This window comes from Nomascus leucogenys, chromosome 9 (genome assembly GCF_006542625.1).
Source record: "Nomascus leucogenys isolate Asia chromosome 9, Asia_NLE_v1, whole genome shotgun sequence".
Taxonomy (NCBI): Eukaryota; Metazoa; Chordata; class Mammalia; order Primates; family Hylobatidae; genus Nomascus; species Nomascus leucogenys.
In genome coordinates, this window is record NC_044389.1 from 22,817,000 (window position 1) to 22,889,088 (window position 72,089).

At 37.0% G+C, this 72,089-nt stretch overlaps 1 long non-coding RNA gene and 1 pseudogene across 1 annotated transcript; one reads left to right on the forward strand and one right to left on the reverse strand.

Moving 5' to 3' along the window:
- Positions 1-2,021, reverse strand: part of LOC100585605 — a 3,897-nt pseudogene extending 1,876 nt beyond the window's left edge.
- Positions 2,022-6,860: 4,839 nt separating this feature from the next.
- LOC115836689 lies at positions 6,861-34,839 on the forward strand. Its single transcript, XR_004031691.1, has 3 exons — positions 6,861-6,999; positions 33,500-33,655; positions 34,728-34,839. It is a non-coding gene; the product is annotated as an uncharacterized LOC115836689 (long non-coding RNA).
- Positions 34,840-72,089: the final 37,250 nt, after the last annotated feature.

Consider the following 72,089-nt stretch of genomic DNA (forward strand, 5'->3'; position numbering starts at 1 on the left):
CAAAAACTTGTTATTCTCAGAGCTGCTTCATGTCTGGCTGGCCTTGACTGTTCACAGAGAGGGCAGAACACAAGTGGGGAGAAGATTATGGAGGACCCTACAAAGGGTTTCAACTTACTTTACCAATTATGCCTTTAAAAACAAAGGAAGAAATGGCCGGGTGCAGTGGCTCATGCCTGTAATCCAGCACTTTGGGAGGCCAAGGCAGGCGGATCATCTGAGGTCAAGAGTTTTGAGACCAGCCTGGCCAACATGGTCAAACCCCATCTCTACTAAAAATAAAAAATTAGCTGGGTATGGTGGCATGCACCTGTAGACCCAGCTACTTGGGAGGCTGAGGCAGGAGAATTGTTTGAACATGGGAGGCAGAGGTTGCAGTGAGCCAAGATCGCACCACTGCACTCCAGCCTGGGCAATAGAGTGAGACACTGTCTCAAAAAAAAAAAAAAAAAAGGAAAAAATAAGTTGGAATTTTAAAAAGTTTTCACACCTCAAGACTGTACTGTCTAATTATGAGCCAGGAAAACTCAATTTTCTCAAACTCTTTTTGCATGTGGTGAAATGTTTGATGATGCAGAAGCCCTTCAAGATATTTTTTTTCGGAATGATCATCTTTGAGGGTATTAGATGCTGATGCAGCTTTCCTCACAGGGGCTGATCCCTAGGCAGTGGGGGACCCAGGCTTTGTTCAGCTGAATTTAACAACTCAGTCTTGGCCAGGCTTGGTAACTCACACCTGTAATCCCAGTACTTTGGAAGGCCAAGGTGGGAGGCTTGCTTGAGCCCAGGAGTTCTAGATCAGGCTGGGCAACATAGCGAGACCCTGTCTCTACAAAGAAACAAACAAACAAATGAAAATTAGCTGGGCACAGTGGTGTTTTCCCATGGTACTAGCTATTCTGAGGCTGAGGTGGAAGGATCGCTTGAGCCCAGGGGTTTGAGACCTCAGTGAACTATGATTGTGTCACTGCACTTTAGCCTGGGCAACAGAGTGAGACCCTGTCTCTAAAAATCACTTTATCAGGCCATTCTTGCATTGCTATAAATAATTACCTGAGACTAGGGTAATTTATAAGAGGTTTAATTGGCTCACGGTTCTGCAGGCTGTACAGGAAGCATAGCACTGCAACTGCTTATGGTGATGTCTTGGGAGCTTTTACTTACGGCAGAAGGCAAACTGGGAGCTTGCACGTCACGTGGTCAAAGCAGGAACAAGAGGGAGAGGGAGGGAGGGGAGGTGCCACACATTGTTAAACGATTGGATCTTGTAAGAACTAAGTCACTATGGTGAGGACAGCACCAAGCCATGAGAGATCTGCCCCCATGATCGAAATACCTTCCACCAGGCCCTACCTCCAACACTGGGGATTATATTTCAGTAGGAGCTTTGGAGGGCACATCCAAGCTATATCACACACACCATCTCATTGACAACAAATTGGTAGGAATTTTTAAAATTCCATTTATTTCTACCTTTTTTTTTTTTTTTTTTTTTTTCTTGGAGACAGCATCTGGCGCTGTCACCCAGGCTGGAGTGCAGTGGCACGTTCATGGCTCACTTCAGCCTCAACTTCCCATGGTCAGGTGATCCTCCCTCCTCAGCCTCCTGAGCAGCTGTGACCATAGGTGTAAGCCACCAAGCCTGGCTAAGTTTTTTGAGTTTTAGTAGAGACAAGGTCTTGCTATGTCACCTAGGCTAGTCTTGAACTCCTGAGCTCAAGGGCCCTCCTGCCTCAGTCTCCCAAAGTGCTGGTATTACAGATGTGAACCACTGTGCCCAGCTCTTCCTTCATTTTAAAAGGTGAAATTGGTGAAGTAAGTTGCAACCCTTTGTGGGGCCCACTGGTTTTGGCAGGGCCAGGCTGGGCTGGGCTGAATGGCTCTGCAGGTCTGGCTGAGCTCCCTCATGTGTGCTGAGGTCAGCTGATATGGGCAAGTGCAGCTCCAGCCTTGGCTCTGGCCCACATATTTCTTACCCTTGTCTTATAACCTGTGTTATAAGCCTGGTCTTTTCTGCCCATGGTAACGGCAGAGGCACCAGAGAGTCACTGGGGAGCAGTTATCCAATCTACATTTTCAAAAGTTTACTCTGACTGTGAGATGTCAAAATCTCATTTGATTGCCTTTTAATGAAGTCATGATCCTCAGGGAGCCTGTAGGTTTTCTGGAAGTAGGATATAGAATAGGAGCTGATATAGTCACCCATTTCTTCTGTTTATGTGGCTCACTTCACCAGCCACTGTCAAGAAAAGTTGGGATACTTGAGCTGAAAGAGATGAGATCACAATAAACACCAGCCCAGAGATGGCTACACATGTATTCTGAAATGACTGCACTCTGTTGACCAGGTTAGGAGAGACCTTCCACAGCACATACTGTCCTATGGGTAAAGCTACAACTTAGGTGCCCAAGATGCTGATGCAGCAAGGCCTAGTGCTAAGTAACTGCAGGATTCCAGGGAACTCTTCATAGCTATAGGCCTCAGTTTCTTCTTTAAAGAGGAGGAAATACGTGAATAGAATCCATATCCTGAATCAGTGGGGTTCAAGCTGGTGTGAATACTTCATCTTTGGAAGGGCTGAGATACTTTTTCTAGTATGTTTTATTTTATTTTTATTGATTGTAGAGTTTTCCTGAAAGAATAAATCAACACTGATGTCGAGATAGCAAGGAATGATGGACCAAGTCTTTCCAAAACCTGTTACCTTGCCAAAAGCTGATAAGCCATTACTTCTTGTCCTGAAATACCAGCAGCAATTAAGAGCTCCAGAATTTCAGCCAACATGACATTTTGTTTTTTATTTTCTCATTTCCATATCTGAGGTGGGCAGCTCCTGGCTGTCCTGCCTCTTGGGGAACACCATGATTCCTTCCTGGGCTGGCAGATGACTGATAAAACATAAAGAGTGTCTGGAGAAAGTTTTCTATGCTTTGTGAAGCCCCTTTTTAATTTATTTACTTTTTCTTATTTTTTCATTTTTTAGTAACTTGTTTTTCCCACATGCCTTCTATCCTTCTGATCCCCCCTTTTTTAAAAAAAATATTTAGGGTTTCTTTTTGCCATGTAGCATATAAACAGACCTCCTTCATAGACTGCTCTTTGATTTGAAAGAGAGAAGCAGTCAAGAACACAGGTTCATGAAAATAAGGAAGTGTGTTTGTGAGTATATGTGTTTTGGGGGAGGGTAGAGAAGAGGATAAGTGATGATGGTTGTGAGAATTTAAAGGCTTAGCAGAGCTGTGAGTTTAAGGTGGTCAGGAAAATTTTCTCCATAGGTCTCTCATGTCTAAGCCAGGACATGTTTGTAGAAATATCAGATTTTCTTTCTATTTGGGAAGAGGTTGTCTCCCTTCAATCTTCCGTCTCCAAAAAAAAAAAAAAAAAAAAAAAAAAAGAAGGTAGAAATAAGTGGAATTTTTTAAATTCCTACAATTTGTTGTCAATGAGATGGTGTGTGTGATAGTTTGGATGTGCCCTCCAAATCTCATGTTGAGATATAATCTTATTTGTCCCTCAACTGTTGAAGTTCCTTAGATGTCTTCTCTTTTTGTTCTGCAGATTTACTATCCATTCCCATAAATTCAGGTGTGATCTGTATACTGACAAATCCTTGTGCTGATGTCTGCTCATCTCACACCCTTACAGCTCACTGTCCTCACTTGATTCACTTAGATGACAAAAAGGCAGTTCAAAAGAAAAACCCCACAGCATTTAGCATTTCCTATCCTTGCCCCTAAATCTATTTCTCTGCCTTTATTCCCTATCTCAGTGAATGGTACCACACCTGAGACAAAACACGGGAGGGAAAGAGTAGTCACCTTTGAATCCTACCCTCTCCTAATCCCATATTGAATCTATCCTGCTTATTTCTGCCCGTTATACAAATTTAAAACTTTGTAAAAAAAGTTATATTTCTTTTTACAATTTTTTTTAAATTAAAAAAAATTTTTTGAGACAGAGTCTCCTTCTGTCACCCAGGCTGGAGTGCAGTGGCACAATCACTGCTCACTGCAGTCCTGGGCTCAAGCCATCCTCCCACCTTAGCCTGTGGAGTAGCTGGGACTTCAGGTGCATGCCACCACACCTGGCTAATTAAAAAAAAATTTTTTTTTACAGACGGGGTCCCACTATGTTGTCCAGGCTGAATTTTACTCTTAAATATAAACTTCTCCTTCTCTCTACTTCCATTTTCACTTTTCTAATTCTCTCCTTATCTGTCTTATGAATTGAAGCAAGACTTCTAATCTTCATCTGTTTTTTTCTAAATTATGTATTTTTCAGTCAGGATGATTTTACTAAAACACTTATCTGATCATTGTTCCTTTTCTTAAAACCACTAATGGCTTTTCATTGCCCTTAAGTTCTAAATTCCTTAATTTGAATTACAAAAGTCTTTATATCTGGCCCCTGAATGCCTTCCCAGCCTTATCTTTTAGTGCCTCGGCCTTGATCTCTATGCTATTATCCTATTAAATTGTTTTAGTTCCTTCTACATGCCATGCTTCCTGTTCCTCTGTCTTGGACCTTTTTCTTATTCATCCCATTCTTCATCTGACTAACTTCTGTATTATTCATACTCCTTCAGGTATTGCTTAAATAAACTTTCTCTCCTGGAGACTTTTCCTCCCTCCGCTAACACATCTGAGTGAGATGCCTCTCCTACGTGTTCTCACAGCACCTATCAATTCTCACAGCACCTATCAATTCATTTACCGTAATGAATTGCAATTGCCTAGTGTCTTTTCAGTACCTCTGACTAGACTGTTAGTTATTGTGTCTACTTTTGTATGTTGCCACATACACAGAGGGTACTCAGCCATTGCTGAGGGAATGGATGGATGACAGCGTTACAAACTCAGTTCAGTTGCTCACTGCTTGCAGAGTCCAATTAACAAGAGGGAGGTCTGGTATAAAGAAAGTGACTTTTTATTCCAAAACTAGCTCAGGGAAGAATTACAGGCTTCCTGCCTTAAGGGTACTGCTTTGTCTTTGGAGCAGAAAGTGGGTATCAGGCCTCTGAGCCCAAGTTAAGCCGTCATATCCCCTGTGACCTGCACGTATACATCCAGATGGCCTGAAGTAACTGAAGAATCACAAAAGAAGTGAAAATGACCTGTTCCTGCCTTAACTGATGACAGTACCTTGTGAAATTTCTTCTCCTGGCTCATCCTGGCTTAAAAGCTCCCCCACTGAGGACCTTGTGAGCCCCACCCCTGCCAGCCAGAGAACAACTCCCTTTGACTGTAATTCTCCACTACCTACCCAAATCCTATAAAATGGCCCCACCCCATCTCCCTTCACTGACTTTCTTTTCAGACTCAGCCCACCTACACCCAGGTGATTAAAAAGGTTTCCTGCTCACACAAAGCCTGTTTGGTGGTCTCTTCACATGGACACATGTGACAGTGGGTGCTTTTAAAGGGAGTCTATCATGAATGGCATACAGGAGTAGTAGTAAACAGGTGGGGACTCCATTGCCAGCTTGGTGCCTTATCTACTGGGCAGTCGAGTTGGTGTCTTCATGGGCAGAAATAGGTTGTAAAGGTGGCCAACTCTCCAGGTGAGAGAGAGTTTTGTAGCAGGACTTTGGGTTGTAAATCGACTATTATCTGTCGAGGCAACCTACTGGTGGGTGAGAGTTCTGTTCTGGAGTTTCTAAGCACATAGTTAGATCAACTTGCCCTGTAGCGAGTGTCTGGTGAAGGGAAGGTAAAAGGTTATCCTTGCATTTCTAAAAGGCTGTGTGGAAAGTGGGAGATAGGGAGAAATGGGGAAAAGAAAAAAGAGAAAATAATTAAAAAATACTGTTTCTTTTTTTCTTAGAAAAATTAGGATACTCAGTTACAGAAGTGTGAATGAATGATTACTTTTCCAGGGAGTCTGCTGTCTGTATCAGTGTTACTTGGTTCAGAGGTTCATATGTTCATGATTTCTATAATTAAATTGTGTTTGTAACTTCATAAGGTTTCCATATTAACATTGAATTTTGCATTGTTTACAAATTAATTTTCTATTTTTTTCCTATTAGTTTTTTTCTATTTGTGGTTTCAGACAGAACTTATTATTTTTTTAAAGAATGGTTCTTACCTGTTGTAAATGGAACACTTTGTTTGTTTACTTAACAGAGGTTCAAATCAAAGGGAAAATTGACAAGGCAGTGATATATACGCTATTCATTTAAGCATTATTAACATGTGGATGATCTCATCTTTCCTCTAGTAACAACATTTAAAAATACTCCACAGGATTAAAAAATCAGATGACATTATTATTTATTCTCATTTTACGATCTTTTGTAATCTATATTTGAATGAAGCTATACATCTTAATTAATTTAATAATTAATAAAATCGAATATAAAAGTGGCTTATTTCTGAGACTTTTAAAGAATTTCCATTTTCAACCATTATATAATAGGTTAGTTATCTCTTTGTAGCTTCTGTCAGGCAAATGGACCGAGGCCTAACACAGTACAGATTTTAGAGGACAGAACATTCCCTAATGGTTTTAAATCTTTCATAATTATAGAAAACAACTTTCTTCATACTTTTACTACACTTAAGCTCTGGATTTCTGTACTTGTAATAATGCACTATTGCATTATTTGGATTCAAATGCTGAAATCTATTATAGCAGTTATATAATATGCAAAATTATCAGTTTAGACAATGTACCGAGGTTCAAGAAGAGGAAAACAAATAGGAAAACCTTAAGAGTCAAGTCAGTTGATAAGGACTGCAAAAGAAAAACACATTGTGGATTTCTGCTTTTAGGTTTTTATCTGGAGCTTATGTACTTACATCTCCTGCTCTGCCTCCCCCTCTGACAGTCCACTGAAAGAATAAAAATGGTAAAAAAAAGAAAACCGCTGTAGGACTACTGGAAAAGAGAGAAAAGGGTACCTTTATACCATTGACATATAAGAAATGTAGAACTTCTGGAGTGTGTGAAACACACGGAACCACACTGAAACCAAACTAATCAGACTTGCATAGCAGGTAAGTAGGGAGCCTGTTGAGAAGTAAATAAGTGGGTAATTTCCTCAACTTATCCTGAAAGAGTTTTCATTTTGGAGCAACAGAGATTTAAACAAGGATGTACTGAGGGCAAGAGGTGAGGGTTAAATTATTTTAGAAACTTTACTAGTGACCTATATCATATGTTTCCTTAGGTATTACTTTATATGGATAGTGTACTAAATAAAAAACTAATAGGTTGAGGAGAAAATAAAAATAAAAGTCAAAGGCTATTTAGAAATTATTAAAAGTGGGATAACCATATATGAAAACCTATGGGATGTGTTCAAAGACATATACAGAAAATAATCCAAGTCAAATTAATTTAATAATGTAGCAGAAAGATTGAAAATAAATTAGCTAATCCATGCTTGTCACTTAATGGTTTTGAGGAATGCTGCATTAAGAAGGATTCTAAAGATGAGTCTGTGCTGACCACTGAGTGTGGCTGTTAAAGAGTAGAGAAAACAGGGTTCAGTGGATTTTGTTGGATGCACTGCATAAAGCCATTAAGAACCAGATTTTTTTTTTAATTTTTAAATTATTTTTAAATTTTGCTTTAAGTTCTGGGATACATGTGCAGAATGTGCAGGTTTGTTACATAGGTATACATGTGCCATGGTGGTTTGCTGCACCTATCAACCCGTCCTCTAGGTTTTAAGCCCCACGTGCATTAGGTATTTGTCCTAATGCTCTCCCTCCACTTGCCCCCAACCCCCTGGTGTGTGTTGTTCCCTTCCCTGTGTCCATGTGTTCTCATTGTTCAACTCCCACTTATGAGTGACAACAGGTGGTGTTTGGTTTTCTGTTCCTGTGTTAGTTTGCTGAAAATGATGGCTTCCAGCTTCATCCATGTTCCAGCAAAGGACACCCACTCATCCTTTTTTATGGCTGCATAGTATTCCATGGTGTATATTTGCCATATTTTCTTTATTCAGTCTATCATTGATGAACATTTGCATTGGTTCCAAGTCTTTGCTATTGTAAGTAGTGCTGCAATAAACATATGTGTGCATGTGTCTTTATAGTAGAATGATTTGTAATCCTTTGGATATATACCCAGTGATTGCTGGATCAAATGGATTTCTAAGAACTAGATAATTCTTATATTGCTCCAAAACACAGAGTGAGAGGAAGTTTCCCCAATTATTTTTTGAAGCAAGCATAATACTGATACCCAAATCTGAGGAATAAAGCATTTCAGAAGAAAACGAAAGGCCTGGGCACGGTGGCCTCATTCTTATAATCTCAGCTCTTTGGGAGGCTGAGGCAGGAGGATCACTTGTGGTCAGGAGTTTGAGATCAGCCTGGCCGATATGGTGAAACCCCATCTCTACCAAAAAATACAAAAATTAGATGGGTATGGCAGCGTGCACCTATAGTCCTAGATACTTGGAAGGCTGAGGTGGGACAATCACTTGAACCCAGGAGGCGGAGGTTGCAGTGAGCAGAGATTGCACCACTGCCCTCCAGCCTGGGTGACAGAGTGAGAGCCTGCCTCAAAAAAAAAAAAAAAAAAAAAAAGAAAAAACTAAAGATAAATTTGTAGACACCTGAAATATGTTTAAATAGATTTCACCAGTAAACATTGTAAAATAAGCAGAAACATTGTTTACAGTGAAATATAAAATTCTTCATACCTGCAAGTGATAAAAGAAGCTCCTTTCAATTTCTGTTAATTGTAAATTAAAGAGATTGTATTATAATTCACAGATAAGGTGGTGAATAATATCCATTCAGCTTTGTCCAGAACAGCACGGATGATAGTGACGTGGCGGAATTCACCTTTGTGGCTATTTAGTGACCTGTTATCATGTGGGCTGTGAGGAATCAGTAGCATCTAGACTGAAAGTCTGAGAATAGGTGAAAGCTGAAGTAGGATGCCTAGTACCTGATTTTTAATATGAAACTCTCTTTTGCCTCTTATGTTTTGAGTTGGTTATCTGAATGCCTGTCTTATTTGCCTTTGCTTTCATGAGATAAGAACTATAATGATTCACCTTTGTTTCCATCTAGGACAGACTTTTCCATAGAGCAGGTGCTAAGAAAACATTTAATTGAATTTAATTAAAGAGGCTTTGGCATAGTAGGAAGTTCACCGATCTTGGAGACAGCGATTTGGTTTCAAGGCCAGGCTTTGGTCAGGATGCTTCCTTTCTAGCTAAACTAGGACTTCCCCTCTGGGGAGCCTCCTTGCCACCCACTCTACCCTGCATTCTGAATGAGCTCATTCTCTGTGTTTTCCCACAAACCTGTTCTTCTCTTTCTGGGGCACTTAGCACTCTCCTGTGTCTCCTCTGTGAGACAATGAATGCGCTGAGTTCAAACTCTGTCCTCTGAATCCTGTATTTGCAAAGATTAGTACCCCCCATAGTGCTAAAAAATTTGTTACATGAATAAATGGTTTAACTTCTCTGTGCTTAAGTTTTTTCCATCTAAAAATAATAATGTTAATAATACATAATATTGGGGCTTCCAAGAACCTCCCTTAGAAAAAAGGCTACCCCCCTTTCATAAGAACAGCAGTTGTTTGTTATTGAACACTTATTAGATGTTGACTGACCAGACACTTCACATATATTACCATTATGTCCTATCCTTGTGCCACAATGAGATAGAGACTATTGTTCCCATTTTATAGGTGTTTGGAGAGGCGAAGGCACTGCCCCAAATCAATAGCAAGCAAGTCAATGGCAGAGCTGGGATTTGAATTCCAAGTCTGTAATTTTTCTACTATAGAATTTAGTCACATGCGTTTAGTGTTTCCATAGGAAGCTCCTCTTGGGTTGCCATCAACAGGTCTCCCCATGGCTATCCTGGCTGTGTCATGATGGTCTCCAAAAGTTTCACTCTGAAAGTTAAGCTACTGAGATCCAGTCCCTAATGCATTACTGGGTACATAGTAAGTGTCTGCTCAATATATAATTGTTGAATAAAATAATGAATTAGTGAATGAAAAGCTTATAGATGATACTAGTAATTTATGAAATAAACCAAGAGACTCTTCATGTATGTGTGGCTAAAGAGTTTTTAAACACAACTAACCTGGGCAACATAAAGAAACCCTCTGTCTCCAAAAATACAAAAATTAGCTAGGAGTGGTGGTGTGTGCCTGTAGTCCCAGCTACGCAGGGGGCTGAGGTGGGAGGTTCATTTGAGCCTACGAGGTCGAGGCCGCAGTGAGCTGCAATAGTGCCGTAGGACTTCAGCCTGGGCGCCAGAACGAGACCCTGTCTACAAACAAACAAACAAACAAACACTCACAACTTTAGATGACGTACAAATATTCCTAGAAAGGTAAAACTGGAATTGGATTCTCATTTAGTAGTGAAAAATGTGAAATAAGGGATTAATTAGTTAACCAGGGATCTTATTAAAAATGAACTTTTCTACATTCAATTTATAGGGTTTGTTATATTTAAACTCTCCGTTTGTAAATGTGATATACAATGCTTTGTGAATTGTAAATTGCTAATAATACACTTAATATATTATTAAGGATTGTTTTCTTTTATGTGAAAGTTGAAGAAAGTGTCCTTTGGGATTTGTTGAAACTCAAGGAAGAGAACAGTTTTGAGACTCAGGAAGATCTAAAAAGGAAAGGGCTCTTTTATGCAGAGAAAAATAATGTTTTTCTGTTTTTTATTTTTATTTTTATTGTCAGTGTCTCCTTAGAAACAAATCTGGTTGACTAAGCTTTAACAAATAGATTCAACTGGAGTATTTGGCTATTTCAGGGTAGCAACATCCTTAGATTCCCTTAGGTGAGAGTGGCGTATTGTCACGATGCACACGAAGTCTGAAAGGACAGCCAGGAAATTCTGAGCAAGCCCGCAGTGTTCAGCATGAGCAGCAGCTCTGGGGAGCCCAGGCTGATTCTAGTTGCCTGTCATGCTTGTGACTCAGCAGCCCTTTGCTTCCCTCAGTTAATTCCTTCCTGTTCCATCACCGATTCGTTACTCCTTTCTTCTCTCCTTGTTTCTGCCAGTGGCTTCTGCTTATTGCCAGTTATTTTTAAAAATACAAATAAGAAACCATTAGAGGCTTACTATGTGCCAAACAAAGTCTCATTTTTACACTCACAGGGTATAGGGTATCTTTCTTTTCTGACTATTCATTACCTTAGTCCCCACATTGAGTGCACAGGGAGCCCCAAAGCCATTACATAAGAAAATATTCATGAATGAACAGAAAACTATATATTTCCCACCCAAAACTCCTCCCCACTTAATATTAGTCTTGGTGATTAACAAACCACTCATATACAATGTAAATGTGATTCAAAGCATAATAGTAAAATTTGCAAAAGATGTAGAATTTAATGAAGTTGTCAACAGAAAAGCCATTGATAAATGAGAATTTGGGAATGTGGCCAGTTAACAATTGGAGAAGATAAAATTGACATGGATCACAACATAATAAACATGCTAAAAAAGAAAGATTTGAGTAGTAAAGTCTCGGAATAATTTTAGAAGTCATGGAATATATTTTTAAAAATGTGAAATGCAACGTGAACCATATTATCCTAGCATTTTGTTTTGTCCTCCTAACTCCATGACTTGACACTTTGTTCATTCTAATACTTGGTATATACTGAAAGCTATAATCTAAATATTAGTAATATTTTAAAATACTTATTTTTATAATTCTAATTTTATTTTTAAGATAAAGTCATAATCGCCGGGCGCGGTGGCTCACGCCTGTAATCCCAGCACTTTGGGAGGCCGAGGTGGGTGGATCACGAGGTCAGGAGATCGAGACCATCCTGGCTAACACGGTGAAACCCCATCTCTACTAAAAATATAAAAAATTAGCCGGGCGTGGTGGTGGGCACCTGTAGTCCCAGCTACTCAGGAGGCTGAGGCAGGAGAATGGCATGAACCTGAAAGTTGGAGGTTCCAGTGAGCTGAGATCGGGCCACTGCACTCCAGCCTGGGGGAGAGGGCGAGACTCCGTCTCAAAAAAAAAAAAAAAGATAAAGTCATAATCATACTTTTGACCATTTGCTCAAAATTTCTGGACTCTGTTTTAGTGGATTTATTTTAGGTGCCAAACAATTATCAATTGCCCTTTTCTAATGACAACCTCTTATGCTATTATTTTTCTAATTTTACATGTGAGGAAAATGAAGTCCAGAGAGGTTCACTCACTTGCTTTAAGGTTTTTTGTTGGTCACTGAGAGAACTGGGATTAGAATGTAGGCACTAAGACTTCACATACCACATTCTTAAATCTAAGTTAAACTGTCCTTATGCCCTATCAATTCTCTTTTAATAGCTCAAATTCAAATTTTCAGGAAAGGTTCTTTTAGGCTGGCTCATTACTATTTGGCCTAGAGTACCCCTGTTTGACACAGCTCTGGTTCCAGAACATTCCTATGCTGCTGTCAGTCTCCAAGTAGCTCTTCTGAAGTTAATGCCCAAATCTCTGGTTCAATCAGTTGCCACTAGTTTAATGGCAAGGTTATATAATGCATGGCTACTTACTCTCAAGGAATTGTCTTTAATCATTTGGAAAGATACTTTGGTTGTGGCACTCATTTTATGTCTTCTCAAAAAAGGAACAAATAATACACAGGCTCCTGGCACAGCCTATTTAATTTCTATGTTTTTTGAATATGCTATCTAAATAGAAGATTTGCTCATAGCTTTACCTTCTTTGTTGGTAACTGAGAAAACTGGGATAAGAATGTAGGCACTAAGACTTCACAGGAATGAGTATAAACAGAAGACATCATGATTCTACCTACTGTTCCACACAGTCCGTCTCTCACTCTCAAGGACTATGTTAATTGTGCTACTTGAAAACTGGTTTTGCTATTTTGAAAACTGGTTTTGCTGTTCTGAAATACATTTTAGAAATCTTTGGTATGTTCAATATTATATGATTGAGTGTAGGCATTAACATAGGTCAGACTTTTGTCTTTTTTGAGTCCCCAAGCTTTTTACGAAATAAGAATTAGGCTCTTGGTGATTTTTGAGTGATATATGTTCATGGGGTTAGAGAAACATGAATAGCTACTTGGAGCCCTTACAAACTGAAAGTCATCTAAGACTTATAAATGATAAAGTCTGTGACAAATTATTAATAGGCCCAAATAATCTCTTTAGCTTTCACTTTAAAGTCCTGCTAATAACACCTTACTTTTATATAGAATATTACGACTTGAGAATTTTCTTACATTCATTATCTCATTCACGGTCACAAAACTATATGATGTAGAAAAGGGAAATGGCATTACTCTGTTTTTAAGGTGAGGATACTGAGGTTGTTCTGATGTCTAGCAGTGACAGTCCAACACTAGAATAATTCCCTCAACTCCTGGTTCAGTGCTTTTTCCACTCCCCACAATAAAGAAGGAGAATAAGATGATAATGAAGAAAAGAAGAAAGATACATAATAATTGTTAAATACCAACCATGTGCTTAATACACTATTTAAGAAAGTTAATTTTCAATTATTTTGCATATTAAAGTTGCAGAATACATGCTTTAAATTCTTTTCTCTGTATCAGCAAGATCAATATCATATCTATTTTATAAGTGAAGAAATTGTAGAATATTAAACAATGTAGACACATTAGGAAAATCGTTGGGAAATTAATTAGAATAGTTATGTGTTTATCATCAGGTAATTATTAAAATAATTAACAAAAGGGGATTTACCCAGACTAATTAGTTGTGTCTTTTACCCAGGGCAGCTGTTAGAATTTTGTCAGATTTTCTCATCTTGCTTCAGCAATAGGTTTTATTTTAATTTTTTCTTAGTTAAAATTGGCTTATTAATTATGGTAAATCACATAGGTCAGAACAGTTTTTACACTGCTCTTATTGGGAAAAATAATACTTTGTCCTAAGCATTTAATAGTAATAATTTAAAAAAAGTTAAAAACAAAACAAAATAACACCAGCTGGAGAAGATCCACCCTTGGGGTGATTGGTAGCTTATCATACACCCATTGCATCTTATGCGCAAAATCATTGGCATGCAGTATATTACATTTAATCATAGTTCAGTCTCCAGGACGTTTTTTTGTGGGGTGCTACGGAGAGAACAATATAAAAAAAAGTGAGTCTCTGCATTTCTGACTCATTCTCTTTATTCTTCTTTACATCATGTATTCAGAAAAGAGTGGTTTCTGTAGAATGGTTGATTACAGTAATAATTGTAACTCATAGTTTTATCATAGGCAATTATTTGAGGTGGAAAATTCCTGAAACTTGGACTAATGTTATCCTATTACCCATTTCATACTGAAACCGAATTTATTGGCTGAAAATTTAGCTTACGAACCCCTTTTAACAAGCTCCTGAAATAAATCAAGGCTTTTTTTAGATACATGTCCTTGCTGTGAGTGCTTATCGGAATGACATTTTTGTGACTCTTGGCACATTAAACTTTCTGATTTTCCTGACTGGTCATTTGAGGACAAATTAAGAAAAGATTGAGGATAAAGAGAAAAATGACTCTGAAGGCAGTTGTATTTAATTCTAAGATGTAAAGAAAGGCTGTGGAAATATCATGTCTGAATTTAAAACAGAAATTACTTGTGACTTTCTGAGACTAACAGACAGGCAGAGAGTTTGCTTGGGATTTAAGTAGCCATTTTGTCAAGCAAAACACATGCAACAAAACATTTCATTCCACTGAATGGGACTTAAACATGGCTCAACTCTATTAATATCTTATACATAATATTTCATTTATCATTTATTTTATCAAAATATTTATTAAGTTTTGGTCATATATTTGATTTATTTAACTTTATATAACTAAATTATCCTAACATAGATTAAATAGAATTTCTGGCCAAGTTTTCAACTTTTATCACTCTTGCATGTTATTTTTTGTTAAGCCCATCAAAATCCTATGTTTAACAAAATGTAATTTAACCAATTGAAAAGCATTGAGAATATTTACCTTTAAGGTTTATATTGTATTTTTAAATATTTTAAATAAAATGGTGTTTGCTATATCAGCAATTTAGGCATAATGGTATTTATGACATCAAAGAAAAAATCATGTATTTTGTTTAAGTGAGAGGTGCTGGAAGGTTGGGGAAAAAACATGAGGTTTACATCCTTATTGTATTATTTACTATCTTTGATATCTGAGGCAATAATTTAATTAGTATGGGTCCATGTTCCCTCAACTGTAAAATAATATTTATTGCAGATGGTGCCTAGGCATATGCTGGATGTTCCATAAATATTAATTTCTGTCTTCTCGTGTATTTAATATATGTGATATTTTATTTTTAAAAAATGTGATCATATGAATTAATAGCCTTTTTAAATTCCAAAAAGTTATATATATTGTTCATGTTATAGTTGTTTCATAAATTTGTTTTTAGGATCAATTAGTCAAAAATCCTGTCTTTCAAAACTCTTTTTTTTCCACTGTTACCAGTTAACTTTGTATTCATATTACACATATGGATTCACATTCTGGACTAGCAGTGCTTATTAGCCATATATCCTGCTAAAATCCATATGTGTACATGCCACACATTTCGTACACCAGGTATGGAGTGTGGAACATACTGAACAGGCAGTCAAGTCTACGCATGATGAGACTAGTTGGAAGATGTGTAGCTTCTGAATTTAAATGAAGGTATGGAGATTGCAGCTCTGACTTGGACAGACAGAGCAGCGTGCAGAGGCTCACATCATGAATTTTAGCTCCAGATCAACTGCAAGAACAAACCAGCAATGCTGAGAGGACCCACAGATCCTCTGAAGGAAGCAGACTGCTCTTGCAGGACCCGGGAGACACCCCCAATACTGTGAATGCCCTAACTGCAGAAGTGGGAAAGGCAGATCCTCTTCTCCTGAACACACACACCCACTGGCGAAACTGAAGGTGCTGGTATCCATGGCTGAGAGACCCATAGACAGTTCACATCACAGGACTCTGTGCAGACAATCCCTTCCCAGTACGAGCCTGGAGTGGCTAGACCCTGAAGAGAGATAACAATCACTGCAACTTGGCTCTAGGAAGCCACATCCATAGGAAAAGGGGGAGAATACTACACCAAGGGAACACCCTGTGGGACGAAAGAATCTGAACAATAGCCTTCAACCCTAGACCTTCCCTTTGACAGAGCCTACCCAAATGAGAAGGAACCAGAAAACCAACTCTGGTAATATAACAGAACAAGGCTCTTTAACACCCCCACACCCCCCACAAAGTCAAACTAGTTCACCAGCAATGGATCCAAACCAAGAAGAAATCCCTGATGTCCCAGAAAAATAATTCAGGAGGTTAGTTATTAAGCTAATCTGGGAGGCACCAGAAAAAGGTGAAGCCCAATGTAAGGAAATCCAAAAAATGATACAAGAAATATTCAAGGAATTAGATAGGTTAAAGAATAAAACAACCAAAACTTCAGGATACATTGGACACACTATAGAAATGCAAAATGCCCTAGAAAGTCTCAGCAACAGAATTGAACAAGTAGAAGAAATAAATTCAGAGCTTGAAGACAAGGTCTTTGAATTAACCCAATCCAACAAAGACAAAGAAAAAAGAATAAGAAAATATGAACAAAGCCTCCAAGAAGTCTGGGATTATGTTAAATGATCAAACCTAAGAATAATCGGTGTTTCTGAGGAGGAAGGTAAATCTAAAAGTTTGGAAAACATATTTGGGGTAATAATCAAATAAAACTTCCCCAGCCTTGCTAGAGACCTAGACATCCAAATACAAGCAGCACAAACAACACCTGGGAAATTCATCACTAAAAGATCATCACCTAGGCACATTGTCATCGGGTTATCTAAAGTTAAGATGAAGGAGAGAATCTTAAGAGCTGTGAGACATAAACACCAGCCAACCTATAAAGGAAAACCTATCAGATTAACGGCAGATTTCTCGGCAGAAACTCTACAAGCTAGAAGGGATTGGGGCCCTATCTTTAGCCTCCTCAAACAAAACAATTATTAGCCAAGAATTTTGTATCCAGCAAAACTAAGCAACATATATGAAGGAAAGATACAGTCTTTTTCAGGCAAACAAATGCTGAGATAATTTGCCACTACCAAGCTACCACTACAAGAACTGGTAAGGAGCTCTAAGTCTTGAAACAAATCTTGGAAACACATCAAAACAGAACCTCTTTAAAGCATAAATCACACAGGACCTATAAAACAAAAACATGTTAAAAAGCAAAAACAAAATGCAGAAAACCCAAAGTACACAGGCAATAGATAGAACGATGATGCAACGATACCTCACATCTCAATACTAACATTGGACCCTAAGTGCTCCACTAGACAGGTTGTCAAGTCTGAAAGCCAGCAAAGAAACAATGGATTTAAACAAATGAACTTTACAGATATATACAGAACATTTCATCCAACATCTGCAGAATACACATTCTATTCAATAGCATATGGAACTTTCTCCAAGGTAGACCATATGATAGGCTGTAAAACGAGCCCCAATAAATTTAAGAAAATTGAAATTATATCAAGCACTTTCTCAGACCACAGTGAAATAAAACTGGCAACCAACTCCAAAAGGAACCTTCAAAACCATGCAAATACATGGTCATTAAATAATCTGCTCCTGAATGATCCTTGGATCAAAAACAAAACCAAGATGGAAATTTAAAAATTCTCCAAACTGAATGACAATAATGACACAACATATCAAAACCTCTGGGATACAGTAAAGGTGGTGCTAAGAGGAAAGTTCATAGCCCTAAAGACCTACATCAAAAAGACTGAAAGAACACAAACTGACATTCTAAGGTCACACCTCAAGGAACTAGGGAACCAACAAACCAAATCCAAACCTAGCAGAAGAAAGGAGATAACCAAGATCAGAGCAGAACTAAATGAAATGGAAACAACAACAACAAAAAAATACAAAAGAGAAATGAAACAAAAAGCTGGTTCTTTGAAAAGGGAAAATTAATAGACCCTTAGCAAGACTAACCAAGAAAAGAAGGGAGAAAATTCAAATAACTTCATGAAGAAATGAAACAAGAGATATTACAACTGGCACCACGGAAATACAAAATATCATTCAAGGCTACTATGAACATGTTTATGCAGATAAACTAGTAAACCTTGAAGAGATGGATAAATTCCTGAAAAAATACAAACCTCCTAGCTTAAATCAGGAAGTATTAGACACCCTGAACAGACAAATAACAAGCAGTGAGATTGAAATATAATTTAAAGTGTAATTTAAAATTTACCAACAAAAAAAGTCCAGGGTCAGATGGATTCACAGCAGAATTCTACCAGACATACAAAGAAGAATTGGTACCAATCCTTTTGACACTATTCCACAAGATAGAGAAAGAAGGAACCCTCTTTAACTCATTCTGTGAAGCCAGCATCACCCTAATATCAAAACCAGGAAGACATAACCAAAATAGAAAACTACAGACCAATATCCTTGATGAACATAGATGCTAAAATCCTTAACAAAATACTAGCTAAGTGAATCCAACAACATATCAAAAAGATAATCCACCATGATCAAGTGGGTTTTATATCAGGGATGCAGGGATAGCTTTTTTTTTTTTAAATATTTTTTTGCCTTTTTTTTTTTTTTTTTTTTGTATTTTTAGTAGAGACGGGGTTTAGCCATGTTGGTCAGGATAGTCTCGAACTCCTGACCTCCTGATCCGCCTGCCTCGGCCTCCCAAAGTGCTGGGATTACAGGCGTGAGCCACTGTGCCCGGCCAGGGATAGCTTAACATATGAAAGTCAATAAATGTGATACACCACATAAACAGAATTAAAAACAAAAATCACATGATCATCTCAATAGATGCAAAAGAAGCATTTGACAAAATCCAGCATTGCTTTATGATTAAAACTCTCAGCAAAATCAGCATACAAGGGACATACCTCAATGTAATAAAAGCCATCTATGACAAACCCACAGCCAACATAATACTGAATGGGGAAAAGTTGAAAGATTCCCGCTGAGAACTGGAACAAGACAAGAATGCCTACTCTCACCACTCCTCTTCAACATTGTACCGCAAGTCCTAGTCAGAGCAATCAGACAGGAGAAAGAAATAAAGGGCATCCAAATCAGTAAAAAAGAAGTCAAACTATTACTGTTTGCTGATGATGTGAATGTATACTAGAAAACCCTAAAGACTCCTCCAAAAGCTCCTAGAACTGATAAAAGAATTCAGCAAAGTTTCCAGATACAAAATTAATGTATGTGAATCAGTAGCTCTTCTATACACCAACAGCAACCAAGCAGAGAATCAAATCAAGAACTCAGCCCCTTTTACAAAAGCTGCAAAATAAAATAAAGTAAAATAAAATACTTAGGAATACACCTAACCAAGGAGGTGAAAGATCTCTACAAGAAAAGCTACAAAACACTGCTGAAAGAAATCATAGATGACACAAACAAATAGAAACACATCCCATGCTAATGGATGGATAGAATCAATATTGTGAAAATGACTATACTACCAAAAGCAATCTACAAATTCATTTTAATGCAATCCCCATCAAAATACCATCATCATTATTCAGAGAATTAGAAAAAAACGATTCTAAAATCCCTGTGGAACCATAAAAGAGCCCACATAGCCAAAGCAAGACTAAGCAAAAAGAACAAATCTGGAGCATCACACTATTGGATTTCAAACTATACTATAAAGCCATAGTCACCAAAACAGCATGGAGAAACATAGACCAATGGAACAGGATAGAGAACCCAGAAATAAGCCCAAATACTTAAGCCAACTGATCTTTGACAAGGCAAACAAAAACATAAAGTGGGGAAAGGACACCCTATTCAACAAATGGTGCTGGGATAATTGGCTAGCCACATGTAGGAGAATGAAACTGGATCCTCATCTCTCACCTTACACAAATCTCAACTCAAGATGGATTAAGGACTTAAAACTAAGACCTGAAACTATAAAAATTCTAGAAGAAAACGTTGGAAAAACCCTTCTAGACATTGGCTTAGGCAAGGATTTCATGACCAAGGACCCAAAAGCAAATGCAATAAAAACAAAGATAAATAGTTGGGACTTAATTAAACTAAAGAGCTTTTGCACTGCACAAGGAACAGTCTGCAGAGTAAACAGCAGAATCTGCACAATCTATACATCTGACAAAGGACTAATATTCAGAATCCACAACAAAAACAAATCAGTAAGGAAAGAAACAATCCCATCAAAAAGTGGGCGAACGACATGAATAGAAAATTCTCAAAAGAAGATATACAAGTGGCCAAGAAACATATGAAAGAATGCTCAACATCACTAATGATCAGGGAAATGCAAATCAAAACCACAATGCCATACCATCTAACTCCTACAAGAATGGCCATAATCAAAAAATCAAAAAACAGTAGATGTTGGTGTGGATGCGATGATCAGGGAATGCTATACTGCTGACGGGAATGTAAACTAGTACAACCACTATGAAAAACAGTGTGGAGATTCCTTAAAGACCTACAAGGAGAACTACTTGTAGCAATCCCACTACAAGTAGCAATCCCACTACTGGGTATCTACCCAGAGGAAAAGAAGTCATTTTCTGAAAAAGATACTTGCACATGCATGTTTATAGCAGCACAATTTACAATTGCAAAATTGTGGAACCAACCCAAATGCCCATCAATCAACAAGTGGATAAAGAAACTGTGGATATACCACACACATACATATATACATATACACACACACACACACATATATATACACATATATTTGTGTATATACCTATATACACACACACGTATTATATATATACACCACAGTTTCTTTATCCACTTGTTGATATATATATATATCAATATATATCTATATATATCTATATATATATCTATATATATATCTATATATATGTGTATATATTTATGTATATATATATATATTTGATGGAATACTATTCAGCAATAAAAAGGAATGAATTAATGGCATTTGCAGTGACCTGGGTGAGATTGGAGACTATTATTTTAAGTGAAGTAGCTCAGGAATGGAAACCCAAACATTGTATGTTCTTACTGATATGTGGGAGCTAAATTATGAGGATGCAAAGGCCTAAGAATGATATGATGGACTTTGGGGACTTGGGGAGAAGGATGGGAGGGAGGGCAGGAGGGACAAAAGACAACAAATATGGTTCAGTGTATACCGCTTGGGTAATGGGTGCACCAAAATCTCACAAATCACCACTAAAGAACTTATTCATGTCACCAAATACCACCTGTACCCCAGTAACTTATGGAAAAATAAAAAATGAAAATAAGAAATAAATGAATTTATGGCCATAAAAGAGTTGCAAGGTCAGATAAGAGTTTCTAAATACTTTCACAGTTAGAAAGCAGCTCAAAGACTCAGGCAGAAGGACCAATTCTATGAAAAATGCACAATGTGTTTCCTGTTAACATTCACCTTTGCAATGCATGACTGTGTTTTGTTTCATGGGTTTGACATAGTTCACTGCAATAAGACTAAAGGAAAAGAAATGTAGTTCACTGCAATAAGACCAAAAAGACTAAATAGGCTGGGTATGGTGGCTCACGCCTGGAAGCCCAGCACTTTGGGAGGCCGAGGTGGGCAGATCACTTGAGGTCAGAAATTCAAGAGAAGACTGACCAACATAGTGAAACCTCATCTCTACTAAAAATAGAAAAAATTAGCTGGGCAGGGTCACGGATGTCTGTAATCCCAGCTACTCGGGAGGCTGAGGCAGAAGAATTACTTGAATGGGGAAGCAGAGGCCACAGTAAGCTCCAAGTTCAGGCCACTGCACTCTAGCTTGGGCAAAAGAGCAAAACTCTGTTTCAAAAAAAAAAAAAAAAAATAGGCTAAATGGGAAAAGGGGTTTGGGGGAGAAGAGTGTGGTGTAAGAGAAGCATGATGGGTGTTAAAGAAAACTCATTGACCATATCAATCTTTGTTATAAAGGAATGGTCATAGAGTCAAAATTCTTTATGTTGCTTCTTTTTGAAATTTGATTTCTGCTTGCTTTCCTTTGCTGCTGCTTATCCACTGGATGAAAGCTCACCAAGTGTGCTGGTAAGACACACTCACAAAATAACTGACCGCCTTCACTGTATCTCCAAGGACTCTTGGTGGTATTTGAGTGGGGGTGAGTGGAAGTGAGGAACTTACATTTTTTCCTAATTGTTTTATTTTCTCTTTCCCTTGAGACTACTACTGGTAATACAGCGTCTATATAATGGTCTGGTGACATTGACAGTAAGGGTTAAAGTGGAGCTTAGGAGAAACAACAGTGATGACTGTAAGAACTCATGGACTTTGTCTTTGATGGTTAAGTTCTGAAATTAGTACTTGAAAGATCAGAGCAGAGATATCACTTTAAAGAACTGGTTCTCAACAAGATGGATTTTGCCCCTGAAGGATATTTGGCAATGCCTGGAGATATTTTTGATTGACTTACATGTTCTTACTCGTTCTTCCTTCTCAAATTCCTCCTTCTACTCTACCCTACCCCACCCCAGGCCAATCCTATTTTCATTTAGTCTTATTGAAGTGAACTATGTCAAAACCATGAAACAAAATACAATCATGCATTTCAAAGGTAAATGTTAAGAAGAGAGACAGTAGAGGGTATGTATGTGCTACTGGCATTGGGGCATAGAGGCCAGTGATGCAGTAAAACATTCTACAAGGCACAAGACAGCCTGCCATAACAAAAAATTATCTAGTAGAAAATGTCAATGGTGCTAAGTTTGAGAAACTTTGCTTTAAAAAGACCAACTGGCTTTGAAATTAGTAAGTCTTGACTATAAGGGATTGAAGGTATTAATATATCATGAAAAATGTCCTGATTAGAATAATGACATTTAAAATTTTTTTAAAAGATAAACTTTGGCAATACCTATCCAAGCAGTGTTCAGGGGAACTTTCATTCCTTCAACAAATATTTATTGAATGCTTACTGTGAGCCATACTACATTCTAGGAGTTCAACATGAGTTATGGCATTATTTCATGTCTTCTTCCTTATTAAGGAGATGGACCCATAAGTCCATTAGACCTGCTATTATCAAACATCCAAATAATAAAATTAACTGCACCTGCTTCCCATTCTGAGCCTAGGTTTACCAAGCTTCTTTGACAATTTTGTTTCCGTGAAGCATGTGTCCAAAAAGAAGATTGTACTATTTAGGCCAATGCCCCTATTCGACTGACAATTACATTTATCTGTGTGAAGTAATCCATTAGTATTTGTTTCATATGGGTTTGTTTTGCATAACTTAGCATTCCTGAGTTTTATCACTCTGAGACATTGGTGAGATCCAGTTTCTGGTCCTACATGGTTGTGTGCCAGCGACCCCAGATAGTGAGTAATTTTCTGAGGTACATATGAATGTGGGCCTCAGTGAATGGCCATCTTATTTTTTTCTAGGGTCCTACTCTTTCTCAGCATGTTCTTTAATTGAACTTCTAACAGTAAATTATTTATTCTTAAGGAAAAGAAAAATAGATTAAGACATTAAACTTCTTAGTGCTTACATACTTATTTTTAGGCATATTGTTAACATTAATTTTTTGATTATTGAGATTTGGATAGCTTATTGCAATCATGAGCTTAATAATTTTTATAAAAAACGGTATTACCCAGCTCAAAATAATGCCTTTTTTTCTCTAATTCCTGCAGCATTTATTGTTGGAATATTTACTTTTAGACTTAATCACATTCTAGCTTTTGTTGCTATTCAAATGTATATGTATTTAAGTTACAATCAAAGTGGAATGTCAACTTCAAGAGTGCACAAAACAGGATCTGTAACTTCTTGTGAACTTCTAGGACTTTCTTTATACTGGGTACCATCTAGGTACTCAGTGAAATTGGCTACTGTTTACTCAGCATCTACCGGGCATCGAGTGCTTTGTAGAAATTCTCTCACTAGCATTGAATGTGTTCAGATTTATTATGTGTTTTGGAGATCTGCATATAAGTGAAATGACTCAGATTAGAGTTCAGAAAAAAGCTTATATTATTTTATATAAAGCGAATATGACTCCATCTCTATCTCACAATCTGCAGCAGCGTATTTTTTTTCCTTTTTTTCCCCTATCTCCAGATATCCCTTTGGACACCCAGGGTTATCTACTTAGTCTAATGAGACTGTCCCAAGTTTCTATCTCAGAAAATTGAGAGAATTGGCTGAATGGCATCATTCTGAGTTGCTATTGCAAATGTTGCTGCTCTTGGTGTTACATCTGAAACCTAGGTGAGTCTGGGCAGACCAGAGCAAATGTCCTTTCACTGAGATTGTGGCCAATCCACACAGTAGTTCCTCAGAGGGCTGCATCAGGGTGGAAAGTCATTAGCCACAGTCTGTGTTTAGAACAAGATGTTTCTTACTAGATTTCTACAAACAGGAACACAATCTCACCCTAAAAGCACTGCTAAAGGAGATTCCATTCAGACAAGGTAAGTCCAGTAATCCACAGGATATTTTCCAACATCTTGCCCCACTGGCTAGTATACCAGGGGTAGAGAGATTTACTTCATCTCTGACCACCCCCAGAAACCTGGAACACTTGGCTCTTCCTACCCTCTTCTGTCCCAGTGCATTACTTTAGGAAGAGTCCAACTTGATTGTTACTTTTCCTTTGAAAGCATCTGAAAAAAGAGAATGCTTATTGATAGTCACATTTCAGATTTAGTCAATTTGTTAGAGTGAGAACTCAGTTTGCTGCACATGTTTCACACACTATTAGACAACAGCAGGGTAGCCACTGGAAGTACAAAGGGAAGATTTACCAAACCCATTTTGGCTTATTTTAATGCAACAATTAATAAGCCTTGGTTTTAAAACAAAAGATGAGTCTGAGACAAATGCTCAAGTGCAAATGCAAAAGTGAATAGGACATCAGAACAACAGGCAAAAACCTGGACCACTCAGGGAAACTGGGATGTAAACTCACTCTAAGGAAAAGGGCCCTGGTCATATCCAGGAAAGAAAAAGAAGGTCAATATTGCTAAAATGCGTTGGGCAATGGCTAGAGCAGTAGGAGATGAGATCACAGAGGTGGAGATGAGCCAGATAGTGCAGGGCTTCTAGGCCATGGTAAAGGTTTTGGATTTTATTCTAGGTATAATGGAAAGTAATGGGAGGATGTTCACCAGGGAAGCAACATGATCTAATTTGCATTTTGTAAGCAAGTCAGCTTGCTTATGAAGTTCTATATTTTACACAAAAGCAAACTGATTCTTGCTTTTGTGTAGAATATAGAATTTTTGGTAAAAGAATGATGGATGGGCAAACAGAAGGAAATTTCAGCAGCCCAAGGTGAAGATGATAATGGCTTAGACTACCATGATAAAGAATGGAAAGAAATGGTTAGATCTAGAATATATTTTGGGGCTGCTGATGAGATTAATTTGGGGTGTGAGAAAAAAGGTAACCATTAGGTTTCCAGCTTGAGCAACTGGGTAAGCTATTGTGTCATTTGCTGATGAAGGGAAGATGGTGGAAGCACATATACTGTAGGGAAGCAAGAATTCTGTTTTGGACATATTAAAATAGAAATGAATGCCATTTTTAGACAGAGAATTCAAGGGAGAGGCTGGAGCTGTAAATACAGATTTTTGAGAATGAATATAAAGGTTGTATCTAAAGATGTGAAGAATGAACTCACGAAGAGCAATTAGTTAGGCAAGAACACCAGAACAATGTGATGCTACAAAAGAAGAAAATGCTTCAAAGGGAAGGGAGTATTATAGTAGCTGTGTGCTGCTGAGGGCTTAAGGGCAGAGAAGTGACATTGGATTGGACATGATAGAGATTGTTGATGATCTTGCTTAGAACAGTTTCTGTGGAATGGTGGGGACAAAGTCCAGTTAAATCAAGCTGAAGAGAGAATAGGAAGTGAGAAAATGGAGAATATGACTTTAGACATCACTTTGGATGTTTCTCTTGGAAAGGAAGCAGAGAAATTAGGTTGTAGCTGCAAAGGAGGTGTGAACAAGGGAACATCTCTTTCTCCATTCATTCATTCATCCATCTATCCATCCATTCATCTATTTATCCATCTATTCTTCCATTATGTATAATAACCCAATTGACAGATAGGAAGTAATTATATACATCAAGTCCTTGAAAAAGTGATAGGGGATCCAGAGCACAAGGGGACAATCATCTATGAGCAGGAATACCTCATCTATTGGGAGAGGAGGAGGAAAGGTAGAATTTAGTAGGAAAGATATATTTAATGGTAGGAAAATGAGGGTGTTCTCATTGCATTCTTTCTCCTTGCTTAATGAGGTATGAGGTCATTAGCAAATACTGAGAGGGATAGTCAGGAGTGTTGTATATTTGAGAAGGAAGAAAAATGTGTGAAATAGTAATTTGGATAGTAGGGGAACAAATATACCAGAAAAGTGTAGTGCAGTGCCCACCAGTGTTGAATGTCCATTTAAGATTTGAGGTCATGAATGTAACGATGGAATTTTTAGCTTTATTGTGTGTTTTCTTCATTTCTGAGTTAGATGCAGAATATGCAAGATGCTGTATTTAAATAGGGCCAGGGCTGGGTGCCGTGGCTCGTGCCTATAATCCCATCACTTTGGGAGGCCAAGGTGGGTGGATCACCAGGGGTCAGGAGTTTGAGACCAGCCTGGTCAACATGGTGAAACCCTATTTCTACTAAAAATACAAAAATGAGCTAGGCATCGTGGTGGGCACCTGTAATCCCAGCTACTCGGGAGGCTGAGGCAGGAGACTTGCTTGAACCCAGGAGGCAGAGCTTGCAGTGAGCCGAGATCACACCATTGCATTCCAGCCTGCAGCCTGGGCAACAGAGTGAGACTCTGTCTCAAAAAAAAAAAAGGCCAGCATTTTTGCTGAGTCCTACAGAGAGAAGAAGCTGTGTAAGAGCAGTGGCATAACGAAAGTGTGGGCAGTGGGGGTGGTTTGCCACGGAGCAGAGTTTTCCAGCATTGGCAATATTTAGAATCAGCAGCCTGTGGTAATAATAAACAGCATTTGGACTTTTAGTTGGTTTTATTATTGTTTTAAAATTCTCTTTAGGCAATATACCCTTTATTGCCTTCATCTGAGAAGGATGACTCCTACTATGAACCCTCCCTGGGCCACTATAAGGGAGTTACGAATATTTACAGAGAATGGAAAGGAGGGTTATGTTGACTAACATGGAATCCAAAGAGATGAATAAATCTTCTACCTCCAAAGGCTATTTCTTAATTAGAAAAAAAATCCTTTCACATTAGGTACCCCTCATACTTATAATGCTATCTAAGAAATATTATCTCCATTTTACAAATAAGGAATGGAGGAGGTTCACAGATATTATGTAAATTGCTTGGGCCAGTGGATGAGCACTAGGCATGGTTGTAAAAATCTAGACTCTTTTCATCCATGGCTTTTGTGCTTTTCTCTCCACTGAGTTACGTTTCCTCAGTGGAGGAAGTCCTTTCATTTTTCTCATGTCAAAAAGCCAAAAGCTATCATAGGAGAATTTATGATTACTATCAGCATTGTTGGTTAAATATAAGAATTTGAGGCTGGTAAATATAGTTTATTTATATAAATACACAGTAGGAGACTTTATCTCTTTAATATGTGATCCAGAAAATAGAATTTGTAAAGCTGATGATGAACATTTTACATCTACTCAGGGTTACAAGACAATCAGTTCCATGTGGCCCTTTCTGATGCCATTTCACTTCCTTCCCCATAGGAGATGGTGTTTAGCATGTATGTATGTGTCTGTGTGTGTGTGTGTATAGCAGGTAGCATCTGCAAAACTTCATTGTACGCTTGTGAAGCAATGAATGTGGAAAAGCAAAAAATATCTTAGTATTATGAAAATAGTTTTGATCTTGTAGATTCCCTGAAAGAAGAGTCTTAGGGAGCCTCTAGGGTTCTTCAGGCCACATATATATCCTAGAACCTCTGCACTAAGATACATATTGAGTGGAATTTTGTGGTTGTATGTGAAGGACTGAATGATATACCATCCCTAAATATGCTGGGTTGATATATTGACTACGGTGAGTTGAAAACATTGGAGAAATGATAGTTTCAGAAAGGTCTAGCTGACCTGTCTCTTCCTGCAGGCAGCAAGCCATAAAGATTCCTCTGGGAGGAGTACCCTCCCAGTACCAGGGCTAGAAAATAGCCTTTATCACCAGAGACTGGGAACTGGCGGCTACAGTGAACCTGAATATACTTACTGTCCCTAGCCAGATTTCCTTTGTCCTGTCATTTCTTCTCAATTTATCATTATTTGTCTAAAAAGTATAGAAGCATCTTTTTTTTGGCCACTTCTTTGGACTTTACTCTTTTGTGAAGTCCCCATGTACATGCAAAACTAATAAAATGTGTATGCTTTTGTTTTCTTAATCTGCCTGGTGTCAATTTGGTTTATAGATTCAGCTGAAGGGCCCACGTAAGAGCTTAAAGATGGTTAGAGGTGATCTCTGACTCCCCTAATTATGGTGAGTACATCTTTCACACACTTCCAAACTTTTCCAAAGTGCTTGTGTCAACTTAAACTCCCATCAGTAGTTTGTTAGAGTTCCCAGTTCTCTACATTTTCGCAGGCACTTTGTATTATCAGTCTTTTTAATTTTTCCCTTAACCTTATGGTTTTTAAATGGTATGTTACTGTAGCTTTAATATTTATTTCCATAAATATTAGCAAAGTTGAACATGTTTTCATACATTTATTATCAATTTAGGTTTTTGTTTCTATGAATGATCTGGTCATTTTATCATTTTTCCATTTTGTTGTTTGTCTTTTTATAAAGCTTCATTTAGGTATAATTGATAAAAATATTTCTATATATTTAAGGTATACAACTTAATGTTTTGATATAAGTATACATTATGAAATGATCATCACAATCAAGCTGATTAACATACCTATCACGTCAGAGTTACTCCCTTTTTTGTGAGGAAGACACAAGATTACCTTCTTAGCAAATTTCAAGTATACAATATAGTATTGTTAACTATAGTTACCATGCTATACATTAAATCTCCAGAACTTATTCATGCTGCATAAGTGAAACTTTGTGTCCTTTGTATTGTCTTTTTTCATATTGATTTTTATCATATAAAGATGTTCTTTATATATTCTGTACTGTCTTTGTCAGTTATATGAGTTGCAAATTATTTCTTCTACTCTAAGCCTTATCATTTTATTATTTTAATATTGACTTTTAATATTTTAGGTAATTGAATGTAAAAGAAAATTTTACAGTTGTAGATTTTTGGGTCTAAAAAAATATTTTCTACCTTGAAGCTATCAAAGAATTTTTAAATATTTTCTTCTAAAGTCTGTAGAGTTTGATGTTTTTATATTCAGTTTTAAAACCTACCTGGAATTTACTTTTGTGTATGGTTTAAGGTAGGGACCTTGTGTGTGTGTGTGTGTGTGTGTGTGTGTGTGCGCGCGTGTGCATGCGTGCCTGCATTATTGAATAGTGTTCTTTTCTTGCTTTGTATATGGCCAAATATCATTACACAATGGCATACAGCCCTCTATTATTGTATATATAAACATTTCTATTGCAATTTTGTTTTATGTAAATTGATGCCCCTATTTATATGTTACATATGTTTTTATATATCTAAAAAGATTAGTATATATGTGTATTTATTTATTTATAGTTAGGTCTTTCCCTAGATCCTATGTCTGTGATTCACTCCAGACAACAGCCTGGGCTCTATTGTTTCTTTATAAAAAATTATTATTATTATTTTTATGAATACATAGTATTCATAAAAATATTTATGAATATTCATATTTATGAAGTACATGAATTATTTTGATAGCGGGATGTAATGTGTAATCATCGTATCAGGGTTAATGGGGTATCCATTACCTCAAACATTTGTCCTTTTTTTGTGTTATGAACAATCTAGTTTTATTCTTTTAGCATTTTAAAATGTACAATAAATTGCTTTCAACTGTAATCACCCTGTTGTGCTATCAGATACTAGGTTTATTGATTGACTGACTGATTTTTAATTTTTTCAGAGACAGGGTCTTGCTCTGTCTCTCAGGCTAGAGTGCAGCGGCATGAAGATGGCTTACTGCACCCTCTAGTTCCTGGGCTCAAAAAATCCTCCCGCCCCAGCCTCCTGAGTAGCTGGGACTACAGGCACATGTCACTAATCCTGGCTAATTTTTAAATTTCCTTTTGTAGATATGTGTCTTTCCTTTTGTAGATATGTTGCCTAGGCATAGGTATCAAACTCCTGATCTCAATCGATCCTCCCTCCTTGGCCTTCCAAAGCACTGGAATCACAAGTGTGAGCCACCATGCTCAGCCTTTAAATAGTAGACCTTATTCATTCTCTCTAACTACATTTTTGTCCCATTAGCCATCCACTTTTTCCCTCTACCCCATCCCCCACTACCATTCCAGCCTCTGGTAACCATCATTTTACTCTCTATCTCCATGAGTTAAATTGTTTTCATTTTTAGTTCCCACAAATGAATGAGAACATGTGAACTTTGTCTTTCAGTGCCTGGCTTATTTCACTTAACATATTGTCCTCCAGTTCCATCCATGTTGTTGCAGATGACAGGATCTCATTCTGCTATTATGGCTGAATAGTACTCCATTGTGTATATGTACCACATTTTCTCCACTGTGTTGATAGAAACTTAAGTTGCTTCCTCTATTGTTTCTTGAGGAAAGGTATAATTAAAAATATTTTGGAGGCTGAATCAATACTGAAGCTTGGGAGTCAAATTACACAATTGGATAAAATACAATTAATTAAATATTTTTGACAAATGTTGATACTATAAAGTGTACCATAGGCATGTTTTAATTTATTTCAATGAATAAATAAAATTATCTGAAGAAGAGAAACCCTGGGGGTGAGATTTAGAGTATTATATTTAGATAATAATATTAAAATTTTTATTTGCATTAATACTTGATGAAGACCTCAGTAAGAGGCATTCAGCATAAACCCTCCAGTACCATTGAGCATTCTGAGACATTGTTACCTAGAATGTGACAGTCAAGTGAGAAAGTTGGAACAGCTTGTTCTTTTCTAAGATAACAAAGGTGTGAAGAAGAATGCTCAGGATCATTTGGTTCAATCTCACTCAGGAACACTGAGACTGTTGCGCTGATTACTTTGTTTTATTTGCTCCCTCAGGAGTCCACCTTTAAAAAATATTTCAGAGAAGTGTGTTTTCCTTCACTTCAGGAATTCTAAATGAGGGAAGGTGTGGGAACAGAACTGGATCACAGAGGCTCCAACAAGCTGCATCCCACTCTCCACACCCCTAGGTCCTACGACTCCTGAGGCACACATCAGACTCCCAAATTCGGGAAGTGGGGATGTGAGATAGTTTGAAAATTCTCCCTTGGCAATTCTAATATGCCTTCTTTCACCTTCCACTCTCTCACTCCCTACTCCCTCCTGAAAAATCACTGTTCCAATGACAGTAATTAAGAACATAACTCTTCTATGCTGAAAAAGGAATGCAGTTAAAATCTTTGGGGATTTATGTTGGGCAAAGGTGCTGGGTTGAAAAATGTAGCCTTACATATATCTGAATATATATGTCATAGATTTTCATTAGACCTAAGAGCTGTTTTAAATAGGGGTTATATTTCTTTAGGAAAACATCAAGATGATGGGCAAGTGCATGTGTTTTTGGTTGTCCTGGGAGACCTAAGTGTGTGCTTCCACTGCAACCACTTCAGCTTCACTGAAGTAGCGCAGAGCTGAATGACTTGGATTCCAAACATACCAGCACATTCAGCTAAGTGAGACATATTAGCAATTAACATACACATTTGCACTTACAGACTTAGCCTAGTAGATTTTGATGCCAACTGGAGTTATGCTTACATTTTTTTTTGTTCTATTTATTGTAGTTGATAAGATTCTGCCTTATACATAGTCATTTTTGGCACTGAGTGCCATTGCTTTTAATATGCAAATTTAAGAAACTTTCACCTTATCACATATACTTCTTAATGCAAAGAAACTGATATCTGATACTTTTTGTATATTGTTCTCAAATGAACAAATGACATTTAGACCTCTGGCTGCTGTCCTTTACTTTCCTATTTGTGAAAGAAGTCACTTTAAAGCTAAAGAATTCCTTAAAGCTACTGCTACAAGTTAAAGAATCTCTATCCACACACTCTTCTTAAATTCCTTGATCATTAGTTGCATCTAATAATACCTCTTGCCATAATCACTCTATCTCAGTTATTAAGGATATCTAAAATACAGGATAAACTTTTACCACAAACTTGGATTAAGAAGGTGACTTAGCCCAAATATCTCAGGATGTGTTTATCAAATGCATGCATGATTGCATGTAGGCAATCAGAACTCTTAAATAATCTGTGACTGTCAAATTAACGTAAATAAACAACAGTCTTTATTCTCCCACAGGACCACATTCAAAACTGTGGAACGGTGCATCATATTTCAAGTCTCATAGCTTCCCTTTTATCTTCACTTCCATCCTCATCAAGGTCCTTACTAGAAGCATCTTGGTCATTTGTTCCTCTCCCTAGGCTTGTTTTCATGTGCTGCTGACACTAAAACTTGAGGCCAGGCAAAGAACCTCCTCTGAACAATTCCAGCAGAACTGCCATTGTTCTGTGACCCTGTTGGAGGTGATACAGAGACCATTAGCTGCCTCTCACCTTCCTTGTTCTGTACCTTTAAACACATGACAACCCAATCCCCCTCCCCCTACAATCTCCTTTTCTTTTTCCTTAGATAAATTTCTGATATGGTCCTTGAGAATTTCTCTGTAGTATATCTTTCACTTCAGTCTATTATATACTGAGGTAGTTTTGCTTATGGTGTTTTAAACTGAACATGGTAAACATAATGTCTAAGGATAATGAAGAAAAGGGGAGAACGTTTTGCTTTAATCTATAGACTGATGACTATGGAGATTTCATTTTATAACATACAGCAAAATAAGGAAAATTCCTAAAGAAAAGTAATTTAGAAAATAGAATAGAAAGTCTAAATTAATATCATGGTGTAACAAAAAGTTTAGACTTTGATAAAAGTCATCCCAACACCATATCCTTTAGAATGTGGGACACAAAATCTATTAAAGAAAGGTCAGTTCAAATTTGCACAGAGTTTAAGACCCCAACTGCTTTTTATTCTGATGTTCAACATCATTAGAACATCTCTCTTCACTGAAATGAGAGATGAGGAATTCAGGAGTTTGAACTGGTGACAGCCTCTCCTGGGGCGGGGATGGCTCTAAGCATTGTATATGTCTGACTCAGCGACTATAGCATTGTGTACATGCTTTGGGATTAATGACAGAGACTTTAAATATAAAATAAAAAGCTGTAACATTGGGAGGCCACAGCTACAGTGACTTGGGACAAACATAGCTGAGACTAACCCTGGGAGCTGAGACTTTGCTTTTCCCTGTACACTCTGAGAAGCTACCATCTGATCAGAAGAGATATCACTGTTGCAGTGAATAAAGTCAGCATCTAATCTTCCTGTTTTCACAGCAGCACCATATGGCAGTGACAGCACCTTCTGCAAGAAGAGAAACTCTAAACCAATTACAACGATATCATTTCTGTGTTGAACCATAAGTCATTGGAAACCCACTGCAACCATGCTTCCATAATAGCAGATGGAATTTCCAATTCTATAAAGAAAAGGTAAGAATTCCTCTTATAATCATAATAAAACCTCAAAAATTAATTTATTCTTATTAGAAAAACTATCATTTATGCTAATAGCACAAGGATAAATTTCCTAAATGAAAAGTCAAATGGAAGGATAATTGTTATCTATACATATGATTTTTTGTGCCTGTTCTCATGATTATATACATACATTTTCTTTTGAGATAGAGTCTTACTCTGTTGCCCAAGCTGGAGTGCAGTGGCACGATCTCAGCTCACTGCAGGCTACACCTCCCAGGTTCAAGTGATTCTCCCATCTCAGTCTCCCAAGTAGTTGGGCTACAGGCACACCCACCACACCCGGCTAATTTTTGTATTTTTTGGCAGAGACAGGGTTTCATCACATTGGCCGGGCTGGTCTCAAACTCCTGGCCTCAAGTGATTGGCCTGCGTTGGCCTCCCAAAGTATTGGTATTACAGATGTGAGCCACCACGCCCATCCTCATGATCATATGTTAAAATTTGCAGACAACATATAAAAATCAAATCATAAATCAACTTCTTTATGTGGAAAAAAATACTAAGGAGTAGTCATTTTCTTCACTGGGTGAAATGATAGGCAGGATAACCTCTAAGGCATTGCTAACTAAGTAAGCTAAACATTGGGCATGAAATTTATTGATTTCTATATCTTTATGCATTAGTCTCTGAGAAGGCTTGCCCAAAGTGGGAGACTCCCTTGATTTGGAACTTTTCACTTTGGTTACAAGATCCCTCATAACATTAAGCATCACCACCGCCTGGCCAAGTACTAGCTGTAAAAAGTGACAGAGCTTTCTAATTAGGGGTGCTGTAAATGCTCAACTAATTAATATGCAGATGGGAGTTGCATGGGATGGTTCTTGGCTTGTTGGTCCAGGTCTCAATGTTTAGATCCAGTAGCATCAATGTAACTTGCCAACACAAAGTACTTCCAACTATGTGCCATGCTCCTTCCCACATACATGCTGTCTAGCTTGAGGCTGCTGAGCAGGCATGTGTGTCAAATATTGATGACAATTCACACAAACTTTGTAAAAGAACCACTTTTTCTTTCCCCTTAAAGGAATGTTGAAGTAACATACATGTAGCTTTGAGGAGGAGGCAGGTACATTCAAGCTCATGGAGAGGATTGACAGCCACAGATAGGTACTCATAAGAACTGAATGTAAATCATCAAACAGAACATACTCAGGAGGCACTGTCTACCATAGGTAAGCATTGCAATTGTTATTTAATATGGGAAAAACATAAGAAAGAAGACTGACAGATACAGTCTTAATCAAGTGATCAAAGTTAAAGTCACCAGAGATAAATCACATTAATATCATCTGTCCTCTGACATGATACAATGAGAAAAATGCTTCACCTTGTGGGGTTCTTTGGAAAAATTCATAACCTCAGTGTAATCATAAGAAAATGTGAGGCAAATGCAAAATGAAGGCCATTCTACAAAATGCCTAACCGGAACTCTTGAAACCTCACTGTCACACAGTGAGATTTTAACAGAGAAGTATTGTTTCTAATGGTGAATGAGCAAATTTGAAACATGGTGAGGAAGGAATGGAGACGGCAGATTCTTTTAGTAAGGGAATGAAGAATTGTTAGAATTATTAAAAATCATAACAAAAATATCACCAATCTTTATAACACCACGTAAGAAGGATTCTGAGCCAGGAAAATGACTGTTCTCAAAATATATTCTCCCAATATACCACTGCCATCCTTAAAAGATGAAGGCAACTATTCATTAAAAGCCCAAAGGATCATGATGCTAAACCTTGGGATTTTAAAACAAAATGCTGCAAAAAAACTTTAGAGAGGCCACTAAATATTCTAGGTAGCCTCTTTTAAAGGAACTGACCTAGTATGATGCTAGTAAACCATGTTTATGCTCAGTGAACTTTGTGGATACCCTAGGCTTTTTTTTCTGAAAATGTTATGTTCTGACATCATGTAAAATATGTGTAACAAAAACACTGAGGGCAAAGAATCAAAACTATTTGGACAGATAACATCTTTGAGACAAGCTGATATTATTTGCGTTTGAGAATTACAGGGGGAAGGAAGATGAGATGGGTCATTGGTGTCTTCCCACAACTTCATGCATCTGCTGATAATTGCCAAATTTGGAGTCATGTGAAAAGAGACAGGCTGAGTAAGAAAGATCAGAGGATATCCTTGACAGTCAATTCTGGTAAGAGCTCTGGGAAATCTGCTCATCTGAAGTCTAGACAATGTGATACAGAAGGTTTTGTGCCTGGCAATTTTATCTGAAGTCAGGAAGGAAAAGAAGCCCCTGCTAAATCTTTGATAAATTGTCCTATGTCAGTGTGTTGGCAAATTGCAGAACACATTTCTTTTACCAGCTGTGCAAATGTAATATATGATAGGCCATATATTAGTTTAAAGTTACAACTCAGTCACTTCAGAGACTCTTCGGAATATTTAAACACTATACCCATTTCTTTTCTATTTTTGTGATTGGCTAGATGACTCATTTTAGGCTAGTGTCCAAGCTAGACTAAAGGTGAGTTGTTCACTAGTTGGCACAGACTTTAGCACTGGAGAGAACTTTAACACTGGAATGAATCTTGGCAGTAACTTGCTAGCTGAGGAATCATGGGCAAGTCAGTTAGCTGCTCTAGGCCTCAGCTATCAGAGGAAGACAAGAATGGGTTGAGTGTTGTGTGTAAGACAAACACAGATATCAAGAACGATGCCAGCTTTTTGACTTGAGCAACTGGAAGGATAAAGTTGCCATTCATAGAGGGAATGGTTTGAGGCTGGGAATCAATGTTTGGGATTGGTGCTCAGTGTTGGCTATATTAGATGTAAGATGTCTGTAAGACACCCAAATGAAGAGGTTGAGTAGGCAGTTGGATAAGTCTAGAAAGAGGTTGGGAGAGAGATAAATATTTGAGAGTTGACAGCACATGGATAGTAATCAAAGCCATCACTAAGAGATTGAGTCCAGGTAGAAAAGAAGCATTCTGAGGATAAGACATTGGGGACCAAAGGAGGAATCTGTAAAGAGGTGGTAGGGACAAAATTTGGAGTGTATTTAGGACAATGAGGGGTAAAAGGAAAAAAACTGGAGATGTTGAATATACATTTTAGGAGTTTGCTGCAAACAGAGCAAAGCATTGGTGCTGTAGCTGGCAATAAAAGGGGCAGGCAACTTTTTTGTTTTGTTTTTGGCTGTGAAAAATAGCAATATTGGTGAGCGGATGAAACATTTCAAAGGTTTTTGCATCCAGGCAGTATGGCTCCAGAGAGCATGCTTTTAATGTTGTGATCTACAATTCTAGTATGATAGGATATACATATCCAGCATGAAAGGAAGGATCAGTGATAGAGGACAGGAAGTGGAGAAACGCTGGGAAAAGTCCTTGGGCAGCCACAGAGAAGGGGGATCTAATTTAGTTCTGCTAGGAATAGAGACATTTCTAGATTTTTAACTGGAGAGAAAGAAGGAAATATGGGCATAGACAGAGTTAGGTGGATTGTTGTGGTGGGGGACATTCTCTTTTAAGAGAAACAGGAAGTAAGGTAATCATCTAAGAGTAAGAGCGAGAAAGAGCTGTTAGAAATGTGAAAAGAGGGCTGGTTGCAGTGGCTCATGCCTGTAATCCCAGCACTTTGGGAGGCCGAGGTGGGCAGATCATGAGGTCAGGAGTTCTAGACCAGCCTGGCCAACATGGTCAAACCTCATCTCTATTAAAAATACAAAAATTAGCCAGGCGTGGCGGCACATGCCTGTAATCCCAGCTACTTGGGAGGCCGAGGCACGAGAATTGCTTGAATCCAGGAGGCAGAGGTTGCAGTGAGCTGAGATTGCACCACGGTGCTCCAGCCTGGGTGACAGAGCAAGACTCTGTCTTGGAAAAGAAAAAGAAAGGAAATTTGAAAACAGAAAAGCAGTTAGGAGAGTAGGAGAGTGAATAATTAGGAAAATACAGTATCATTGCTGGGCAGCTCTAAAGGCCCTCTCCAGGTAGTGATTAGAACATACAGATTATTAGTTCTTTTAATTTATGTAAATATTTCAGCCTTCCACATCATCTAAATAGCTTTCAAATAATTATAAGTCTTGAAACAGCTATGCTCTACTGAGACTAAATTTCTATCAACTTTACCACTTGTGTTAAAGTATACGTTTGATCTGTACTAGAGCTAGAAATATAGTTTGAGCTCATGCATTGCAGTGGGCACCAGCCTTGTCTTCAGGGTCAAAGACTAAGAAATACTTGATGTAAATAATCTCTGTTTGAATATGAATTAAACATTTCCAACTCAACACATCCCAAACAGAACTATTTCATCTGTTCTCCCCATCCTCCAACCTTCCTGCCTCCTCTCCCATCTAGTTCCTTTCTGAAGCTCCTCAATTTCAGCAAATGTTACTACCATTCATTCAGTTGCTTTAGCCAAAAGACCTGTCAATATACACTCAAAATATTTCTCAAAAACTATTCCTTCCTTTCATTCTCACTTATGTTACCATAACTCAAACCACTCCACTTAGATTACCATAAACTCCTAACTGATCTCTCTGCTTCTACTTGTGGCTCTGCTACAAGCCACAAACAGGGCAGAGTGGTCCATGTCACCCTGTTTGTTTATTGCCCTCCAGTGGTTTCCCATTGTGCTTAGAATAAAATCTGTACTTTGCCCACATGGCCATGTCTGAGCTTGTTTTTCTGCCTGCTAACTTCAGCATGTCCCACATATACGTCTGTTCACTAGGTTTTAGCCATACAGATCACTTTTTTTTTTTTGTCCTTTCAGTACTTTGTATAAATTAAGTTCTCTCCTGTCTCAAGGACTTCATAACTATATTTCCTTTGCACAAATCCTAATCTCTCTGCTCTTTGTAGAGCTAGTTTCTTCCAATAGTCTTCCAAAGACAATTTTTTTCTCAGCTCAAATGCTATTTCCTCAAAGAAATCTTTCCTGACCATTCTACTTCCTGATCCTACTAGAAAGAAGTTAGGACAGGGATCTTGTCTGAGTCTCTGTTTGTGCAGTTGCTGAAACAGTGCCTGGCACATGAGGGTCACCCAGGAAATAATTTGAAATGCTGATGAAAAGATGAAAGCAACCCATGGATGCTTTGTGCTGTTCAAATTTGTTATTTGATTTATCTGTCAGGAAACTATCTTGCTGAGTTGTGAATGAGTGGTGGATGATTTTGTTGAACTGTAAATCATAGAGTTAAATGTAGGCTTTCTGGAGCTATACTGCCTGGATGCAAATGACTGGCTCTGTACAACCTTGGATGAGTTACTTAACTTCTCTGAGCCTCAATTTCCTCATCTGTAGAACAGGTCTAGTGATAGTAATGCATACCTATAGTGCTTTTCTAAGGATTAAATGATTTAGTTTAGCATAGTGCATGACATAGTAAGGACTCAGTAAATATTATCTAATATTAATTTTTAATTCATGAATAACTCATATTATTTCCTATTCAAAAAATCAATAGCCAAGAGAAAATAAAAAATGATGTAAATAGCTTTTAATAGATATTTGAATATGCTGTACGTTAGGAAATAAGTGAATTTAAATTATCTTAAAAGTTCCCCTTTGATGAAACTAATATATTTATGCAGAAAAATCATTGGTTCAACAAAATATTAGAAGTCACATCCAACAATGTATAAAAAGAATTATATACCATGACCCAGTGGGATTTATTCAAGGTATGAAACACTGGTTTAACATTTAAAAATCAGTTTATGTAATTCATCACATCAGCAGGCCAAAGAAGAAAAAGGGCATAATAATATCAATAGATGCTGAAAAAGCACTTGATGAAATCCAACACCCTTTCATGATAAAAACTTTAAGTTAAATTAGAAATAGAAGGGAACTTCCTCAATTTGATACATAAATAATATTTACAAACAACTCAAATCATACTTAACAGTGAGAAACTAAAAGGTTGTCCACTAAGACCAGGAACTAAATAAGGATGTCCCCTCTTAACACTCCTTTTGAGCATCATGCTGGAAATCCTAATTAATGAAATTAGATAAGAAAAGGAAATAAAAGTATACTTACTGGGAAGGAAGAAATAAAACTGTATTTGTTTGAAGATGGTATGATTGTCTATGAGGAAAATTCAAAAGAATCAACAAAAATCCTCCTGGAACTAACAAGGGATTATAGCAAGGTTGTGGGATACAATGTTAATATATGAAAGTCAACTGCTTTCCTACTTACCAGCAATTAGTAAGTGGGGGTTGAAATAAAAATGCAATATCATTTATAATAGTCTAAAAAATACTTAGGTATATAGCTAAATCTAAAAAAATGCACAAAATCTATATGAGGAAAACTAAAAATATGATGAAAAAAATCAAAAAGGAACTAAATAAATGGAACACTATTCCATGTTCTTGGATAGGAAGACTTAATACCATCAACATGTCAGTTCTCCCTAACTTTGATCCATAAATTCAGCTCACTTTAAATCATAATCCCAGCAAGTTATTCTAAAGTTTATTTAAAGAGGCAAAAGACCCAGAATAACAACACAATATTGAGGGAGAAGACACTCAATAGTCTGACACTATCTGACTTCAAGATTTACTGTAAAGATACAATAATTAAGACAGTGTGATAGTGACAAAAGAATAGGCAAATAGATCAATGCAGCAGAATGGAGATCCCAGAAATAGACTTATGTAAATAAAGCCAACTGATCTTTGACACAGGAGCAAAGGCAATACAATGGAGCAAAGACAGTCTTTTCAACAAATGGTGCACAAACAACTGGACTGCCACATTAAACAAGTGAGTCTAGACACGGACCTCACACAAACATGAAATCAAAATGGATTACGACCTAAATGTAAAATGCAAAACTATAAACTCCTAGAAGACAATGTAGGAGAAAATCTAGATGACCTTGGATATGGTGATGACTTCTTATCTATAACACCAAAGACATGATCCATGAAAGAAAGAATTCATAAAGCTGAACTTCATTAAAATGAAAAATCACTTCTCTGTGAAAGACAATATCAAGGGAATGAAAAGACAAGCCACAGACTGGGGGAAAATATTTGCAAAACACATATCTGATAAAGGACTATTATCCAAAACACAGAGAACCCTTAAAACTCAACAATAAGAAAACAAACAACCCAACTAACAAATGGTCCAAAGACCTTAACAGATACCTCACCAAAGAAGATATACAGATGGCAAGTAAGCATGTGAAAAGATGCTCCACATCATATGTCATCAGGAGAATTCAAATTAGAACATCAATGAGATACCTTTACACACCTGTTAGAGTGGCTGAAATCCAGAACACTGACAACATCAAATGCTGGCGAGGATGTGGAGAAACAGGAACTCTTATTCATTGCTGTTGGGAATGCAAAATGGTACAGTCACTTTGGAAAAGGATTTTCTATTACAAGTTTGACAGTTTCCTACAAAAACTAAACATACTCTTACCATAAAATCCACAATCATGCTCCTTGATATTTACCCCAAAAAAGCTGAAAACTTATGTCCACACCAAAACCTGCACTTGGGTGTTTATGGTACTTTTTTTCATAATTGCCAAAACTTGGAAGCAAGCAAGATGTCCTTCAGTAGGTGAATGGATAAATAAGGTGTGGTATATCCAGACAATGGAATATTATTCAGTGCTAAAATGAAAAGAATTGTCAAGCCATGAAAAGACATGGAGAAAACTTAAATTCATATTACTAAGTGAAGGAAGCTAATCTGAAAAGGCTACACACTGTGTGATTCCAACTATAACATAACATTCTGGAAAAGGCAAATATATGGAGACAGTAAAAAGATCAGTGATTGCTAAGGGTTAGGGCTGAGGCAGGAAAGAATAGGCAGAGCACAGATAATTCTTAAGACAATGAAAATACTCTATATGAAGCTATAAAGGTAGACACATGTCATTATGCATGTATTTAAACTCATAGAATGTACAACACCAACAATAAATCCTAATGTTAGCTATGGACTCCGAGTGATAATGATGTGTCAATGTAGGTTCATCACTTGTAACAAATAATGGGGAAGGCTGTGGAGGCAAGGTGTATACGGGAAATCTCTGTACCTTCTACTCAATTTTGCTATGCATCTAAAACTTCTCCAGAAGAGAGAGTCTATTAAAAGAAAAAAGATTGTTGGCTCTCTGACTTCAGCTTTAAGATGAAATCACTGTAATTTGCTGAAAACTCTAATGGTGTCTGGCAATGTCCCATAAATGGCCAGTGCATAAAATTAAACTGATGATTAGGAAAACCATTTGGAAAATATTGTTAAAGCTTCCAATGGAGAAGTTTTTCTATAAAGGTGCATTTATCTTGCCCAAAAGAAAGTACTTGAGAGAGGCTTATCTTACAAACTGACTAGGTTTAAAATGTTAACACTCTGTGAAGAAATAATTGCATATGCCTCTTTAAAACTTGTTCTACTATATGTAAATCATTGTTTTAAATTGTGGAGAGTGAATTAGGACTTGTTTTTTAAGAAAAGAAAGTCATTAATACTAGTCATCAGAATGTTACTACAAATCTTAATATTAGAGTAAAACATAATCATTAGCATTCAGCACAAACTTGTTTTCAAAATAGTTTCCAGTTTCAAAATTAAAGGAAGAAGAGAAAGCTAACGCTTTGTCACCACGGGAGCCTTCCAACTTACTTAGGTTTTATTCTTTTTCTTTTTTGGGAATACAAGAAGAAAAGACCGAGGTACCATTTAGGACACAACCCTTGGGCAAAAAGGGTTTTCTATTGCAAGTCTATATTGAAATTCAAGTGGGCTCAGAAAGTCATTGCTTGTTTTCTGAAAAGGCAGACAAAATGGTTCCTGGTGGCCTGCCCAGCATTCAGACTCTGGCCTCAGCCTCACAGCAGAGCAGCCTCAAATCTCAAGAGTACTACAGGTGCAAGACCAAGCTCTACTTAGCTGAATAGGTGTTGAAGAGGTTTGCAGCAATATGCATTACCACAGCCTGGACAAAGGGAGCAGGAAGAAGATGGTAACTATGCAGAGATTTCCAAGCAATTGAAAATAATAAAAATGTATATAAACTTTCTTAAGTTCAGTGGTACCTAGTGTTGATATAGGAGTTAAGAAGAAATCATTTAGGCAGATAGTAAGGGTATGGGAGTCCTCGATAAGGCTTTCCTTTTTAGTGAAAAGCAGCTCAAAATCATTTTCCAACAAAGAGCAGCCTGTAACGTTGGGCTGCAGATGTTAAGACAAGCAAGCTGGGAGCTTTCACAGGTGAATGCCAGGCAGAAACTAAGGACTAGACAGGTTCAAGATGGTGGCTCCATCTTCCCTTCTCTTTGTCAGCCACGTATACAGTAAGAAGCAGACAAGATGGTGCAGATCAACTGGAAAGCCCATTTGCATAATAAGATTAGGGTGGAGTGGCCAGCCTTCCTTGTGCTATGTTAACGTCATACCTGATCAAACCAATCTGTGAGCCCTATGTAAATCAGACACCACTTCCTCAGACCTGACTATAAAATTCAGGTGCATCCGCCACCTGCTGGTCCTTTCCACTTGGAGACTGCTCTTTCTATAGAGAGAGCTATTTCTCTTTCTCTTCTGCCTGTTAAACCTCTGCTCCTAAACTCCTCGTGTGTGTCCGTGTCCTAAATTTTACTGGTGCATGATGATGAACCCCAGGGTATCTACCCAGACAATGGAGCTGCTTTAGTGTTAACATAACTTTTATTGTATAGAAAATATCTCCTCCTATGGTTACATAAATTGTGTAACCATGAGATGCATGTAGCATTATAATCGCTATTTTATATATGTAAAATCTGAGACCCATATTAATTTTGCAAAGATCTGGCTGCTGTAGGATTTGAACATATTCTTTTTCTTACTGAGGTATCATTAACACACAGTAAACATTTCAAATCTTAAGTATGTAGCCCTGAAACTTTTTATAAATATAACTTTCTAACATTGTAACCATGAGTAAAACCATCACCTTGAAAGCAATAAAAACTGAGTTCATTTGCTAAAGATAGAACACTCAGAATGAAAAGAAAATTATATTTTAATCATTTACCTAAGGACAATTATTTTTGTGCATAATTTCCATTGCCTTATGCATTAACAGAATGTATGCAGTAAACATTGCAAGCCACATTAGTAATGTGGATGAAGAAACTGATCAGGTGTGAAACTCTCTTTGTTCTTATCTCCTTATTAAAGATATTCATTAAGCTCCTTTTTCAGATCAAGTCCTTTTTTTTTTTTTGTCAAAGGATTTTGAGAGACCAAATTTGATGGATATGAGTGGTTCCCAAATAGTACTTCATATTAATGTGACCAAAGATCTGAGCATACTGAACTTTAAGCAACAGAGAAAAAAACAGAACTAATTTGTTCAAAGAAATGCAGGTATTCACTAGGATTGACTAGGAGCTACTAGAAAGCTGAATTTTCTTTCATCACTTGAATGTTCTACCTCCAATGGAACAAAAGATTTTAGAAAAATTCAACAGTTTCCAGTGAAAACAAAGCCACAGTTTCAAAGATGATTCAAAGTTTCTGAGTGTCAATTATCTTCAATTTTTTGCAGGTGTACTTCTTGAGCTAGAAGCTGAATTCTCAGATACCCATCTTTGAAGGAAGAAAGGAAAACGAATCTTTAAATTCCTAGAATTTTACTTTTTGAAATGAGTGCATCAATCCTAGGAATATCCTTATGTTTTTGGAACATATGACCAGACTATAGACCTAAGTCCATGGCTTACATGTTCTCTTGCATGAAATTGCTGAAATCAAAGTAAAAGTTAATATGACTTATTAAAAAAACCTTGAGTCACAAATGAGATATTCTCTAATAGAACTCATTTCTTTCTACCTGCCACTAGGCCTCAAAAGTATTAAACTTTTTTTTTTTTTTTTTGGGTGACGTGGTCTCGCTCTGCTACCCAGGATGGAATGCAGTGGTGCAATCCTAGCTAACATAACCTCCAACTCCTGGGCTTGGGATCCTCCACGTCAGCCTCCCAAATAGCTGGGACTACAGGTATGTGCTGCCAAGCCTGGCTAATTTTTTTTTCTTTCTCTCTCTCTTTTTTTTTTTTTAAATTATACTTTAAGTTTTAGGGTACATGTGCACAATGTGCACATATGTATACATGTGCCATGTTGGTGTGCTGCACCCAGTAACTTGTCATTTAACATTAGGTATGTCTCCTAATGCTGTCCCTCCCCCGTCCCCCCACCCCACAACAGGTCCCGGTGTGTGATGTTCCCCTTCCTGTGTCCAGGTGTTCTCATTGTTCAGTTCCCACCTATGAGTGAGAACATGTGATGTTTGGTTTTTTGTCGTTGCAATAGTTTGCTGAGAAGTCTCACTATGTTGCCCAGGCTGGTCTTGCAATCCTGGCCTCAAGCAATCCTCCTACCTCAGCCTCAGGAAGCAGTGAGATTGCAAGCATGAACCGCTGCACCTGGCCTAATGTTTTCAATAAACTTTATCAATGTTAAATTATGAATAATATTGGTCCTATATGGTAAACTTTTGTATACATAAATTCAATTAAACTTTTGGAACCACTTTGCATTATTTATAAAATTCTATTATCAAGTAAATGAAAACATCCAAGAGGCTCTGCTGAAAAAGGATTTTTGGTTGGGTAGCTCACTGTGAAAGACATTTGTCTGTCTTCAGTGAGAAACTGTTTTTCCTTTGATAAGTTGCTTTATATATTCAATAAAATTTTTTTTTTTTTTTTTTTTTTTTTTTTTGAGACGGAGTCTCGCTCTGTCGCCCAGGCTGGAGTGCAGTGGCGCAATCTCGGCTCACTGCAAGCTCCGCCTCCCAGGTTCACGCCATTCTCCTGCCTCAGCCTCTCCGAGTAGCTGGGACTACAGGCGCCCGCCACCACGCCCGGCTAATTTTTTGTATTTTTAGTAGAGACGGGGTTTCACCGTGGTCTCGATCTCCTGACCTCGTGATCCGCCCGCCTCGGCCTCCCAAAGTGCTGGGATTACAAGCGTGAGCCACCGCGCCCAGCCTATATTCAATAAAATTTAAGTCATCAAACATTATACAGTTCTTTGTCCACAAGAACCGGTATATGTTGTTCTAATTAAGAAACGCCACTGAAGAGCTTCGAGGAAGTTTCTGCATTTTAGCAACCTTGAAACAAGAATACCTACATTTAGTGAAACATGAGTACAATGCCCTGAGTTGGGGAAAACATCCTGTAACCTATAACATGAAGATTAATTTTGAGTAGTACAAGGGAAACGTAAAATTGGAACAAAGCAGTATCAGGAACTTGAGGAAAGAATCATTTAAGCAGCTGTAGCCAGTGATCAAAGAAACAAAACTCTCTAAAAGAACAATGAATAATGCATACTCAATCTCAAGCTAACTATAAGCATAAATTAGTTTGCAGATAAATCCCAGATTTTCAGTCTATGTGAACACAACAGAATAGCTGCTTCTAAAAATGAATCATTTATTTATTTTCCATACTTAAAGACTCACAACCCAGTGAATATCATATTACTAAAGTAAAATAAAATTTCTACAAATGCATTTTGAGAATATTTTTGTTTATATCTTTGTAGTTTTTAAAGGCAATTTTATATGAATCTTGGGTGAATAAATTGTTCACTAGTGAATCTTTTTATAAATTTGCCACTTTTTCCTTGAATAGTTTTTCTAAATGTCATAACCCTGCATTCATTTATTCTGTAAATGTTTACTGAGCACTTACTAAAAGCTAGTACCTATGTGTTAAGATTACAGTGATAAACCGCCGGGCGCGGTGGCTCACACCTGTAATCCCAGCACTTTGGGTGGCCAAGGCAGGCGGATCATGAGGTCAGCAGATTGAGACCATCCTGGCGAACATGGTGAAACCCCATCTCCACTAAAAACATAAAAAATTGGCTGGGTGTGGTGGCGGGTGCCTGTAGTCCCAGCTACTTGGGAGGCTGAGGCAGGAGAATGGCGTGAATTTGGGAGGTGGAGCTTGCAGTGAGCCGAGATCGCGCCACTGCACTCCAGCCTGGGTGACAGAGTGAGACTCCGTCTCAAAAAAAAAAAAAAAAAAAAGATTACAGTGATAAACCAAGTAACTTTTATTCTTGTAGTTATAGAATTTGGTTTGGTGTGGTTTTGTTTAACCTGCTCTGACAAATGCTGAAGGTTTTAGGAGATCCCTCAAGGGACAATTGGTAGAAGTAAATGAGATGGGAGGAGATGGGCTGGAGTTCCTGTTCTGTCTCTTCTCCAAACTTCAATCAGTTGCGCATTTGTTTTTCACCCATTAGCTACTTTGGAAGATTTCAGTCGCATGAAAGATCCTGATGCCAACCCAGTGTAAAATTCACAATCTAGTTAGTCTAACTATTCCCAGTAAGTCCTACCTTCCCCAGTCTCTTTCATTTTTCACTTATTTATTCAATAAACATTCCACATTAGGGATTGTGTTGAATGTTACAATGGATTATAAGACATTGTCATTGCATTCTTGAAGTTTAAAAATCAAACAGTATTTTATATGGTTTCAACTACCATATGACTAGGGATACTGGGGTGACCCCTGCCAGGTTACAGCTGTTCTGTGAAACCACTTGCAAAATTTCTGTGCTACTGAATTAAAGAGCATACTCCTGGGCCAGTGGAGGGAATTTTGGGAACAGTAGTTGCTGTGCACACAGGAGAATTATGGAGTATTTCCTACCTTGCCAATCAGTGGTACTCAACTTTTGTCATGTAGTGCCATCTATTCACACATAATACATGCCAGGGATTTACTGAGATTTTGGCCATCGAGACGAAGATGAACTAAAATTAGTTTCCAGAGATGAGCAATTCCTTTTGTATTAGTCATAACTCCATCTTTTTCCCATGGTTGTGTGTCCAGAATTGGTGGGTTCTTGGTCTCACTGACTTCAAGAATGAAGCCGTGGACCCTTGCGGTGAGTGTTACAGTTCTTGAAGATGGTGTGTCTGGAGTTTCTTCCTTCTGGTGGGTTCTTGGTCTCACTGACTTCAGGAGTGAAGCTGCAGACCTTCGGGTGAGTGTTACAGCTCTTAAAAGCGGCAAGTCTGGAGTTGTCCATTCCTCCCGTCCGGAGTTGTTTGTCCCTCCCAGTGGGTTCGTGGTCTCACTGGCTTCAGCAGTGAAGCTGCAGACCTTCGCGGTGAGTGTTATAGCTCATAAAGGCAGCGCAGTTATCAGCTGTAGCTATGTTTGCATTAGGAAAATAGTTACCCGAAACAGATAAACTTACCTTTGGGAGTTTCCAACTCACTTGAAGAGTCTACTCTAGGAGATCTAAATTTAGCAATCACCTTAAGATAGTTTTCATTTCCCTAGTTCTTGATTTGTATAGATTACTGCATCTTCCACAAGTTGATTCTATGTAGGTTTATTGCCTAAAATTGGCTTTCTCAAAAGTAACTGCTTTTACTAAGTTTACTTAAAAAACATTTGTTAAGTTACATGACAATAATCATTCTTTCAATTTTATCTTCACTTGTAGAATGACTCAGGATTAATAATAGAATTTAGGTATCTAATTGAAAAACCAATGTGTGAAATTCTGGTAAACAAGCAATAAAAATAGTAAAGTGGTAATGTTGATTTTGGTGATGGTATTTGTGTGTTTGGAAGGACTGTATACAAAAGCAACATTTAAATTATTAATATTTTTGATACATATCTTATTAAGGAAATAATTTTCAGTTGTTATAAAAGTAATCACTTGGATATAAAACAAAAATTATTTTTTAAAGAGTTCCACCTGTTATAGATTTTAAAAAGTCATTGTTTAGCCAATGTTTTAAAGTCTATTTATTTGAATAAATGAATTATGAAGCTTTTGAAGTCTATCAATTGATATTGATATCAATGTATTAAAAGCTCTAGACATTCTATTGTCTTATCATACTTGGTTTTAATACCAATTTCTGATTGATATAGGACAGATGTCATTTTTATAACAATTTGTAGTTTAGGAAGCTATAGTCAATTATCTTTATAGGTATACATAACGTATCATTTCAATTCCAGAAAGTATCTTAGGCTCCAAGTTTAATTCATTTCTCAGTCTGTAGTAAAATAACCTACATTTGAATCTTGGCTTTTGCTCTTACTTAGTTAATATTATTGTGACTTCAAATAAGCTAAACTGTGGCTAATGTGTTCTCATCTATAAAATAGTTGACAAGAGTACCTATTTCATAGGCTTACTGTGAGGACTAAATGTATTAATTAGAATTAAGTCTAAATTTTTGAGTACCATGCCTGGTACATAGCAAGAGGTCATTAAAGATTAACTGTTATTATTATTTGATTATAGTGAATGTATTACTGAATAATGCTGGAGGCAGAGAGATTTAATTCCTAATCCTGGATTTAATTCCTAGTCCTGGAATTTTTTAGTTAATGATGTTGAGTACGTTAGTTAACTTGTTTGAGCTCAATCTTAACAGAAATCTAATAGAATTGTTGTGCTGAATAAGCTAGTTATTTAATTTAACTTATTAGTACATATTTTGTCATTATTAGATGTGTGATAAATGATAGGCCAAAAAAGATTGTAATTAATGACAGAGAAGTAAAGTAGTTGCAGATAACAACTGTAAAATACTGGACTGAAAAGACACTGAAAACCATTGAAAAGCAAACAGAAGCCTGCAACTGGAATTGCTTGGCAATTGCAACGGTTTTGAATTGTGAACTTGCAGATTATGGGCCAAGAATGATGATCAATTATCACAGATATGGCTGTGAAAAATGGTGGTGAAAATAAACTGTAGCCTTACCAGCTAATGATGCTGAGATCAATATGGGACTAGGTAAGTAGCCAGAAATTTAAAGGAAAATCCTGACAGCATAAAATCCCCAGAAAAAGTAAGACACAAATTCAGAACATAAGCTGTGTAAATTCATGGTTCACTACTGAGCTACATATGTACAGAGAGGAGGCTTAATGAAAAAGCAAGCAGATGCTAAAGAGAAATCCAATTTAAAAAATATAGGTATACAGATTTGAGTGGGAAACTTTTCTTAATTGAATTCATTTCTTGGCTGTGCACAGCACAAATGGTAGAAAGCTGAATCTGGGTGGATTTGGAATATCATTATATAGAGTACAAAGCCAGCAGAGCTGTTTAAAATTAGAGAGGAATTAATAGAAGCACCAAACCAGAGAGTGACTGAGAATCATCTCTGCTCAAATCCTTGACTTACCACAGAACTTTGCAGGAACCTAAAGACTTACAGAGATCAGTAGTCCCAGCTACTCGGGAGGCTGAGGCAGGAGAATGGCGTGAACTCAGGAGGTGGAGCTTGCAGTGAGCCGAGATAGCGCCACTGCACTCCAGCCTGGGTGACAGAGTGAGACTCTGTCTCAAAACAAAAAACAAAACAAAACAAAAAACCAATAAACAAAAAACCGCTGCTATAAGACGCCATAGGCTATCTAACATAGGATGATGCAATATTTTTAGTTTGAATCCAGGCAAGTTAACTGCGTACTAGAATAACACCCCAATAATTCTTAGAAGAACAATACAGAATTATAAGTAGCTATAACATACTATACACAATGTCCAGTTTTCTACCAAAATTTCTAAGACATGCAAAACCAAAACCAAACCTAAACAAAAAACCCCAGGAAATTGTGGCCCATGCTTAGGGAAAAAAGGTAGTTGATGGAAACTGACTCTGAGTTGGCCCAGGTGTTGAATTTACTAGAAAAAGACTTCTAAGCAGTGATTATACATTTTAAAATTAAAGAAAATATGGTCAAATATTTAAAAGAATTATTTCTAAACAGAGAAACGGTAACTTCATCAAAATGCAAAATTTTAGAGCTGAAAAATACAGTAACTGATGCTTTTTAAATGCTAGATAATCTTAACAGAAGATTGAAAGTAAAAGAAGACAAAAATTGTGAATTTGAAAAATGATTAACAGAATTTACACAATCTAGGAACAGAGAAAAAAGGTAAAAAATATAAACAGAACATCATAAACTTCTGGGACATTATGGAGCAGTCTAAGATAGGTATAATTGGAATTCCAGAAGCAGAGAAAAGAAGGGAATTAGAAAAATACTTGATTAAACAATGCCCCAAACACCACAGTTTAAGCAAACATTAATCTACAGTTTCAAGAAACTCCACAAACTTGAAGATGGATAAACAGAGAATGTTACTCCTGGACACATAATAATCAAAATGCCAAAACAAAAATACTGAAAGCAGCCAGTCCAGAAAAAAAATGGGAGATATAAATAGGGAAATTACTGATAAGATAATGATTTCTAGGTGTAGTGGCTCATACCTGTAATCCTAGCTACTTGAGAGGCTGAGATGGGTGATCACTTGAGGCCAGGACTTTGAGAACAGCCGGGGCAACATAAAGTGATCCCTCCAAAAAAATAAAGAATATTAGCTGGCGTGGTGCATACCTGTAGTTCCAGCAACTCAGGAGGCTGAGGTGGGAGGATTTCTTGAGCACAGGAGTTCTAAGCTGCAGTGAACTATGATTATGCTACTGCACTCCAGCTTGGGCCCAGAGTGAGACCCTGTCTCCTAAAATAATAATAACAACAACTGATTTCTTGGTATACTATGGAATCCAGAAGACATTGGAACAATAGATTCAAAGTGCAGAAGGAAAACAAAAAGCTGCCAAACAAGAACTATTGTTCAGTGAAGCTATTCCTCAAAAATAAAGACATCTACAGATAAACAATGAAATTTTCTACACACCCGCACTACAAGATATGCTAAAATGAAGTTCTTTAATTTGAAGTGAAATAATATGGGGATGCCAACTTGTATCTACAGGAAGAAATGAAGAGCACTAGAAAGAGGAAGTATGTTAAAAAATATATAACATATTTATATATATTTCTCTTAATTTTTAAAAATATATATGCCTGCTTAAGGGAAAATTATTATATTGATGGTTTTATATTGTATGTAGATGTAATATAGGTGCCAACATTTGCACTAAGAATGAAGGGTACATGGAAAAAAATGGAAGGATGGGGATAAATTTCTATTTGTCCACATGCCTTTCACTAGTTTCCTTATGTCCAAGCCAACTGCTATTTGTGAGCCAGCTGGTGACATTTAGGGTGTAAATACCAGGAGGCTAATTTTGGAGTCATTGCCTCATTTACATCAAATATTAATTAGCTAAAGTCAACTCCTCTCTCTTTGTACACACACATATATACAAATATATGTGTGCATGCATTTTTGGTAGACTTTAAAACTTATGATGATTTCTTAAATTGTGGAGGAAATTTGTACATATATTTACAATGTTTATATGTATATATACACACACACACATTTTCTGTATAATTTAAGAAATTATCATAATTTCTAAAATCTACCAAAAATGTGATAATGCTATTAAAGAAAATTTGAAACACTCAGCAAAAAAAAAAAAAAAAATCTGTGAAAGGCTGATAAGCCATTATCTAAATTGTAGTGATTGTAAATAGATGACTGTATAAAAAAAACAAGTAAAAATCCTGACCATAATAGTGCATGTGTATATATGACCTAAGGTTTAAAAAATTTTTAATTGACAATAATATTATATATATTTATGGGGTACAATGTGGTGTTTCAATACCTGCATACATTGTGGAATAATCAAATCAAGCTGATTGACATATCCTCCACCTCCTGTACTTATTATTTATTTGTAGTGAGAACATCTAAAATCTACTCTTGTAGCAAGTACATTATTATTAACTATAGTCCCCATGCTGTGCAATGGATCATCAGAAGTTATTCTTCCTGTATAACTGAAACTTTATAATTGCTGACTAAAGTCTCCTCTTTCCCCGGTCAGCCCCTTCTCCCAGCCTGGTAACCATCATTCTGTTACCAGTAGAGGGTCTTGACTGCAAATTGTCCAAGTTCACGGCATTTTGAACAAAAAATTGGACAAAACGCACAGCAAAGCAAAGCAACAATGAAGCAACGAAAGAACGATAGCAGAGATTTATTGAAAATGAAAGTACACTCCACATTGTGGGAGCCACCGAGCAGCCGGCTCAAGGGCCCAGATACAGAATACTGGCTAGAGGTTTCCCATTGGCAACTTGGTGTTTAATCTCATGTAAATGAAGTAGTTGCTGGCAATCAGTTTGATTGGTTGTAGACAGCAACCAAAGAGGCTGAAGTGAAGTTACAAAGTTACACTCCTATGCAAACCTCTGATTGGTTGCAAAAAGCAACCAATCAGAGGTACTTTCAATTTCCCATCTGCCCCGCAGAAAAGGGGAGGGTTTGCAAAGGGAGTAGCTTCTGGTTCCTTTGTTACTTAGGTATGGAAAGTTAGGGTTTTCCTTTCACTTTAGTTCTAGGAAGTCAGTGTGAAACGCCTGAAATTTCCTGCCTCCAGACTTCACTCTCCTGCCTCAATTCTACTCCCTACTTTTATGAGCTCGACTCACATGTAAGTGAGATCATGCAGTATTTGTCTTTTTGTGCCTGGCTTATTTCACTTAGCATAATGTCCTCTGGATTCATCCAGCTTGTTGCAAATGACAGAATTTCCTTTTTTAAAAAAGCCGATTTGTGTATATATATATATAAAAACACATTTAAAAAATCAATTCATCTGTCGATTTGCAGTTCAGTTACAACCTAAAGTTATAAATGTGATAAGGAGTTTTTTTAAAAAAACCTAGGGGTACTAGTGCAACAAATTTAAATATTTTTTTAAACTGAAATAGAACAATATTTAAGTAAATATCAATTCTTAGGGATAATTAGTACTCTTTTCTTGCTAACTGTAACGTTTTCCAACAAATATTTAATATTGCCTTATATGAGAGGATACTGTGCCAGATTCTTGGGAGCAACACAGCCTATAAATTGTGATTTTTGTTTTTAAGCTCATTAAATATATGGTGGAAAGAACATGCACTTACAACAAAAAGGTTAAAAAATGTGTTTACTTAAGCATTTGTTTCAGTATGAAGTTCTTAGAGCACCTGCATTAAATTCACCTTGGGCATTTATGAAAAATGCAAGTTTCTTGTCTCCAATCTATACCAATTGAATCTCAGTCTCTGGGGGGATGGTTTTGGACTTGGAAATGTTTTAAAGCACCCCAGGTGATTCCAATGTTCACCAAAGTGCTAATAGCCTTGGGGTCGAGCAGTGCTAAATGACCTCCAGCTGGGACTGTTTCATAGTCACGGTTGTACTTCACCTGGACCTTAATTGGTGGTTTGGATCTTCAGAGGTTGAGATGAGAGCAGGGGATATTACAAAAGGATGCAGGATATAAACAGTATGCCATCTTATCTTCTTTTGGAAGAGTGAGTATTTTGGTTTGTCTCAGGTGTGTTGTTTAAAAACTACTGGAAAATTAAGTTGGTGTCATTTTTGAGACGTGTTCTTGGTTTCTTTCTATGGATAAAAAAGAAAAGTATTTTTTATACCTGTTAACAATAAATGCTCAGGATAATGAAGTAATTTTAGAGCTACTTGAGCACCTTTGCTTTCGGGAGCTTCTTTCCCAGTGTATATATACCATAAATTTTGGCTACCTTTGCTTTTTCTTTGTTAAGATATTTAAAAGTAAATATTAAACATCCTACTTTTTATTCCAAATACTTCGCTATACAGATCTAAGAAGAATGCTTTCTTACATAACTTTAGTATCATTATCAAAAGAACAAAATTAATACAATTGTCTCATATTGTCTGGTACCCAGGACATAATTCAAATTCCCCCACTTGTCCCATATTGCTTTATACAGCTGCTTTAAAAAAAAAACAAGATCTAATTAAGCACCACTTTGCATTTGCTTTTGAAGTTGCTTTTAATCTAGAACACTACTTCCCTGCCCAAGTTTTAATCTGGAACACTACTCCTTCTCCCTTCTTTTTTTTTTTTATCCCCTGTGTGGTAACTTTTGAATTACAACTAATAAAATCAAGATTTTACCTCTCCCCCACCCCCATTCATCCATTCATTTCATTCATCAGCTCATTCCCTTTTTAGATGATTATTTGTTGAGCCACTTCTGTGTGCCACACATTGCACTTAGAGCTGGACACGCAAGAGGATAACACAGTGTCTTCTCTATGATACACCAGGAATTATTTTGAAGAAAACATTGTTCTTTGGATGAAAATACAAGTTCCAAGAATGTCATTAAAAAATACACGCAAAGATGCACACACATACCCACATGTTTAACAGATTGCAGCACGTTTTTAAACAGCATATAAAGGGGTTTTTGTTTATTAAAACCCCATTTCTGAGTTTATAATACACAGCCATAACATTTCAGCTACAGTCCTGTCCCAGGTGCTGGAAAGTGTCAGGAAGTTGAGAGATGTTCTTTTGCTCCTGGAGTCTTATCAAGCTTGAGGAGAACAGCTAATTGAGGAAAGCTAGCACAGGAAGAACTTTATTTTTGCCCTTAAATTATCTTGTTTATATGTCAAAACATTTTTACTGATGTTGAAGAGTGCTCTGGAGTACCCTGCAGCCCTCATCACATTGGGAGCTGTTCCTTTCCTCATCCATCTGGACCTTGGGGAGCTGCCTCAGGAATAAGCAATAGGAGGCCTTCCCTGGGAAGGCGCTGTCACTCATCACATAAGGACATTTCGGTTCATGACAAACTGCAAATACAACAGTGGTCCCATAAGATGATAATGCTATATTTTTGCTGTACCTTTTCTATGTTTATATATATTTAGAGATACAAATACTTATTCTGTTATAGTTGCCTGTAGTATTCAGTGCAGTATCATGCTATACATAATTGTAGTTTAGGATTGGTAGGCTATGCCATATAGCCTAGGTGTGTAACAGGCTACACCATCTAGGTTTGTGTGAATATACTCTGTGATGTCACACAGAAATGGAATTGCCAAATGATACATTTCTTAGAACACATTCCCCATTGTTAACCAATATATGACTATATTTTAACTAGAACTGAGAAAAGTATACCAGTCTCTGAGTTCACAGAATATGGAATGTAAGGCTCTTGGTATGTCAGCCCCATTTTTCTAGTTAAAATTTCAGAGAGGAAGAAACCACTTTGCAAAGAAAAAGAGAAATGAAGCTGATGTTGAAGAGAGTGATGGAGAGAGGATGATGGTATTTGAGTTGTTCTTGGTTTCACTGTTTACTGAGGCTAATCCATGAGACACATAACTTCCTCAAGTTCTCTAAGCATAATTTCCTTTTTTAAAAAAGCCAGTCTCAACCGGGCATGGTGGCTTATGACTGTAATCCCAGCACTTTGGGAGGCTGAGGTGGGCAGATCACGAGGTCAGGGATTCGAGACCAGCCTGGCCAACATGGTGAAACCCCGCCTCTACTAAAAATACAAAAATTAGCCAGGCATGGTGGCGGGCCTTTAGTTTCAGCTACTCAGGAGGCTGAGGCAGGAGAATTGCTTGAAACTGGAAGGTGGAGGTTGCAGTGAGCTGAGATCGCACCACTGCACCCCAGCCTGGGCGAAAGAGTGAAATTCTGTCTCAGAAAAGAAAAAAAAAACAGAAAAAAAGCCAGTCTCAGTTGGGTTTCTGTCCCTTACAAGTCAGGGCACAAATTATCTCATATCTACCTATTTTTTCCTAATTATTTGAATGTTAAATCCAAATTAATATAAAAGAAATATTAGAACAATAATAGCTAGAACTTACATAATGCTGTGCTATGTCAGGCACTATTCTTTGCACCTTACTTATGTTAACTTATTTAATCCTCAAAATGTTGTTGTAAAGTAGGTGTTGGTATGATCTGCATTTTATAAATGAAACACAGATTAAGTATTTTTTCTAAGTTTATCTGTAAACGTTGGAACCAACATTCAAACCCAAACAGTCTGGCTCTGCCATGCCATTACGACTATACTCTCTGCCACTGATTGGTATGTTTTTTTCTTCATATATTTCTGTCTGTGACTGCCACACCATGTCACAATTATTAAATGAGCAAATGAAACAGAAGTGCCTGTTTTGAAAGCAACAGCCCTGTTTCATTAGTTTATATGCTTGAGTTCAGCATTGGGCTTGTTCTTTGCATTACTAATTCTGTTTACATCTCAACCAACAAAAGTTTGATAAAGGCTCTGCACTGTGGGAGATCCAAACATAAATTAGGAACAAGAACTCACTCTGAAATCAGTGCCAAGTAGCTGTGTGAGTACCCTCAGAATTTTAAGGTAAGCCCATCAACTCGGAATTAGAGTTTAGTGGAAGAGCATGTTTTAAACAATTTAGAACATTTTTTAATCTGGAAATGATCAGTCCCATGCTGATATTTTCTAGATTAAGAAATTTTCTAAATCGTTTAAAAATATTTTAGCCTCTCAAAAAACTCATTGTTTCTCTCTCTCTCTCCCTCCCATCTCCCTCTCCATCTCTCTCCCTCCCTCCCTCTGTCTCTCTCTCTCTCTCTCACACACACACACACACACACACACAGTTATCCCCTCCTCAAATCTAACACCTGGGAATTGTCACAATTCATGCATCACCAGAAATTTGCTACAATGACCCTGCCTGCCATCATCTGGTAAAATCTGCATAACTCCATCTATACCTTGTGGGCTGTCCTTTTGTGGCCTGGTGAATTACACCATCATTATGTGATGCTCCCTGTGAAAACCATTCTACAATTTTTATAATGGCCATTGATTTTTTTTTTTTTTGAGACGGATTTAAAAATATATGATCATAAAAGATTGTTTCAAATGATTTTGTTTCTTGAATATTAAAGTTTTTACACTCCAGGTAGATAGTTACAATAATATAATGGATGATGTAATGGTTGAGAAGTTTTCTTTGGCAGTGATCTTCTAGGCAGGGTTTATTTGTGATGGTGGTGGTAGAAATTAAGTACCTGTTGAGTGAATTATTTTAGGAACTGTTAAGGGGTCTGTTTTGTCTGGGAACTCATTTCTTTAAAAGTCAACAAATTATTATTGCCATCTTGTTCTAAAATATCACATTCATAGTATAGTGAATTCTTATGTTTGGATAGTTTATAGAGTTGCGTTTTATTATAGAGTGTCTAAGGTCAGGTGCAGTGGCTCACGCCTGTAATCCCAGCACTTTGGGAGGACAAGGTGGTCGGATCACCTGAGGTCAGGAGTTCAAGACCAGCCTGGCCAACATGGTGAAACCCTGACTCTACTAAAAATACAAAAATTAGCTGGGCGTGTTGGTGCATGCCTGTAATCCCAGCTACTTGGGGGGCTGAGGTAGAAGAATTGCTTGAACCTGGGAGGCGGAGGTTGCAGTGAGCCAAGATCGCGCCGTTGCACTCCAGCCTGGGCAGCAAGAGCGAAACTCTGTCTCAAAAAAAAAAAAACCAAAAAGTGTCTATGTAAAAAAAAAAAAAAAATCTGCTGAGATCTTTCTCTCAGTTAAGTCATATTAAGAGTAAGCGTTTTTATTATAAGGCTATGTAGTGAGAAGAGTTACTGACGGGAATGGGTTGTTTAGGAAAAAAAGGTTGAAAAACAGTATTTTAGGGAATAAGATAATTCCTAATGAGAAGTGGAAGATAAGGGCCTTGATGAAATTTAATTAAGGCAAGGTTTAGCCTGAAGTAGTAAAATATCATTAATACGTAAAAGAATCTACAATTAATCAATTGTATGGCAATCTAATTAAAGAAAGAATTTATGAACAAAAGGAATACAAAGGGGAATGACGATGCTTTTGAGGGTGGTGAACATATATGTTCACTACTTTGATTGTGTTGCTGGTTTCTCAGTAGAATAAATATGTCAAAGCACGTAATTCTACATTTTAAATGCATGCAGCTTATTGCATGCCCATTATACTTCAATAAAGTTGTTGAACTGTCAGAGAAGAGACAAGGAAAGTTAAAAAAAAGAAAAGAAAAAATAGTAAGCACTAATGTCATGGTGCCTTCAAGTAAAGTGCTCATCTGTGAGTCCTAACCAAGTATCCAGAGGGTCTTCCCTCTGCCATCTAGTTTGTGAAATGTGCCTTGTTATAAAGGTAGACTTTTTATTGATTCCACATAGGGGAACATATGAAATGTAATGGGAGAAGAGGGGGATTTCTTAGACCATGGAACATGAGGACTGGGGCGGGGGGAGGGGACCACTGGGAAACGAGTGAATCTCTGACTCAAGGGGGAAATAGTTTTAAGTTTTAGTGACGTTTCCAAGAGTGCACCATTATCAAATGGAAAAATAAATTGGCTTTGGAGAAGGGGTCATTGAGCAATTCTTGAAGGCCCTGTGGGCTTAAACATGTGTTGCTGTGAAAAAGGGCCTTGCAGCCAGAAGAGGCAGGTGACCAACATAAAAGCAAAAAAGGACAAGAAATGCATGGACAACAACATATTTAGTGAAAATAGACAACATGAAGAACAGCTGTGAGAAATACAATTGGAAACTTTTTTTTTTAAAATGAAAGACTAATAGACTGAATGAACTTTTCCCTATGACCAAGATTCTACAGGGTGGATGACTGTTTTCTTACTTGACACAGATCACTTTCTATCCAAGGATTCTTGTTATTTAATATAGAGGCATGGATCCATATGAGGAGTGTTATAAACTGAACATTTGTGGCCCCAAAATTCATAAATTGAAGTCCCAATCCTCCACATGATGATATTTGAAGGTGGGGCTTTTAGGAGCTAATTAGGATTAGATTAGGTCACGAAGGTGAGGCTATTATATAATAGAGTTGGTGCCCTTGTAAAGAGGAGGAGGCATAGAATTTCTCTCTCTCTCTGTTCTTTGCCAGGTGAGGATACAAGGAGAAGCCAGCCATTTGCAAACAAGAAGTGGCCCTCACCAGAAACTGGATCTACTGCCATCTTGGTTATGGTGGCAGATTTCAGAACTGTGAGGAATAAATGTTGTTTAAGCCACCTAGTCCTATGATATTTTATTATAGCACCCCAAACTGACTAAGATAAGCAGTTTGTATTTTGACTTGAATAAACCAAGTTGCAACATACTATGAAATGCTAGCATAAATGTTTCATATAAGAAATTAAATATTCCTCCAAGTATACTTACATAACTCTAAATGTATTTTTAAAAGGCCTGGAAGTATTCTCACCAGATTACTTCCAAGGAAGACAGTAATATTGGATAAGGTCACAGGATATCTATTAAAAAATGTCTTAACACAGGAAATATCTTTATATGTTAATTATGTATTTTAAAATAAGTTTCAACAAGACGCAAAAAAAGATACAATGAGAAACATTAAATATTTTAAGGCCTTGCAGCAATAAAGTAGAAATTAGAAGTGACTGGATTAAAACTATTATAAATTGAATTAGCTAATAAATGAAATTATAAAATAATGTTGGTGACCAAATTTTTATAGTGGTAGCAAGGTTTAAAACACAAATGTATTAATAAGGAATTTAAATAAATCCACATATAGAAGACCAATCCTGGCTTATAAAGGAAAATAATATTTGGGTTGTATTCCTAAATTTGGGGGTTACCAAAGAAAATGACATTATTTTCAGAGATAAGATACTAGATCACATGATACATGAGTATTTCCAGGACAGGGTTATCCTTGTTCTTCCGTGTGACCTTCTTGGGCTTTTCTCTAAGTACTTGGGGGTGTGTCTTCTCAGCCCTAAAATAACAGGAGATTCAGTTTCACCATAGGACATTTTGGGCTTAGCTCTTTTGCTTTCTTTTCTCAAACCAGAATTCATGTTATCAGATTTTATTTATTTATTTATTTTTGAGACAGGGTCTCACCCTGTCACCCAGGCTGGAGTGCAGTGGTGCTATCATAGCTCACTGCAGACTTGAATTCCTGGGCTCAAGCAATCCTCCCACCTCAGCTTCCTGAGTGGCTGGGACTAAAGTTGTGACCCACTGCACCCAGCCCTTTTTGTGATTTTAGTGTACCTAGTCCTAATGGCTTCCACAGCTCTTCCACATATATAAAAGTATACTATTTGTTAACTTATCTGGCTTTTTCTAATTACTGAAGTGTTACCTTGCCATGACCTACTACATCCTTCATGGTGTGGATACTTTAAGTTGTGCACACTTAAAACCTCATTTTGATGTTGTGTGTTATTACCAATAATGTATCTGACATGAAGTATTTTGCAAGTGATTTTTATTTTCCTGCAACTCAGAACATAATCACACTGCCTATGAGTTGAATTTCCTACCAGAGAATGTGCTGTTAGCATCCTGTTTCTTGTAGGGTTAGTTAGGCACATACTTTCTCTGGGACCTGCTTTTTCTCTTTTTGCCAGAGGCCTTACCGCGTCTCTGTTGTTTTATCTCTGGCTGAATCCATAGTCTCTATTACCTACCTGGATCCTGTAGTCACTTGTCTGTGATCCTCATCCACTGCAGCCCCGAGAAAATAAAATCAATCCTGTCTTTGTTTCAGCATCTTCTGAAGATGATCCTGTTGTCTCGAAGCACTTGGAATATTTAAGTTGTCATTTTGGTCTGTGTAGAAACTTTCTGGTTAATGTTTTGAAAATTATTCAAAGGGGCTTTAAGAATATGTTTCTTTTTTATTCAGCAATTCCCTTCCCTTTGCCCATAACTTTTGATTTAAATTTAGTGCCAGAAAAGAATTCTTCTCTGAAGGGTTAATATATTTCTTCCTATGCAACAATGGTATAAGAACAGGCATACGATTTACTATGTTCTATCTCTGTCTGTCTGTCTGTCTGTCTGTGTCTATCTATCTATCTATCATCTATCTATCTATCTATCTATCTATCTATCTATCTATCTATCTATGTGTTTGACCGTATTAAGAAAATGTGCAGAGCCAATTTAAATTCCAGTGGCAGCAATGATGTTATTTGTAGTCAAAATATTTGCATCTTCTTTTAATTTTTTGCCTGGACATTTTCTGTTTTTCTTTGTTATATCTTTTGTTGCAATCTATTTTAAATTCTTTTAGAACGATGAGGGATATGTCATTTGACACATAAAAGTAAGTTTTTAGAAAAATAAAAATTACAATATTAATATGAATTTGGGCTTTGCATAATTAGCTTGCAGAGCACCAACCGTAATGCATCTCTTTAAATGCTAATCAGCTGAACATTTTCTTATGGCACATTTCATTATAGTATTGAATTCTACTCTATAAACACAATTTATAATTCCTGAGGTAAACTTTTATTTCTATAACAAAACAAATAGAGCCAACTTTTATCATCTGTTTATCTATGAATGTATCATTTATTTGTCTTATTCTTTGAAATAATCTTGGGAAATAAAAAATATCCATAAGAAAACTGAATAGTGTATGCTGGGTTCAGGGCTCCACAGTTTGTTGCATTACACTTTAAATGAAGCCAAGATTATTTGCTATTTATACCTTTGTGGAGGGACAGAAATTGCTTCCTATCATCATTTGTTCAGAAACAGAAGACATCTGGTAGTAGATTGTGTTGAAATCATTTGGCTGGAAAAAAGAAAAAACAAAAAAAGCATCCATTTAACAGCTTACCAGATGGTTGACAAAACAGCCTTTACTGATTTGTGAGACAATTTTTCTTAAATATTACACTGTTCTTGGGAACATAATGCTCAATGAACAGAGAGCTTCAGACAAAAAAAAAAAAAAATAGCCATTCTGCAATAACTCAGTAGCTGTTACTGAACTTTTTAGCCCTCAGTGATTTCACTTCAGAGCACAGGTTTTCTGAGAGCAGGGAGAACAGAGTGCTGTGCATTTCAAATCCAAAATCTGTGAAATGTATTTTTATTCAATTTAAAGCATTAAAGCATTCCCAGTTTTCACATTTACCTGAAAAGGATTGTGATTTAAGATTATCCTTGATCATACAAAGTCCCCTCCAGAATCTTTTGAGATTGGCTGCAATATCCAAGTCCAACTTTGATGCTATCTTTTTATTCACATTGGATTAATTCAAAAAGGACAGTCATTTCACAAATAAGAAGCTGCTATTTTCCTTTGTCTTGGCAGGAGCTAAAAATAAGTGCCCTGTTGTTTTTTTCTGGAAGCCTTGAATCTAGGCTTTGTTTGCTGAGTTTCTACCTGCTATATTTCAGCAGTCCTGGAAGCTTTGCTACAAAAGTCCTGCCTTACCACCTGCTGCATGATGCCAGAGTGGAGTCAGGGGATTTGGAGTCATAGCTGGGGTTGACTCTGTCAGCCAGTTACTGCTGTGTGCTCTGGGGAAATTACCTAGTCTCTCTAGATTTCAGCTTCTCATAGGATTGTTTTGAGGACTAAATGAGAAAACATTGTGTTAAATATTAGGAACTGGTAGCAATAGTAATATGATAATTATTATCTGTACACTAAACCTTCTCTATTAAAGGGCATAAGTATTTCTATATAGGATCTTTATATACAACTTCTTCATCCTGTCTGAATTGCTTTCATGAACCCAGATATAAGTGTCTGTCCTGTCCTATCTAAGTCAGTGTCTATCTAAGTCAGCTCAGGCTACCATAGCAATATACCATAGACTGGGTGGCTTAAACAACAGAAATTAGTTTTTTTCACAGTTTGGATACTAGAAGTCCAAGGCATGGACATGGTCAGTTTCTGGAGAGGCCTCTCTCCCTAGGTTGCCAACAGCTGCCTTCTTGCTTCATCCTTATATGGCACAAGGAGAGACAGAGTGAGGAAGCTTTCTGGTATCTCTTCTTATAAGGGCACTAATCCCATCATGGGGGTCCCACCCTTAGGAGCTCATCTAAACCTAATTACCTTCCAAAGGCTCCATCCCAGTTCTCATCACATTGGGAATTAGGGCTTCAACTTACAGATTTTTGCAGGGATACAATTGCATCTACAGCTGTGTCTGAGCACAAGGACCTCTCTCCCTTTACCTTTGTAAGTTATTGGCACTCAGTGCAGTGCTTCCTACAGAAAAGCTCATCAAAACTGTACTGATGCCTAAGTAGTGACCAGTTCAATCTTTGAACTGCATGGAGTCACACTAGAACTCTGCCATTGTGAATTGCAGACACTGCAAATCTGAAAAATCCTTAGGCCCCCAGTTCCTCAGAAATGGTAAAACTTTCTCTGGTGACACTTCAGGGGAAATGATTTGAGGAGGGCCTTCCAACTGGTATCATTCTTGGGTAAATGTCCACTCTAGGTGGTAGGGTATAGTGGTTAAAAGCACAGACTCCAAAGCTCAGATGGCCCGAGTTTAAATGTCAGCTTTGCCATTTTTAAGCTGTGTGACCTGGGGGCCTTAATTTTCCAATCTGTAAAGATGGTAATTAATAGCAACTTTCTTACAGAATTGTCAAGATTATATGATACACACTCATTCACACACACACACACACACACTGCTTCGAGCAATGCCTGGCACACAGTAAGTGTTATGTAAGTGTGAGCTGTTATTATTATTATTATTATTATATTTTATGCATTTTGTGAAACAGAGCTGTGGGTATGTGTCCTTGTTATCCATTTTCTTCTATATCTCCAGAGTAGACCAGAGCCTGGAATGCTGATGCCAGTTAGATTCCAATTGATTAAACATATTTTATTATTGAGTACCTTCTGTCTTCCAGTCTATTTGGACAAATGAAAGGGAGTTAGGATTCAGCCTCTAGACCTAGGATTAAAAGAAGTGTGTGGTCTTCTGTTTTGGTTGTGAGGGACTGAGGAGGGTATATACAAGCTATAAGCCTTTGATTTCAGTTTATCCTACCTTTATGAGCTTTGCCTTTTTCTTTTCTTTTTCGAGAATCTTTAGAGGCAGAACAGTTCTGCTTACTGACAAAAATACACACTGTTATCATTTTATGTTCTTAGTCAACACATTATGGTTGTGTACTTGCAAAAGGAAAATTTAGAGATGGGGAAAAATAGAAAGAATTTAACTCAGACTATTGGATCTTGAGGAAGTTATGTATTTGTCCTAAAAAAGTAGTTACAATTCTGAAAAGAGCATTCAGTAATTTTCATGTAAGGAAAACTAGAATTGTTCCTAGAGTGACCCAATTTGACACCAAGGAATACCAAGTGAGGCAGATCCCAGGACAAATGACGTTTTATTACCTGGGAACTAGGCTTCTTGTTGAAAGTGAAATGGATGAAGGGGGTGCTAAAGAGGGTCTTTATTACACTAAGCCACACTATTTACTTGAGTGCTAAAAATTGAGGAAAGATGTGCCCCCAATGCAGAGAAAATAGCAGTTTTAGTGAGATGGTTAATATTGTTGGGGACAATGTATAATAATGGAGGCTGTCTTTGGATACATTTAGGCTGCTATAACAGAATACCATAGACTGGGTGGTTTCTAAACAACAGAAATGTGTTATTCACAGTTCTAGAGGATGGAGAATCCTATATCAAGGTGCCAACGAATTCCACATGTGATGAGGGTCTGCTTCTTCATTCATAAATGTTTGTCTTCTGTCTGTGGATGGAAACATGGTGGATGGAAAAGAGAACTCTTTGTAGTTCTTTGTATAAGAGCTGTTATCCCATTCATGAAGACTTCATCCTCATGACCTAATCACCTCCCAAAGACCTCACCCGCTAATATTATCACTGGGGGTTAGGATTTCAGTGTATGCATTTTGGGAGCACACATACTTTCAGTCTTAAATAAAGGCTATATAATGTCCCAGAACACTCATTGCCTATTACCTGTTCTAACCCCTCCTTCATATAGTTTAGAACAAATAGCAGATCCATTTATTAAAAAAGTAACAATTAGAAATGACTAGGACAGTACCTATGCATACAAATGCAAAAGGAGGAAATGAATATAATTAAAACTAGATGAAGAATATATATTGTGAGGGGAGTTACCCAGAATAACAGAAAAAATAATTTTTGAATGATGTTAAGATAAAGAATTTTCCTGTATTTTAAACAAAGCAAAGAATACAATATCTCCAAAATAATATCATAAAGAAAACAGAATGAGGTAGAAGTAAGCTGGAAGAACTTATAAACAAAGTGGAATAAAAAAGAAAACATAATGGAGATGAAAAACATATTAGAAGCAATGAAAAGAACATATACACAGCTGAAAACAGAATCAGTAAAATGGTAAGTAGATTTAATGAAATGGAAAAAACAAGGATATAAAGATGATTATAGGGAGTCCAATCCATGCACACATTTCTATAAGAGATAGAATTTTAATTCAATGTTAATTATTTAATTCCAGTTTCTCATTTTAGGTTTTGATGTACTGGATGATAGATTAGTTATCTGCTGCTATGTACCAAATTACACCAAACTTTAATGGCTTAAATAACATTTTCTGTCTAGAAGCTTCTGTGGATTAGGAATTCAGGTGTAGTTTTGTTAAGTCCTTTGGCTCAGGGCCTCTCAGCCACAATCCAGGTGTTAGTTGGGGGCTGCAGTCATCTCAAGGCTCCAGTGGGGAAGGATCTGCTTCCAAGCTCAGTCACATGATGATTGGCAGGATTCAGTTTCTCAAAAGTAATTGAACTTCCTGTTTATGGTACAAACTTTATGCCTTGTTTCTTCATGGCTTTGCCTCTTGAATCTCAAAGTCCAGATCATTGGAAAATGAAAAAACTCTTGTGTCTCTTAAGTGCCTTGCTCTTGAAACTAAAATATTTATCTTTCAAGAGAATTTTCCATGCTGTAAGTTTAATATAAATTTACTTAGCAACTTGACTGACTTATCTTTTTAACAAGTGGAACAATCAATTATCTATATATATTTCTACCTTTTCTTCTCTCTCTGTACATAGGAAAAATGTCCAGAGTGTTAATAAACTTTCAGAAAATAATTTCTAAATGTTAAGATTTTAAGGGATTTAAGAATATTTTCTTTTGTACTACATTGTTTTATTTTTGGTTACTTATAATGAGTATATACAATTTTTATAGGGGTAATAATGTTATTATCCTTAGCTAAGAAAATCAAAATAAAACCGAAGGGACATGTGTACCAGAATATATTTATAGTATTCTTGATATGATAAAAACTCACACAAATAATAGCTGCATCATTACTATTTTTAAAATATCATATAAATATACACTTGAATTCATTAGAACTTTTGCTTTAATTAAGCAAGAATTTTATTTTTTTGGCTAAAACATATGAACACATTTTTATCACAGATCATTTATTTCACTCAATCCATATAACATGATTGATTGAATTTTAATTAAACCTCTGAGATGCGGTCCACACTCTGTAGTTTATTTTTGGTTCTATCTGATGAAGTTTTAAAAACTAACATTTATACAGGTGCCCACAATGACCACTTTCCCTTTGCTTAAGAATACAGAACTATTTAAAGTTACCTGATCTGTTAATGATAAAGAGAATGGTAGTTTAAGGAATGTTTTGTGATTAGGAAGCCCAAGACAGAATTGAAGAATAAAAGGATAATAAGCAATGTACCTCCATCCTAAAAAATGCTCTCTGAGCCAAAATAACTCAAAGTTCCAACTTGTTAGCAAAATTCAGTAGGGCTGAGGAGTAAAAGAAACAAAATGTTATTCTGTTGCCCTTATAACAATTCTGTTATATTACAAGAATTTGAGTTTCCCAGGGAATCAAAACGCTTCTAAAAGGCTATGGTCACAAGTAGTCAATTTTTTTCCTTACTTGTTCCAAGTTATATAGCAAATGCTAAAATGGTATGTACCCTTTGGATAAATGTAGAATGGCGATTCAGACAACCACTTTTTTCTCCTTGCGAAAAATATTACTATCCAGGAAAGGACTGGAAACTTTTTCTTTAGATTATTAACCTGATTAACAGTTTTAAAAAAGAATTTCAAAATAAGGAATGACTGAAAAGAACTATCTCTATTTGCCCACCGCACAGGTTTACCTATGTAACAAACCTACACATCCTGCACATGTTCCCCTGAACTTAAAAGTTGAAGGAAAAAAAGAAATATTGTCATTTGCTTCTTCAATGAAGTATCATTTTAAAACTATCTCAATATTTAATTGGCACATAGTTTATTCTCGTGATTCTGAATTTTTCTCGTGGTTAGGCTCTCATCATAAAGGGCATAGATAGAAGGAAAGTAGCAGTCATAATCTGATACCCTGTTGCTTTATTTGTTTCAAATGTTGAGAAGCTTAGTTTGTTGCAAAATGTTAGAAAATATAGGGCAGAGATTACTTCTTGATCTTTAATTTTGAGCAATCTTCAGATGATTAGTTTGTCATTGAGATATCTTTTTAGTCCACAAATTGCCTTTCTATTCTACTAATTTGTGAAATCAAAGTTTGACAGTTTAAGGTTTGGAAAATATTTAGAAGGTAAAATTTATCTTTTTAAAAAGTTAGTCATTCAATTTTTAAAATTACTTTCAATTGTTAATGTTTAAATCATGTTCAAAAGAATCCTATGGTTAAATTATTCATGAGTCACATTCTATTTAGATATTTGTTACACTGGATTCTAAGAATAGGTGGAATTTGTAGCATCATTCAAAGAAAATAGTGGCAGCCTCAGAGCTGAGAAGGCACAAGGGCTCCTTTGTGTGTTACTCAAATGCACATCCTCTGGGCTCCCAAAGGCCAATAGATGCATGGCTTAGGGAGTAGGCTCAGGCTGGCTTTTAGCCCCCACTCACCAGCTTGGCTTTGTGCCTATGTGCAGAGAAAAACCCGTAGAACCCTTTGGAATGGCCCTGACCAGCTTCATTTAGAAATGGAGAAATGTGCGTTCCATGAATGTTCTTACTATTAGTTGACAGCTTAATTGGAAGGATCATCATCATTTGAACAAACTGCTTTAACTGCTAACCTGGTTTTATTTATACTGCTTTAATGACTGAGATAAATTAATGGTGTGGAAATTAAATCTGTTGCTTTATGCACAACTATTATAATTAAGAAAGGGAATTAGCAGTCAATTCAGTGGTGCTAGGTTTGTTTGTTTTGTGTTTTCTTTAATAATTTATATCAACTAATGAATTTTGCAAAGTCAATTGAGAATTTTGACAATGGTGTTTGCTGCTCATAAACATCTGTCCTGTGTAGCCAGGACATGGTGCTAATGAAGTTGTGGCCTCTGATTTGAACCTCATGAGTGAGTATGCCTCATTATTTTCAATGATCATAGACAGTGTCTAAGTCTAGTAGTTTGTCAAATCCTAACGGTAATTTAATATCATTCATTTGATAATTTATGTTTAATTTTATTTACAACTAATTTGTTATACTTTATATTTTGTTCACCGTAAGTAACATTGTTTAACATTCTTTCTATGGCATAGACTATAACAGGTTGTGCAATGAAGCAGTAGGTTTGTACTTATTTATTTAATTGAACAAGAAACCTGAAAGTTATGCATATATATTTTAAAAGGACATAGCAGGTCAGGTGCGGTGGTTCACGCCTGTAATCCCAGTAGTTTGGGAGTCTGAGGTGGGAGGATCACTTGAGGTCAGGAGTTCCAGACCAGCCTGGCCAACATGGCGAAAACTCGTCTCTACTAAAAATACAAAAATTAGCTGGGTGTGGTGGTGTATGCCTGTAATCACAGCTATTTGGGAGGCTGAGGCATGAGAATCACTCAAACCTGGGAGGCAGAGGTTGCAGTGAGCTGAGATTGTGCTGCTGCACTCCAGCCTGGGCAACAGAGTGAGACCTGTCTAAAAAAGAAAAGATCATAGCAATAAAAAAATCTAATAATTATCATTGTATCATCAATTTAGGAAGATTTCATGGGAATGTACTCTCAAAGTTCAAATTCAGATCTATGTAAAGTATAAATTTTAGTGGTCTGATGAGCTCAAACTGGAAACAAAGCATAAAACTATTCATAACTAAGAAAGTTACAAAAGGGGATGTTATTCAAGCTACTTCCAGTGTTTTAAAATGCCTACTAGAATGATGCATTTATCTTCATTATGATGGCATAGATTAAATGAAATGTCAAGCTAATCTCACCTTGATGGAATGTACGGTCAAATATACACGTGCACGCACGCGCACACACACACACACACACATACATTTTCTGCAGTATATGGGAAAATGATTTTTATTGTGTTTGTCCGATTAAGCAAACAAACAAACACAATTAGCAACTTAAATACTTAGGGCCCAATGTAGGGAATAAATAACAAAGAAGTACATTGTGGCAAAATGATAGGGCTTTCCTGATACAGCCCATGTTTCAACATATACAATATCATAACTCTCCTTTGTGGCTATGTAAACCTCACCCAGTCAGAGGGTTAGATTTGCTTTTACAATCTATAGAGACCTATATAAATTAAATAGCCTATTTTTAAAATATGTTCTTATTTTCTAGATAGTTGTCTGTGTGTTAGTTTCACAATATACATTTATTTTCTTCCAGTCTTGAGCCCAGAAGTCCAAGATCAAGGTGTTGGCGGGTTTGTTTTCTTCTGAGTCCTCTCTCCTTGGCTTGAAGATAGCTGCCTTCTTGCTGAGTCCTCGTCTAGTCTTCCTCTGCGTGCCACATCCCTGGTGTCTGTGTGTGTCCAAATTTCCACTTCTTCTAAAGTCACCAGTCAAACTGGATTAGGGCCCCACCTAATTTAACTTAATCACGTCTTTAATGACTGCCTCAGTTCAAGCAGTCAGGCAGAGATAGAGATAGAGAGAGAAGAATTTAACCTTCTTCTGCCTTTTTGTTCTATTTGGGCTCTTGATGGGTTGGATGATGCCCACCTACATTGAAGGGGGGCATCTGCTTTACTCAGTCTACCAATTCAAATGTGAAATCCTAAAAAACCCATCCAATCCCTAGTAACTCAGAGTGTAGCTATCTCCAAATATAGTTATATCTCCAAATGTAGTTACACTCTGAGGTACTAGGGATTGGGTGTTTTTTTTTTTAGGATTTCAACATATGAAATTTGCAGGAATATAATTCAGTCTATAACATGCAGTAAATCTATTTTGATTGACTTACTGAGTTAAAGAATTAGCATCAAAAAATATTTACTGTGATATACACAATGGTTGTGGGGTGTGTGTGTGTGTGAGAGAGAGAGAGACAGAGAATGAGAAATGTTTTTTGACCTTTTGTGGAAAAGATAGACATAATAAAGATTTACTTCATTTAAGCCTTCACAGCACCTTGTTTGTATCTTTTTTATGGTGCAAAATCTGCCTGCCATAGTTCAGTGTTTAGTTTGTAAATTTTTGAGGCCAGACATCGTCTGACTCATTTTTTTCCTCCTAGTACTGGCCTGGTACAGAGGAAGCCATCAGTGAATGTCTGTGAATTGAACTGGACCTCATATCATTTAAAATTGTATGTAAATAGGTACCATGGCAGAGGTGTAAATGAAGAGTAATGAAGAAAAGAGGAAAAGGACAATCGTTCTGACTCAAGAAATTGAGGAGAGTTTCTTAGATGACATTCTAGTTAGCTAGGATTTCAAAATGTGAGGATAAGAGAAAATGAATATATATATATATATATATATAAACACACACACACACACATACACACACACTCTTTATGTGTTCTCCTTAACCCCAGATCTATGTGTCTAGTTTTCAGCTGGACCTCCATAACATGAATATTCCCAGAAGCAGATCAAATGTCTCATATCCAGAATCAAAGTCCTCCTCTTCTCCCCATATCCACTCTTCCTCCTGTGTTTCACATTTCATTTTATGGCACTATCATAGTCTCAACTGCACATGTCTGAAATCTCAGAATTTCAAATTCTCTGCTCTCCCTTCTTTCACTCTCCTCATCTAATCAATTTCCAGTCTCATTACTTTTACTTCCACAGTGTTGCTTGCCTTCATTTTCTCACCATTTCCACTGTCACTTCCCTAATTCAGCCCTCACCATTTCCTGCCTCACTTCACCAAGTTTCCTACTATTCATCCACCTTGAGCGCAGGCCTCTTCCCCATTCCTTTATCCTTCATGATGTCATGGTTACATTCCATAAATTAAAATTTGGCTATTTCACTCTTCCCAAAACTTGCAATGGTCCCAACATCCAAAGCGTAAGATACAAATATCTTGTTTGAGTATTCAACTATCTTATTTTGGTATTCAAGAGCTTTCCCTGTAGATTCAAAACAACTTCTCAGCTTTATCTAACAGTCTCCTGATTTTCCCTTGGTCTCTACTGTGAACTAATCATTATTCCTATTACACATGTTTTACCACCTGTATCAGATTCCTTCCTTCATCTTGCAAGGCATTACATTCATTCCCTATATCCATACATCTACTTTCTATCTATCTATCTATCTATCTATCTATCATCTATCTATCTGCCTACCTATCTACCTACCCACCTATCTATTATCTCTCTCTCTCTCTGTCTCTCTACTTTCTATCTACCTACCTACCTGTCTATTATCTCTCTCTCTCTCTCTCTCTCTCTCTCTATATATATATATATATATATATATATGTGTGTGTGTGTGTACATACACATACGTCTGTGTGTTG